Raw genomic sequence first — 72,089 nt, forward strand, 5'->3', positions numbered from 1 at the left:
CCTTTCTTAACTTATTTTACTTGACTTGTTTAGTTTTAACAGCTGCTTTACCTGGATATTACTTACCTCTTTTGTGGTCGTGCGAGGGGTCCCAGGTTTTGGCACCACTTGTCTTGTCCAGCGAGTACAATGAAGACTCGGCTCTCAAATGAAGTTTTAAGGTCTTTTTTTTATGGGAGAGCTTCTGAGCCGAGTGTCTGGTTCTTCCTCCTCCTCCACCACCGCCGTCTTTTTCTTCTTCTTCTCTTGTCGTGCAGCTCTCGCTCTCCTTCTTCTCTTGCCGCACAGCTCTCTCTCTTTCTTTTGTCTCATGCAGCTTCTGCTTCTCTCTTCTTCCTCTCTCGTCGCACCACTGCCGCCTTTCCTCTTCTCTCGTCCCGCAGTAGCTGCCTGCCCTCCTTGCCTCCACCGTACAAAGTAAGCAGCTTTATGAGATGTAACAGCCAATCACCTTAATGGGTCAGGTGTTTGGCTCGTGGACACTTAATGGTGAGCAATGAGGACATGTACTGATCACCAGCTAAGCACGGATGCGGAGAAGATCAGTCAGCCAATAGAAAGCACTTCCTTAAAGTTGTTTTCCTTTGTGGTTGGGCTTCTGGGTGCCATCTTAGGGTGAGGCCAGCCACCACTGCGGGCCCTACAGGGCAGTGGTCTCCAACAAATTGAAAGTCCTCCTTACATGTTTGGAATGGGTATTGTCCATTTAATACTCAAAACAACCCTGTGCATGCCAGGTGTTTTTCCCAGTATTTTCCCTCTACATCTCAGTTTTCCTCTCCTCTAATTCCTGCATGGATTAAAGGCACCCCACAGTAACCCATTCACTGCCTCCAGACATAGCAAAGCCCAGTCCCAATGCAGTGACTCAGAAGGGAAGTCAGACACCCAGGAGTTCCCCCTTGCAAAGTTCATGATGCTGAGCCCCTGGGACAGGGCTTGAAAGCAGGAGCCTACCCAGTCTGCACCCACCATAAACCACCCGGCAGGTGCCCACCTGAGTAAGTACCCTTCCATCACCCCCATGGTGCCCAGCCCCCACCTACCTTGTGGCAGCGACCAGAACTGATACAGTTGGAGCTCTAGCAGCGCCCACCATCCCCAATCACCTGGGCTGAACTTTGCCACCTGCTGCCTCATGCTGGGGCCCAGGTTCTCCGGCACCTAACAAGGCCCTAGGAGGTCAGTGCCCGGGTCGCTGCAGCATTTGCCTGTAGCCATCCGGTGTCCAGTGGTTCAGGGGATGCTGCACAGCCACTGAGCATGAATAGTCGAGTGTTGGGGGTGCCCAATTAGGCAGGAACGACCTGGGCCAGCCGGGAGAGGCGCAGGGCTGACAGGCAGCATCCCAAGCTGGAGAAAGGCCTGGGGAAGTTGTGGGGGTCAAACCCTTTGCATGCCACCCTCGTCACTTGTGACCAAGGCCCGTGCTGAAGACAAAACTCGCCCGCCCCCATGCAGGTTCTGGCCTGTAACATCGCCATCACCACGCACAGGCCCCAGGAATGGGCTGCCATACACCTCCAGCCACTGATTGGCTGGAAGAGGTGGCTCCCGCACCCAGGTCCACCCCCTGGCACTCACCTATTTTCAAACTCTCCACACCCTCTCACTTGCAAAGTCACAGGATGTGGCCTCTTCCTGCTTGGCCTGTGCCCCTAGGGACCCGAGGCAGACACTGTAGTCTGCAAAAAGATGATTTTGTTTGAACTCATCTGGACAAGCAGAAATGGACAAGATTCCATTTCTGGAATCCTGCAATGAACAAGAACCAGTTATGAAACAGGCTGAGGCAGAACGTAGTTCAAGAAAGTCTGGGATGCTGGAAGCAGGAGTAGACAGGATTGTTTCTCAGTAGATGAATCCAAAAATCAACCACAGCTTCAGGCCACAGATCAGAGGAGTGATTTATAAGTTCCTGGAGGCCCAGAAAAAAGAAGCTGTGCTGAGCTCCCTTCTGAGTCAGAGAGCCAAGCCCTGACAACCCCGACCCAGGACACTTCTAAGAATATTCCTGGCACTTTGGAAATTTCTGTTTAATTGATGTTGATGATTGGATCTCTGTTCCATGAGAGCATGACTTCATTTGTGGGGGTTGGGGGCTGGGGGATGGGGGGATGGCACTCAAGATTTCTACCTTGAATGTGGGGCAGTGCCCAAATAGAACAGGAAGAAATTTAGCAGTGAGAATGTTGTTCATGTGTGCCCCTTGCATTGGGCTGCCACTGGACCTGCTTGTCCTAGGGTGTGACACCCAGTACACACAACAATTTATGCACATTACAGACACTGAGGTGGTTCTCAAACAACTTTATACTTCAACATGGAAACTGCACATGGATTTGAGGGTTTGTATTCTGGGATAAACAGAAGCTATAGTGAAAGATCATAACCAGTATCAAAGGGCAATAAAACTTAGCAGTAGGTATTTGACAGTGCATATCCAATTTCTTTCTCAGAGTTACAGACTAGAATGTACAAGCTGTTTGCATCAGATATTCTTAGATTTGGTTGTGACCTTCTGGTCCATGTCTCTTCTAGTCAGTTTCCTCCCCTTGTCAGAGGTGACAGAAAGTGGAAGCCTGGAGTGAACAGGGACACAGAGACATCAGGCATAAGGAAAAATGTGGGTTCTCTGTCCAGGGTTTCCTCCTGTCCTCCAAAGCCTAGTGAACCTTGGATTTGTTTATCCTTTTCTCATGTTTGTGTGTGTGTGTGTTTTTAAGTGAGTTAATGGGATTAAGTTCTGTAATAAAATTGTTTAATATGAAATACAGGTATACTCATGGCCTTTTTAATACAATGCTTTAAGGAAACTTGTAGTTGCCTCTGAAGCCTTAATTGGGTTAGACCAGGAGACAGGGAGCAGAGTTCCAGAGATTTCTGTTTCAGTTAGAGCAGTTTTCTTACACTTTCTACATTGAAATTTTGCATAAAATATTATTGTCAGACAATCTTGACTAGGGCTTGGATTGTAGCTCAGTGGGAAAGCACTTGCCTAGCATATGTGAGTCACTGGTTTCAATCCTCAGCACCACGTTAAATAAATAAATAAATAAATAAATAAATAAATAAATAAACGTATTGTGTCCATCTAAAACAAATTTTTTTAAAAAAGGGTCTTGACAAACAAATTTCAAGAACTGGTAACTCATGAAATGGCAGTTTCAAACTAATTTATTAACAATTTAATACAAGTTTTTGTTGTTTAGGAAAATTGATGTTTTTCTTTATAAGTAAACTACATCTTATGAAGTGCTTATGAAGTTGAAACTTTTCTGGGACTTTCAATGAACTACTTAATTTAAATAAAATTTTAATTATTCCTTTTAAAAATATATATGGATGTGTACACATATGCATACATTCATAGTAATTTTAGAACATATACAATTTCATATGCTTTAAATATCTTCAGATGTTTTGTTTTCACCAATTAATTTTAACATTCTTGTCCATATATATTCATATTATCTTTGCATTAGGATGAAACATCATGTGACTCAAGAGACTAGTAAGAGTAAAGTAAATATCCATACTACTTATACAGATGAGATCTCTTCATCATAGCACCCTGTCAAAAAAACCCTATGCTTTCTTTAAAAGTACACTTGTATAGAATGCACACCAAGGGAGATTCCTAACATAAATTATAACCTTTGGATGATTTTGATGTGTCTATGTAGGGTCATTAATTATAAAGACTGCACCACTATTGTGGAGGATGTTAATAATGGGGAAGCTTATGCACATTGGGATGTAGGAGATAAACAAGAAATCTCTGTACCTTACTCTCAATTTTTCCATAAATCTAAAACAGCTCTAAAACGTGAAATCTTTAGAAATAGTGAGCTTGAGCACTGTCTGATATTGATACTCTAATTCTGAAACACTCCAGTCATGATAAAAATACATGTTTATAGTAATACTCTTACTGGCAAAAAAAATGTATCAAGTATTTTGAAGTTATCACTTCCCCTTACAAACAATTGTGAACCACATACATTTATTTTCGATTTTCAATGCACAAAATGAAATTTGAAATTATATTTAATATACAATATTTCTATTTCCTTAGTCACAAACATAACTAGGCGCATGCTTTATTTATTTCACTTTCAAATAACTGCATTCTTATATACTTTGAACTCTCTTGTCAATATACCTAGGTTTGTTTAACTTTACTTCTATTTATTTGCCTAATTTCTGATTTCAGATAATGTGAAATGCTCTACTCACTATTTAGTCTTCTGAATTTCAGCTGTGGTAAATCTTAAGGTTGTTTTTAACTCTTCAAATTGCTGTCCAATTATTATTCTCTGTGACCTACCTGGCTCTTAATCTGAATGTTTATGCCAAAATATACCTCATGCTTTTTGTTTGGGAGTGGTGAAGTTGGTAAATTCAATAGAATACACTTGTAAATTTTGACTCCTGCATTTCCTCTTTCCTCTCTTATTTCTTGGAACACAGGTATAATATCTAAAAATACAGAAATCATATTTGTAAGAATGAGGAGGAATCTCACAAGCAAAGGAAGGTATAATGGAGGCTAAAAGAAGTTAAGTTCACAGAGGGCATAATAAACCACCATACCTTGTCTGAATAGTTCTGAATAAATAATATACTTCTTTCATAATAGAAATACCTACTTCATGAGAAAAAAGTCATTGGCTCATACAGTCTCAATGAATTCTGATAGGAAAATTGTAGATACTTATTGATTTATTTTAGTAGTCAAAAATTGAGATACAGTGAGGGCAGATGCAGTGCAGCACACACATAATCATAGATACTTAGGAGTCTGATACAGGAGGATCACAAACTTGAGGCCAGCATCAAACGTTTTAACAAGGCTCTGTTTTAAATAAGAGAGTAATAAAAAAGACTGGTGTTGACGCTCATGGTAGAATGTCCCTGGTTTCTATCCCTAGCACCATAAAAACAACAAACAACAAAACAAAAAGATACCCACAAAAACCAAAAATGAAGAATCTTGTACATAAAATTAAGTTTGAAGCTTGTGACAGAGTGCCCTTGGAGAATGCAAATAATAAATGTTGGAAGGAATGTGAGAAAAAATGAGCACTTGGTCATTGGTGGGACTTCCAATTAGTACGTCCACTGTGGAAAGCTTTATGGGGATTCCTCAAAATCTAGGAATAGAACCACCATATTACCCAGCTATCCCACTTCTTGATATGTATCCAAAAGACCTAAAATCAGCACAGTACAGTGACACAGACACGTCAATATTTATTGCAGCATAATTCATAATAACCAAACTGAGGGACCAGACTCTATGCCATCAACAGATGAATGAATAATGACTAAGAGGTATATATACACAATGGAGTTTTACTCAGCCTTATAAAAGAATGAAATTATGGCACTTGCTGGAAAATGAATGGCATATCATGCCATGTGTAGTAGTTCAGATCCAGGAATTCAAGTGTGCACTATTTTCTCCCATATGTGGAAACTAGACCAAAATAATAGGTGGGTGAGAGAAAGAAAGAAAGAAAAAAAAGGGGGGGAGTGGGGAGAACCCCATGAAAGTAGAAATCAGTGAAGTAGAAGGAGGAGATCAAGAGGGAGGGAGGAAGAACAAGAAAAGGGAAGAATGAGGGAATGAATCTGATTATATTTTCCTATGTACTTATTAAAAAACCACAATTAATTTTATCTTGATATAAATACATAGTGTACTAATTTATAACAAAACTACTTATAAATGGAAGAAAGAAAACTGGAGTAGAGGAAAGGGAACAGGGTAGGGAGAAGAGGAATGAACAGGAAAGAATTGAAGACCACATAAAAAATAAAAATAAAAAAGGCATACTGTGTGTGCATCTACAATTACAAAAAATTTAAAAAAAAAAAAAAAAAAAAGAAAAAAAAAGAAACAGATTGAGCAATAGCCAAGTGTGGAGGTGAACTAGGCAGAGAAAGGTCTGAGCATCTGAAAATGGACCTGCTTTTTTGGCACTGTGGATTTTTTCTGAATCTAATTAAAGCTTGATCCTTTCCAGCAATAGTGACACAAATTGTTTTAAGATAAACTCCATCAAAATTATAATATCATTAATCATTTTCTAAATTATTTGTAGTAATATAAAATGGAGTTTGAAACATTTTCTGTTTTGAAAAAACTGTTTACACTACTAATAACTGTGTCTGTTATTAATGGCATGTTAATGCTATGTTAAAATGACAAAGTGACCTTCAAATCCCTAGTGTTCCGCTTTCACAACTCCCTCATGGAATTCCAACTATCCTTATTCTGATGTGTTTTCTACCTTTAAATATATTCAGCATTTTTAGTCTTTTCATTATAGAATAAGACTATCATATGACTGTGATATCAGATTAGATTTATTGAATAGACTCAATAAATGCAACTGAATTACAGAGATATTTAATTTTTACTGTATTGGGCAATCAATCCAAATACTTATTCTGAATATTTCAGAATCATATTATGAGCTTTCCTCTTTTGGGGAATTTCAATCTGCACATGATTTTTGAGTTTGGGAGATAATGAAACTTATTTGTTATAATGAGAATAATCAACAACACTCTAACAAAGTGATAATTTCAAATGTGGTTCTATGGTGAAGATGTTCTCAATAACATTGATAACCAAATATTAAATTTCCTGGGCAATTGACAGGTTAAACTTCATGTCTTCAAACCCATACGTTTATAAAGCATGATTCTAATTTATTATTATCTTACAAAATCATTATCAATGGTCTAATTAACAGGATGATTTTGGCATATTTTTGTTTCACTTTCATCTTCTGCCATTTCCGCTATAGCATTAGATAAGATCCTAACCTAGCTCAGTAAACTGATTTCTTTCACGTATTTAATTCTGAAATCTAACCAAAAATTTAGTTCTTATTTTCTGGTTATTTCCTAAATTCAAAAAACTAATGTCTTGGTGTAGGTTGTTATTCACCATAAATTTGCCTATTTGAAGTCCTGAAAAAAAAAAAAAAGCAGGGGAAGGCCATGAAGATAGGGCTCTGTGTGAAGTCATGTTGTAACAGTAACCAGCAGACAACTTACCACTTATATTAAAACATTGGCCTGACATGCCATCTTGCAAGTCCAATTCTAACAAACAGCTCTTACTCTAAGATTTAATTATTTTTGCTATAACAATTAATACCTACAAACTGTAGCCATTTAACAATCAGAGCTCACTATCACTCAACTCTAAAAATGTCAATGATTTTTTTTTAGAAAACACTTTAGTTTTTCATTTTTCCAATGGAACCTCAAACATTCCTTTGCTCCTTGGACATACCAAAGCCACCCTGGCCTGGAACTAGCTGCAGGTTGAAATCACATTCTTTGTTATTTCCCAAATTAAACCTTGCATGGAGATTCATTTCTATCCTCCACCCCTTGGACATCTTTAAAGATTGCTTTCAAAAAAATTAAGTATGCTTTTCCATCTGGCCATCCTGGCAAACAACTTCATCAATATCTAGTGGGCCATCATTGATAATGAAACTTAAAAGATAATGAAAACCATCATGGTTAATGGGAAATGCTAACAATTTTTATTAACTATATTTCAAACACATGCATTATGTAGCAAATAAGCAGTACTTCAGTAGAACATATCTGAATGGATGTTTGTTACAGTGATTGCCTATGCCTGTTGTTGCTCAAATCTACATTTCAATGTTTACTGGAAGGTCATGCTTTTGTCTTTGTAGTTTGATTACAGTTTTTTTAATCAACAGCAACAAACTCAGAAAAAGTACATACTTGTTGGAAAAAATGAGCTCTGAAATTCTATTGTTTATGAAATTTATATTGAAAATATAATCCAGGGCTGTGTTTGTAGCTCAGGGATAGAGAACTTGCCTAGCATGGGTGAGGCACTGGGTTTGATCCTGAGCACCACATAAAAATAAGTGAATAAAATAAAGGAATTTGGTCTATCTACAACTAAAATATTTTTAAAAAAGAAAATATAATCCAACAAAATATTGAAATACTTTTGCCATCCGTGCTGGTGAAACAACTGAACTCAAGAAATCTAAGAGTTCAAGTTGGTTAAGTAATCAGTGTAAAACTGATCCACATGAGACATGTGCATTCAAATACATGGTTTAGCAAGTATAATTATAGTAATATTTTTAAAGGTTATCTTTTGAACTCAATATAAGATAGATTTTCAATATGTATTTTACTTAATTTTCATCTTTTTGTTTCTTTATGTCCTATCAAATGTGAATTAATAAGCAGTATATGTTCAATAAATAAGTGAAAGGAAGTTTAATAGAGTCGAGGAAAGAGAAGAGAGGGAGAGAGAGAAAGGGAAAGCTTGGGGGCATTATGTACCAAAGAGAATAAATCAAATTCCATGCATATTTGATTTTGTCCAAATACACCCAACTACTCAGTGTAAGACTCTCAGCAAAAAAAGAAAGAAAAAGCAATATACACCTGTGTTATCAGAACTCCACAAAGAAATAATTTCAGTTGATATCAATGTCATCAGATACTTCAAATAAAAAGTCAATTAATTTCTGAAAAAGTTGAGTTTTTAATTCAATTTATGAAATTAAAAGTCACTAGAATTTCATTTTCAAAACATAATCAACAGGTCTGACCCCTGCACCTAGGTCAGTGCCATCACTGGTTGGTGGCAGTCCTAGAGTGAGCAGGAGTGTGAGCCAGGCTGCTTACATTGTGAAGGTAAGTGATGGGCAGATAACCCACCAAGCCAGCAGGCCAAGAACAGAGGTCATAACTGAGTGACTGCACCTGACTTCTACACCAAGTTCAGTGACATCACTGGTTGGTTGTAGACCCAGAGTGAGCTAATGGGCAAGTGAGGCCACTTGCATAGCAGAGGTAGCAGGCAGGAACCCAAGTCATTTGTCTTGAGGAGTGGGGCAGCGGGTAGAAAATCCACCCAAACACCAGGGCAAATACAGATGCCACCACTGAACAACCCCGCCTGACCACCATGCCGAGGTTTGTCGCCATCATGGAGTTAGACAGAGGCTTCTTTATAGGCTGGTGCAGAAATTTTGAATTATTCCTGAGGGCATGGCCATCATCATTGGAAGGGCAACCCCCTTCCTGAGACACATACAGGAGCCTAGAAAACATTTGACAAGACCCAGGAGCCAAGAAGAGGAGGTACTGAGAGCCTCAAGACCAACTCAGAGCCACCAGGGAATATACCCTACCTGAAGGCTGCCACCCATAGAAGGCCAGATTCCTAATGGAGCACTGCATTATCAAGTTCCTCCAAGACTTCAGGCTACTGAACACTAAGAGGTGAGTTATTGCAAATATACAGAGAAAATATTAGTCAATAGAGGAAATCTGCAATATCCCAGAGTTTCAATACTAGAGGGGTAGATACCTGAACAAGATGAGAAAACAAGGGAAGAAAATGTCCCAAACAAACTGAGATGGTATAGCAATAATATGCAATGACAACATGGAAGAAGAAATGTCAGAAAGGGAGTTCAGAATGTACAAAATCAAAGAGATCAGAGAAGTAAACAAGGAGATGAAAGAGCAAATGCAGGCATTAAAGGATGAGATGAAAGGGCAAATGCAGGCATTGATTGATCACACCAATCGATAGTTAAAAGAGCAAATACAGGAAGCAAAAGATCATTCCAAAAAAGAGTTAGAGATATTAAAAAATACAAACAGAACTTCATAAAAATGAAAGAAACAATAAACAAAATTAAAAACTCCATTGAAAGCATAACAAATAGGATAGAACACCTGGAAGACAGAACCTCAGATATTGAGGAAAAAATATTTATCTTGAAAACAAAGTTGACCAAACAGAGAAGAGGGTAGGAAATCATGAACAGAATCTACAAGAACTAAGGGATATCATGAAAAGGACAAATTTAAGAATTATCAGGATTGCGGAAGGCTTAGAGAAACAAACCAAAGGAATGAACAATCTATTCAATGAAATAATATCAGAAAATTTCCCAAATCGGGAGAATGAAATGGAAAACCAAGTACAAGAGGCTTATAGGACTCCAAATATACAAAATTACAACAGATACACACCAAGGCACATTATTATGAAAATACCTAACATACAAAAAAAAAAAAATAAAGGCTGAGAAAGAAAAGAATCAAATTACATTCAGAGGGAAACCATTACGGATATCAGCAGTTTTTTTAATCCAGACCCTAAAAACTAGAAGGGCATGGAGCAACGTTTTTCCAAGCTCTGAAAGAAAATGGATGCCAAACAAGAATCTTATACCAGCAAAACTTACCTTCAGATTTGTTGATGAAACAAAATCCTTCCATGATAAACAAAACCTAAAAAGACTTACAAGAGATCAACAAGTTTCTAGAGACATATGAATTACCTAAACTGAACGAGTAGGACATACACAATTTAAATAGATCAATTTCAAGTAACGAAACAGAAGTCATCAAAGGCCTACAAGCAAAGAAAAGTCCGGGACCAGATGGGATCTCAGCCGAGTTCTACAAAAGCTTTAAAGAAGAGATCATTCCATTACTTTTCAAAGTATTCCATGAAATAGAGGAGGAGGGAATCCTCCCAAACTCATTATATGAAGCCAATATCACCCTGATACCTAAACCAGACAGAGACACATTGAGGAAAGAAAATTTCAGACCAATATCCTTAATGAACATTGATGCAACAATTCTCAACAAAATCTTAGCAAATCGCATCCAAAAATATATTAAAAAGATAGTGCACCACAATCAAGTGGGTTTTATCCCAGGGATGCAAGGTTGGTTCAACATCTGGAAATCAATAAATGTAATTCACCATATCAATAGACTTACAATCAAGGATCACATGATTATTTCAATAGATGCAGAAAAAGCGTTAGATAAAATACAGCACTACTTTATGCTCAAAACAGTAGAAAAAACGGGGATATTGGGAATATTCCTTAACATTGTAAAAGCCATCTATGCTAAGCCCATGGCCAATATCATTCTAAATGGTGAAAAACTGAAAGCATTCCAGCTAAAAACTGGAACAAGGCAGGGATGCCATCTTTCACCACTTCTATTCAACATTGTCCTCAAAACTCTAGCCAGAGCAATTAAACAGACCAAGGAAATTAAAGGAATACAATTAGGAAAAGAAGAACTCAACTATCCCTATTTCCTGATGACATGAATATATATTTAGAGGAACCTGGAAATTCCACTATAAAACTTGTAGAACTTATAAGTGATTTCAGTAATATAGCAGAATATAAGATTAATGCTCATAAATCCAATTCATTTTTATACATAAATGATAAATCTTCAGAATGAGAAGTTGGGAAAACTATCCCATTGAAAATACCTTTGAAGATAATAAAATATTTGGGAATCAATCTAACCAAACCTGTGAAAGACCTCTACAATGAGTACTGCAGAAGACTAAAGAAAGAAATTAAAGAAAACCTTAGAAGATGGAAAGATCTCCCATGTTTGTGGATAGGCAGAAGTAATATTGTCAAAATGGCCATACTACCAAAAGTTCTATACAGATTCAATGCAATTCCAATTAAAATCCCAATGATATACCTTACAGAAATAGAGCAAGCAATCATGAAATTCATCTGGAAGAATAAGAAAACCAGAATAGCTAAAGCAATCCTTAGCAGGAAGAGTGAAGCAGGGGATATCGCAATAGCAGTTCTTCAACTATACTACAAAGTAATAGTAACAAAAATGGCATGGTATTAGTACCAAAATAGAAAGGTTGATCAACGGTACAGAGTAGAGGACATGGACACAAACCCAAATAAATACAATTTTCTAATACTAGACAAAGGTGCCAAAAATTTGCAATGGAGAAAAGATAGCTTCTTCAACAAATGGTGCTGGAAAAATTGGAAATCCCTGTGAAACAGAATGAAAATAAACCCCTATCTCTCATCATGCATGAAACTCAACTCAAAATGGATTAAGGCCCTGGAATCAAACCAGAAACCCTGCATCTTATAGAGGAAAATGTAGGTCCAAATGTTTAACATGTTGGCTTAAGATCATACTTCCTCAACAGGACTCCCATAGCACAAGAAATAAAAACAAGAATCAATAACTTGGATAGATTCAAACTAAAAAGCTTCCTGTCAGCAAAGGAAACTATCATCATAGTGAAGGGAGAGCCTACAGAGTGGGAGAAAGTGTTTGCCACTCATTTTTCAAATACAGCACTAATCTCCAGAATCTATAAAGATCTCAAATAATTCTACACCAAGAATACAAATAATCCAATCAACAAATGGGCTAAGGAAATGAACAGACACTTCTCAGAAGATCTACAGAAAATCAACAGACATATGAAAAAATGTTCAACATCTCTAGTAATAAGAGAAATGCAAATCAAAACCACCCTAAGGTTCCATCCCACCTCAATTAGATTGGTGATTATCACGAGTAAAAGGAACAACAGGTGTTCGCAAGGATGTGGGGAAAAAGGTACTCTCATAAGTTGCTGGTGGAGCTGCAAATTAGTGCAGCCACTCTGTAAAGCAGTGTGGAGATTCCTTAGAACACTTGGAATGGAACCACCTTTTGACCCAGCTATCCCACTCCTTGGCCTATACTTGAAGTACTTAAAATCAGCATACTACAGAGATACAGCCACAACAATATTATAGCTACTCAATTCACAGTAGCCAGATTGTGGAACCTAACAAGATGCTTCTCAATTGATGAATGGATAAACTGTGACATATATATATATCATGCAATATATATATATATATATATATTATCATTGGGTGACTCCACTGATGAGGCACATTGGTGTGGCAGCATGGCAGCCAGCCCTGGTGGCCTTGGCAATGGATCCAGTGCAGAAGTGTCCTCAGCATGTCACTGTGTCTGCTTTTCCACACAGCAGCAATGATCTCCTTGTGACTTCCCAAGAGAAATCATTTCCTGCCACCTTTAGTACCAGGAACAGCAGTGAGTTCCCCAGCAATGATTGTTCCTTCTGCAATGCTGAAGGAGTAACTCCTGTTGATTCACTTCTGACAGTCATTTACAGGAAGCCTAGTCCTGAGTCTGAAGTTCTCAGAAGTTCATGCCTCCAGTGTCCATCTTGGGTTGCCTCATTTGCTTGCCTAATTACTGCTAACCTTTCTTGTTCCCACTCAGTTATAATTTGGGCAGCATTAAACAATCTTTAGGGCTGCAACTGGAGACCCCTGTGGTGAGGAGGCAGAGAGGCAGAGGGACGCTTATGCACATGACAATAGGAAGGCCAGTATTTCTTTGCACTATGCATCACATGAGACAACAATCGTTCTATTTTATTTAACTTGTATCTAAGCATAGAGTTCTGCCACATATTTCACAGTTGGATGAACTCATTATGGGTTCTCATCATTTGATCCAGTTCTAGTTTCAGATGATTTTTATTTGCCTGTTTTTGAGAGTGAGTTGTGGTTTGCTTATACTCCTCATTCCCTGTTATCTATTACTAAAATCTATATTTAAATAAATTAGAGGAATTAGAGTGTATATTTATTTTTTATCACTGTGTAACATACTAACTGACTCGAGACAATATGACTTAATGCCTTGCTGCAGGCAGAAGTCTGCTACAGGCCTTATTGGGCTAAAGTCAAGGTGTTACCAGGACTGAACAAATTACTTCAGTCTTTAGAATAGAGTTCATTTTTTTCTTTTCCAGTTTCTGCAGGCTGCTCACACTCCTTGGCTCTTAGTTTTATTCCTCCATCCTCAAAATCAGCAATGGCAGGTTGGGTCTTAACACCTCAGTGAAGCTGACCCATCTGCAATTACTCCACCTTTTTCTCATATTCATAATAGTTTCTCCACATTTAAAAACTCAGGTAAATATATTGAACCCACTCAGATAATTCAGAATAATCCCATCCCAAAGTCTTTTTTGACACAAAAGGTAACATATTGAAAGGTTCTGAGAATTGGGTAAGAACTTCTTTGGGGACATTGGTCTTCCTAAATTATCCTGTGAACAAAGTAACCACTAATAAATTTGATGTTAATGATAAATGATATATGAATGATTCTATACTTAATCCTATAGTTATATTTAATTTTTTCTCTCCTAATAAAATTTTACCACCAGTTAACATTAACTGAGAAGTTATTATATACCAGACACTGCTCTAAGTGCTTTGTATTTATTGGCCATTTAATTCTCAACAATAACTCTCGATTCTATATGTTCTACCTTTCTCTAATAACTGGAAAGTAAAATGGAAAGGTGAGATGATTGTTCACTAGTTAGTGGTGAATTTGGAATTTAAATTCATGCACTTCAGTTTCATATTCTTAACCACTGTCATGATTTCTCTGAAAATATCTGATCAATGGATGATGTATTAAAATAGCAGCTTATCAGTATGAATCATTGCCTACTGTTGTTACAGCTTCTATTATGTAACTAGAGTAAAACATCAAGACAGCTTTTTGTTTTGTTTTATTTTTGCTTTTGCCCCCAAAAAATCTCCCAAATTGTTAATGGCAACCTAGTGTGTAGAAGATATATTTGCCAATAAATTTTGGATTCAAAATTTCAGGGTTGGACTGCTCAGTTTATACATAAAGGAATTAAAATAAACATACTACAGTGACACAGCCACATCAATTTTTATATCAGCTCAATTCACAATACCTGAATTATGGAACCAACCTAGATGGCCTTCAACAGATGAATGGATAAAGAAAATGTGGCAGATATATACATTGGATATTATGAGTAATATCCTTAAATAAATATCCTTAAAGAAGAATGAAATTAGGGCATTTTTCAGGTAAAGGTCTAGAACTAGAGAATATCACGCTAAGTGAAATAAGCCAAAAGCTAAACGTTCTCTCTGTGAAGCGGATGCTGATCCATAGTAGGGGGAAGAATGAAGGAACTTTGGATTATGCAGAGGGGAATGAGGGATGGGAAGGATGGTAGAATGAGACAGACTTTATTACCCTGTATACATGTATGATTACACTACTGGTGTTAATCAACACCACTGTACAACCAGAAGAATGAGAAGTTATGCTCCATTTGTGTACAACATGTCAAAATGTATTCTGCCATCACCTATAACTATTAAAAACAAATATTTAAAAAAAATTTCAGGGTTAGATCTGTAAACAACTATTTATTTTGACACATTGAGTTGGCTGGTGAGATAAGATAAAATTCAACATAGTCTACTGTGGACTGAATTGTGTGTTCTCAAAATTCATACATTGAGGCCTTAATGCCAATGTCACTGTATTTGAAGATAGTGTCTTTACAAAGTAATTGAGTTTAAATGAGTTCATAAGAGAAGAGTCCTAATTCAATAGAATTTATGGCCTCAGAAAGAACAGAGGGAAGAAAGGAAAAGGGATAGATAGAATGAAATAAGAATCTTGTTTTCATTTAAAACAGTTTTAAAAAGTTATTTAGGACAAAGAATGCCCCCTACCCTTCCCTTCTCCACCAGAAGTCCTGAAGTAGACCTTGAGTGGATTGATGGATTGCCCATGACAGCTCTGTTCTGGGAAGAGGGACAAATTTCTTTCTTCATAGATGAGATTCTCTCTCTCTCTCTCTCTCTCTCTCTCTCTCTCTCTCTCTCTCTCTCTCTCTCTCTCACACACACACACACACACACTTTTCCTATGGTTCTGGGGATTGAAGGCAGGGGTTCTCGACAACTACGCTACATCCCCAGTTCTTTCTATTTTTCAAGACAGGGTCTTGCTGAATTCCCATGCTAGGCTTGAACTTGCCATTCTCCTATCTCCACCTTCTGAATCATTGGGTTTGTAGGCATGTAACACTGTACCTGGCATACAATGTGATCTCCTTTTAAGATTTCCCCAGGATTGGCTGCCCCCTGCATTGAAGGATAAGTGAGTGAAGGCCCAGGAAATGCCTACCTATAGGTGAAATAAAGAACTCCCCCTTGTGGTCCAAAATCTGGAGACCCATGGAGGATGGAGCAAAGCTTGGAATATTGTCATGAACCTTTTGCACTGTTAGGAACTCCATAAAGCATAGCTAAGGCAAGCCCAGATTCATGTGCTCAAGACCTCAACCTCTGAGAAATTATATGTATCTTAGAAACCTAGGAACAGAGGAAAATACAGTAGGTTTTGTAAAGCCACCCATTTTGTTGCCTCTTGGGGAGTGGAAGGTCTTCTTCTCCAAATGGATCACATCTTATGACACACAAGCTTGGGCTCTTCCAAAGAAGCTACCCTAAATGCCACCAATCTAAAGAGAAGACAAAGACTGGGGCCACTCAGTGAGTGTGCATCTAGGACATCTCAAACCAAAACAGACCCAGCAACCAAAACAGAGCCACAAGGACATCTGACAGAAAACAGAAACAAAACAAATGAACAGCTGTAGAGGGCACCAATACCAAGTTTATCTTCTATATTTTTGGGCCCTTTCTCTAGTAATAATAATTAAGATGAATGAACGACATACTCTGTACCAGGAATTGCTCTCAACCTTTATATTTCATTTCCACCAAAAACTGTCAGTTCTTAATTCCTATAATGAAATAGCTGAGGCAGATTACTTCATAAGGAAGTTTATTTTGGCTCCTGTTGTGGAGGTCTGACATCACCACAGTTGGTGGTGAAATTCTTTATGGCAGTGTTCCAAGATGGTGCAGGGAAACTCATGGCAAAAGCCAGGGAGCATGTGTGTGTGTCTGTCTGATCTCTCCCTGTCCTTTTAAAGCAACCAGGATTAAATCATAGGGATCCACCCTACTGACCTTATCTTATTCTAATCACTCTCCAAAGGGACTAAGTTTCCACCCTCTTACTTTCCACAGTAGGGACTGAATTTGAACCCATGACGCCTTGGTGCGTCAAACTGCATCCAAATCATAGCAATCTATATATGAATATTTGTGTCCTTTCAAATTTCCTCTGTTGAAACCCATTGCAGTGTGATGGCATTAGGAGGCAATGGCATTGGGATGAGATTTGGTCATGCATAAGGACACAGCAAGAAAAAACTGTGTGAATCAGGATGCTGCCTGTGAACAAGGAAGCTATCTGTGAAACAGTAAGCAGTCTGTGAACCTTACACTTACCCACCCAAGAACTGTGAGAAAGAAATTTCCTTTGTTTATGAGCCACCCAGTCTATGATGTTTTGTTATAGCAGCCTGAAAAAACTAAGATAGAAATGGGAGGAAAAGAACAAAATAAGAAGAGGAAAACAGGGAGCAAGAGGATGTGTTTTCAGTCAATTTTCTGAAGCAAAACTGTTTTCCAAGAAAAGAAAAGATGCCTCTGTTGGAGATCTGAATTCCTATCCTGTTAATAAATAGGCCATGGAAGCAGCTAGCTGCACCTTATTGCTGCCATGGGAGCTATTTACATTAATCCTTTCCCCTGCAGTCTGGCTGGACAAGGATGAAAATCCCCAGCATGACGTATTAAAAGAGACAGAGGAAGCAAACAAACCAATTTACAGGGTGTAACTTGACCAGTTTTCTTTATTTGAGTCCTATTAGCTCCAATAATGTATCCTCAGTATTAATCATCCAGGGGGAGAGAGGTAACCTCCGTGTGTGTGGATGCAGGTGGGTCCATGTCAACCTTCAGCATCTCTGAGTGTTCCAGCTTCCCATAGAGAAACCCAGAGAAGACAAAAGAACATAGCATGAACTTCCCTGGTAACTATGGCCCACATCCCTGGAAATCCAATCTTTTCCTCCCAAATCCTCAATATAAACTTTGAAACAGGTTGAGTTTCCAGGGAGACTGAGAAAATTTTTAGAGAAGGTGCCCGTCAACACCTACCTTCCTCCTGTCCCCACCTATGGCCCATATATTCTCTGGATTCCCCAGCACCCACACCCACTGGCACTCACACAGTAGCAACTTTTTCTCTGGGGGTGATTCTCTCAGCCAGCATGCTATCCATGCAGCCTGCCTAGATTGCCTTACCAGCAGAGTTTGGGGCCAAGCTGGGGGCGGGAAGAACACATGTGCCCAACCCAGTGCACACAGCTGAAAAACTTGACCCTTACCCCAGGCTGCTGTGGAAATGAATGTGCACTGCTGAGCAGGTGGGACGATGCTAAAGGCCTTCTGCCTCTAGAGGGGAGGGGAGGAGTGAAGTGGAGGATATTCATGTCCCTTTATGGAAGATGGAGTTTTTTCATTTCATAGAAAGTAGACAGGTAGGGGTCAGAGGACTGCCTGACTTAATGTCCATTCACAGAATTTTAACTTCCAACAATTCAGCACCTCTCTCCAATCAAGAGAGGTTCACCCTTCCTAACTAGTTTGCAAAGTCACATCTCATCTCATGCCTGGCTCTCCAGAGGAATATGGGGAGAATTCCAGGTTGACTTTCATTTCTGACTTTGATATCAGGTGTGAAATTGGAGACAACACAATGCCAGAGCTACGATGGTGTAGCCTGGACCAGAAATCACCCAAGTTCTGCAGAGGCACATGGTCACTAGAAATCTTTAAACTACTGGCTTGGATGGGGTCCAGGAGCCCCATAGATATCAAAACTTGGAAGGTTAAGTCATACGTAGGATATGGCATAGTATTCACATATAATACAGGCATACCCTCTTACATATTATAAACAGTCTGTATATTACATAGAAAAACAAATAGAACATAAACACTATGTAACAAGTTAGGCAGTAATAACAAAGAAAAATGTACCTGTTTATTTAGCACAGATGGAAATCTTTATAAATATCCTGCTGTTAAGGTTGGCTAATTATGATTTTGTGGAACCTGCATACATGGAGGACCTGCTACACCCTAAACTCCTGAGAGAAATAAATAGTTAACATTTAAATTCAGCAAAATCAAAAGGGTAACCCAGCCTAAGGAAGGCACAGCTGACTTCTCCCACATGCCAGGGCTGGAGCTGAGTTCCACAGTTGTAGCACCTGAGAAATTTGCTCAGTTTGGCTACAGAAAGGTATGTGATGAAGTCAGGTGCACCCACCCCATCTTTCTCCAGAGGAATGATCTTCTGCCTACACCTGAACATTTCTGCTACTCCATGACTGGCTGTTAGGTGAGGGTAGGTCACCTTCAGCCAAAACCTCCTTAGCATCCTATTCCCTTAAGCAAAAATTTGTGGGTTGTTTTTTACAATTTCATGTGGACAACAGATTCTTGATTGGTTACTGTTACTTCATGTCTTCTGGGTACAACTCCTCCTTCTCTGGCTCTCCTTCCCCAAATGTTCTTGTGAAATTAACTCCCATTTGCAACTATTTTAGTACTGAAAGCCTAGCTAAGAGAAAACTACTTGTTTTGTAACTAACAAAGCGTCCCAGCCAATCATAGCAGCAAAGTCTCAACTGACAAATTGAGACAAACACTATTTGCAACCTGCAAAGCTGACTCTAACCAGTGAGCTGTTTTTGACCTTGTATCACTTCTCCATCTCCAAGTGCTGCCTGATCTTATGACCCTACTCTTTTTCTCATACTCCTGGATTGTGTGTCATTCTTTTTTTAAATTTATACTTGTTCAATAAACTACTTTGTTTACCTTGTCAAAGTTTCTTCATTTAACAGTGATTTTGGGATCTAAACCAAATGTTTATTAATTTAAATATAATTATGATTCAATGATATATCTGATGATTATTACCTATTTGCATGCTTAAGAAATTATTAATATTTAGATTAAAACTGTTGCTTATCCAAATGTTCATGGAGCACAATATGGTTTTGAAGATTTTGCCTATTCAAAATGAGCAATATTTAATTTAATCAAAGAATACAAAAATCTAACATCACCAAAACCTTATGAACATAATTCAAATCTTATGAAGATGAAAAATCTCACCATTACATTTTACAAATTATGAAGGAAAAAATAAAGTTGAAAGAGTCAGCTACAGAAAATAATATAAAACTAGTCTTAACTTTCAAGACAATAATACTGACTGGCTAATTTTATATCAAATGCCATGCTGGTAGGATTTGTTGTGACCGGACCTCTGGGTTGGTGTTGTGCCCAAGCCCCCAACCACCACCAAAGAGACCACAAGGGAGACCAAGCCGTATGCAACTGCAGAAAGAGTCACTTTATTCAAGCAGCTGCTCAGGCACTCGACACAGACCAGCTTAGCAGTCAATGTTTGTAAATTTGTACCCTGAGTACAAATTTACAAGCTGTTTTATACTGTTCAGACAAAGGGACTCATTTTCTCTTTTACAATTGGGGGGTTTGTGTCCTTATTTGCATATCAGGATACATTTTGACTGCCAAGTTTTAGTCATCATAGTAACCACTGGTCTATATGAGGCCAGTGGTGAGGACAGCATGACCACAGTCACAGGGGGGATCCCCCATTACCCCTGGCAACAGACTAAATTAGCTGCCAAGATCAGCCTGTTATCTAGCTAGGCTGACTTCAGCTCATCTGTACCTTTTTATTTTTAACCCCTTTTTAGCATCAGTAGCACAGGCAACTTTTTAAGTTATCTCATTGGGGCCTTACAGATTCATACTGCATTATTTATCATTTTACAAGTTTTGGTGATTGATAGTGGACCCAGGGCTGCGTGCGTGCAAGGTAAACTACCAATGAGTTATACCTCAACTCCTAATATTAACTTTTTAAAGACTTTGTAAATTTTAGCTAATATTGTTTTATACATCCCTGGTAGTTTCAAGTTTCTTATGTTTTAAGACTTCAAGTTATAGCACTTTGAAAAATTTGTGTTTACTTAGCATAAGCACCAACAGCGAAAATGAAAACTTATAAGATCATGAAGCAAAAACAGAAGAAATGAAGATTGTAAAGGTGGACCTGAAGAAGAATTCATTCTTAAATCAGCTTTAGTATTAATTGCATATAGTAAGATTATTTTCTTAAAGCTCTAATGATTAAAATGCTAGACAAAGTGTTTTCAGAGACATCTAGATTAACAATGTACACCAACAGTGTTTTTCCCCCACTTTCTGAAGCTTGTTAGTTTAATTCTGGGGGTGAGTGAGTTGTCACTGAACATAGACAGGGACTGCTTTATTCCACTCAGCTCAGAATATGCCACACAACTGAGGGCCTGGTCCTGCTGGGTGGGAGATGGTGGTTGATCACTTAAGGTGTTTATTAAGCACTGGTCCCTGGGGTCAGAACTCTGTGACCCTGACTGTGATGTCACCTTTGCTGTGCCCCCAAAGTTGGGTTGTGCAATCTCTCCATTCCTTATCTTCTTCACCTGTGCAGCCTGTAATCATGCTCTGATAGCATGGTCAAAATGTTCCAAGGCAGCTTATTGGGTCTGACACCTTAGTGGCTAAGGCAAGGCATAGTTTGAGACCTGCCTCCATGTCAGGATCCTTCCTCAGAGCCTGGTGGGCACTGGTATCCCTGCCTTTTATTAACACACTGTGTATTTGCTGATCATTTGGTTCAAACCCAGACCCCTTCCCTCCCCACAATCATCACTGCCTTCCCCAACGTTGATTTATGTGGGTGGCAACCTGTGTTGGCAAGGACAGCCAGGTCTCAACATGCTCTGCTTCCTGAGTTGCCAGGGGCAAGGATGAATCAAGATGCCTGTATAACCCTGGAATGACCTCCACTACCATGTGGCTGCACAGAGGCTGGGTGTGGTGGCACTAAATGCAGAGGTTTTGCAGCAGAAATACCAAAGGTAGGCATGTGTCTGAATGGTTCCACCAGGGTGCTGAAGAGGTGGATGTACCACCAAGCCTCTAGAGTCTAGAGTGGCTAGTTTTAGGTGCAGGAGGTCATAGTCATGATACCATCAGTGGTATGGCATCAGCATTTCTTACTGACTGTGAATCAAGCCCCAAACTGCATTCTCCCTGCCTCCTCATCTTAGGTGACTGAGGCCACGCCAGCAGTGGGCACCATAATCATCTCTTCCCATGTGCTTCCTTAGCCTGGCAGGATGACATAGCCCATGAATGGGGACAGTGGACATGAAGGTCACATGGGGGCTGTTGGGCTTGTGTCCCACATCTAGGCTCCAGAGGGCTTCTCAGGGTAACAGAAATAAATGTGTGGCAAGGACTAGAATGAGTTATGTGTGATGTCTGAAGGGTGCCTAGCACAGGGTAGGTACCAAATAGTTGCAATGGCATGATGAGAGGTAAGTAAATTTTATTCTAATGAGTGTTCACTACCTTCATAACCATGCATGTGTGAAGCACATAAAGATTTAATCAGCTGCTGAGAATTTACATGAGAGCTGTGCACAATAATCTGGTCATATGTAGAGCTCAAAGCCTCTGTTCTTCATCCCAGGTTCACTGCTCGTTGGGGGTGCAATGCATGTCTCACTTCATGATTGCTGAGTCCCAGGGCCTCACATTGTAGTAAGGAGAGATTAATGCCTTTAGGGATGAGATATATTTTCTTGTGTGCCACCCATGAGCTTGTAAAAGCAGGAGACGGGTCCTCAGAAATCCAGCAGATCATGGACTCAAGTCTCAGATGCCAATAGGTCCTCTAGATGCTCACAGCCTGTTAGGGAATGGCTCAGTAGAGACCAGGGCACCAGTTCTTGTGACCTTCCCAGCATGATTGTGAGGGGTGTTTTGTCTTCTAGTTGTGGTGCTGGGCGGTTCTGGGTGTGAATTGCCCTTCTTCCCTGGAGCTGGCCATGGGCCATGGACAGTGAACAATAAACAGGCTGTGCAAGATCACCTTCAACAGAAAATTGGGACAGGTCAGATATTTGTTGTGAAACAAGGAACTGATTAGAATAGTGGTTAGTGCAGCTCTAGGCAAGTTTTGGAAGATTCCTGAACACCCCTTGTTCAGATTTCATTGTGAGTTGTAATGAAACCCCTAAGGGTGCATAGAGAAGAGTCTGAGCCAGCACCTCAGCCATTTCTGGGTCAGAGGATTGAACTCTCAGGTTTTGAAGCCCAGAAAAGGGAGAGAAGCAACAAGATGTGTGGAGAAGTTTCCAGGAGTGAACTGGACAGAGAAGCAGCAGACGGGGAGGTGACTTTCAGTTTGACCAGACGATGGGCATGGGTGAGCTGGCATCAGTGGGGAGTGATTCTGCTGCAACAGGAACAAGTCACCCAGGGGAGCAATGGGAGGGGAAGGAAAGGTGAGAGAGGTGACTGTGTTCACCTGTGCACAGGCTTGTCTATGTGGAGTCAGTGGTGAGGTGAAAGTGAGTCTCAGGGAGACAGGGTTGTGGGACAAGTCTGTTCCAAATGGCCAGGCATAAGGAGGCCTCCTGTGTTTGAGATGTGTTGTGGGACAGATGTTCCATCTCAGAGACAGGAGGAGCAGATCATCAGAGGTGAGCTGTCCTAGAGGGTGGGGCTTGAGATGAGAGGAGAATCAAGGGATGAGAGGCCATGTGGGGCAACAAGGGGAGGCATGGGAGACAGAGGGCTTGTGCTCAGGAGGACAAGACCAGAACAAGAGCAGATAGGGCATTTCACAGAAAGTGCATGTGAGATGGAGGTTAGTCCCTCAAGGGGCCTGTGCTGAGCAGTGCAGGAGGGATTCCCTCAGAGTGGTGAGGTAGGCTGAGATACACACCAGAGCATTACTTATAGGGCCTCCACACCCAGACTGCTTGAGTGCTGCATGTTTGATACTTTTGGCAAGGATGTGGAAAGGAGAGGTGTCCCCTAGGAGGAGGCCAATAGATTAGGGTTCAGGGAGATGAGTATGGTCTGCCTCATAGAGCCAAGTCCTGAGCAGGGAGCTTGTGGAGGGTTTTGTTCTGTATCCACCCTCCACACTATCCTCACCCATGACTTCTCCAGCCCTTCCCTCTTACACCTCTGTGTCCATTCAGAGCTGAAAAAGTCATGGCAGCTTGTTTTTAAGGGAGAAGCAAATTCTGATATATTCTCAGACACATGGTACATGGAGAGACAGACAATGGCAGGGTGAGGTATTGATAGGTTTCACCACAGGGAGACCAAAGTGAGTGGAGAGAATGGAAACATTAATGGTTGTTAACCTTGTGTCTGTGCACCTGCCAAAGGAGGACTGCACATCTTCACAGCAGTGGTAGGGAGTGCACAGCAGATCTGGACTCAGTATCTGGCACCAGGTGGATTTAGGGTGGATGGCAAAGCTTAGCACAGAAGTCAGCACAGATCACTTCACTTTTTCTCTGGAAGTCTAAGAAAGCCTGAGCATGATCAATTATGGCACAAAACCTTTCAGAGAGCAAGGTGGAGGCCAAGGGTGCTGAGCCTGGTTCAGGGGCCCAGGATGGTGACCTGGATGCTTTGTCTGCCTCCCCACTTGAGGCTGTGTTATGTCACACAAGGGCTGCAGTACTGCTTCCACCAGTGGGCTTTCTTTCCTTGCAGGATTGACCACCTCACCCAGGAGCAGTCACCAACACATGTATCCAAATGAGGGTCCAGGATCAAGTTTTGCATCAGCAGAGGTGAGCAGCTTCTTGGTGACAAAGCCCCCACCACAGGCTCATGATCTTTTCCTCCTAGAGATAAGCCCTGAGAGCCACTGTCTTATATGGTGCTGCCTGTACAGCATGGGGTAGGGCAGTGCCTGGTTTACAGCCTTGCCACCTCAGACTATGTAGACAAATGCCTGTCTTCATGAATTTCTGAGAAGTGTAATAGTCCCTCCAGTCTGAAATGCCCCAAACAGCACTATTTTTTCTTTCTTTATTTTTTTCTCTTTTTTTCCTTTGGTACTGGGGATTCAGTTTCAATTCTCTGGGGCACAGTATGACCCATTTACTTTCCCTGCACATTTTATTTTTGATTTTCATATAGGGTCATTGGAACTGACCATGAACTTGCCATCATCCTGCCTCACACTCCCATGTTGCTGGGATACAGGTGTGCATCAGTACATCTGGCCTAAAATTTGCAGCTCTCCCCTTAAACAAATGAGTGTACTCAAGTAGATGTGGTCATATAGTCCTTTGAGGGGTGCTCAGGGATGATCCTTTGCCTATGCCCAGTCCAGGACCCAGAAATCACTTTCTATGTTTTGTTTTCAAGGCAAAAGGGGTTGTGATTTTGAGCAGCATCATATCCAAGCTGTGGGTATTGTTTGTTATTGTTGTTTCCTTTTTGTTGTTGTTTGGTTTTTTTTTTTTGTTATTTTTGTTTGTTTGTGGTAGCAGGGATTGAATGCATAGGCACTTGAAACTTGAGCCACATCCCCTCTCTCTATTTTATTTACAGACATGGTCTCACTGAGTTGCTTAACATCTCATTTTGCTGAGACTGGCTTTGAACTCTCAATCCTCCTGCCTCAGCCTCCTGATCCACTGGGATTATAGGCATGTGACACCCTGCCCAGACATGTTCCCAATTGAAGGGGCTGTGAAACTTCCTGAAGAGAGGGCAAGACATTGCCATTGATCGCATCAAAGCTGTGGACTGTCAGAAGTGGGAAAAAGATGACCAAGGCCTCCAAACTGGGGAACATGCAGGGTACTGTATAGTGGAATTTTGACAAATAGTGAGGGGATGGTCTGGAATCCATTGGAGTGGAGGGGCTCACCACCACCCATCCTGTTCCAGTTGACATCTGACCTATCTACATCAGAGGCCACAAGGACCAGGTCCCCAGGGTAGAGGGGTCTCCCTATTCTGCAAGATAAAGGCCAGGGCACCTAAGGTATGTGATCAGTGAGGGCAGAAATGCAGGAGGCAAGTTAGAAATAAGAAGCAGCCCCCATTTTTCATGTACTACTGGCTGAAAAAGCTCAGTGTTTAAACCCTAGATCACAGAGATACCCTTGACATCATCTTTATGGTGAGGAGCAGGGATAGGACAGATGCCTTAGAACAACCCTGACCCTGCATTTCTCTCAGACTCCATGAGGCATTCTTGACTCTCCTTTTCCACTGGCTACAGTGCCTCTTGTCATCCTTTCAGGAACCCAAGGACCTGGAGTCCTTCAAACCAGCTTCACTGTCTGTGACTGGCACAGTGATCTGCAGGTGTTTGGATGGAGCAGCCAAAGTTTCTCAGGGTAGCATCTGTGTCCTCCATGAAGCCACCACCCTGATGAAGTTCAAAAATGTACCCTCCGTGCAACTCATCTACCTCTGCCACCCCAGGATGCTTGGTAGTGATGGTTGTCACTTCCTGTTTCAGAATATGATGCATACCCAGCACGAAATTGGGTTTTATTTTGCATGTTTCAATCTGAATTCACTTGTTCTACATAAACACAAAGATCTCCCTGTTGGCTGCAGCAGTAGCTCATTCATCTTGGTGAGCCATGTTGTGTGGTGTGGGTGGGTGGCCTTCTGTGAAGAACACTTGGGTGTTTTGGTTGGGCAGTTATGGAGAAGACTGCTGTGAGTTTGTCTGCACTTGTTTGCTCTGCAGCCTTGTCTCTGCTCCTCCTGCTTACACAGGAGTGCAAGTGACCCGGTCATGTGAGGCATGTGTGGACCTGCTGTCCTCAGTGGCTCTGCCTGCCTAGCACCCTTGTTCCACCTGCTCACTGAGTGGGTCTTAATGGCATCCCATTTACCTTCAGGACTCTTAGAAACCAAGGCTATCATCTCCATATGGACTGGAGGGAAGGGCAGAGTATGTGTGCACAAGTGAGGCTGACTTCAAGAATTCTGGGGCTCAGAGAGGATGAAATTAAAGCACTGAAATGGTGGCAGGCTCTGAATTTACCCTGCTGTGCTTTACAGTTCTTCTCAATCCTCTCAGCCTTCCCCAAACATCCAAATGCACAGAGAAAAGTGATGATGTTCAGATTGGGCTGCAAAACCATCCGCCGAGTCCCTCTTTATCTTCTTTAATAGAACAGTGAAACTGTTTAGAGTGTTTACTTATATTTCTACCAGGAGGTGATGTGTTAAATTACTAAGTGAGGTAGAAAGTTTTAGGGTGCCTTTGAGTCCAGCCAGCACAGATGCAATCAATGTTCCTTTTCTTACACTGGTTACTGAAAGGCTATTAAGTCTCTGAAAAGCTGTATCAAACACAAAACAAAACCCTGAAAGATTGCAAGATTGAAAGGGAACTCAAAGAGCCTGTCAATGACTAGAGCCCAAAGCCTTTGTCTGCACAGCTGCTTCTTTTCATCGTGGCTCAGCTTATGAGTTGTTTAAGGGCTAGGAAAGGTGTCAGAAACACAGCCAACATCTAAAGTCAGACCAATTTTAGGATGGTTGTATGAGAATTCTATCTGATTTCTCACACTCACCCAAAACACTTTAAGGTAGCCTAAAAAAAAGCCACACATTTGAATACATAACACATGATTATTCACAGAGATCTAAACCAATGTCTAAAAGATGTCTTCTCCCTAGATGAAAAATGGAAAACTACAATTTCAGGAAAAACATTCTCATTTTTTCTTTTTTTTTCCAATTTATCATAGAAAAGACTACACCAACATCCTTATATATGAGTGCTGAAAAGTTGCTTATGGAAAACGTGTTTGCTTATGGAAAATTTGCCTTTACCCTGTCTGGAAAATTAAAAGCAAGAGGAAGTCTTTTTAATTGCATAAAATATGACAACCAGTATTGTTGGAAGTGGGAATGTATGATTTTTGTTAAGATTACAACTAACCAGGACTTATTTCTTGATATGATAATTTTGTCCCTAGGACTCATGAGGAACAAAATTAAAACTCATAATTATTTGTCAAAATTATTAAGATATTTTATTGGTTTCAGGGCATCCTCCATCATTGGAATTAAAGCAATTTGCTAAACCAACAGTGACTTAGAGAGAAAAAGTCATGCAAGAAGATTTTTATGAGTGAAAACTTCTGATGTCCCACACACCAATTTTGCTCTACTTCAAATGCATGAGCCTATGGAAGACTTCCTCTTACATCTAGATCCATAGTGGAGGAAGAGGCAATTATAGATGAGAAAATCCTGCTGAAAGTGAAAACAATCTTTACTCTTCATTTTGGAAAGTTTTCTGTGATTCTCTAATATCTCTATAAGACATGACAAGATCCCTTGGTGTCCCAAGACTTCAAAAATCTTCAATCTACATACCAAATAGGAGGAAGAATGAATTTTGTTCCATAGTAATATTTTTAATTCAATCAGCTTATATGGCAGAGGTGGGTGAAAGAAAAACCTTATTCCATTTGAATCAATAAAAACTGAAGAAGAGATTGAGGAAAATGTATCAGATATGAATGCCCATGTCTGACTTCTTAGACCTCTTTATAATTAACATAAAGATTCTAGGAATCAGAGCTCAAGACTTTATGAAATGAATTTGCATTTGCTCAGCAAAATCTAATTTGAAAAAAAATTCTGTTTCCATCCATGGAGGAGCTGCAGGTATCAGATTTATCTTCTTACGTTAAAAAATGAAATAAATAAATAAATAAATAAATAAACAAGAAAGCATTTCCCATATTGACCAAGTGGCAAAATAGTCTACCAAGCCATTTTTTAAAAAGGAAAATAAATGAGGTGAAGCCTGCAATTGTCCAAGCTTACTGCCTGACAGTAAGAAAGGGTGGCAAACTCCCTGAGTTGAAGAGATAGGCTTCATTACTCAAAGGAGATGAGGTGGTAGTAATCAGAAAAAAGAGTATTGCAAAGAGAGAGAACTTCAGAGATCTTCAGTGTGTTCCTCCTGATTATCTCTCTCACTAATGAACAGCAATTGCATTGGAAGACATAAAATCAAGAGCTTGAGAAGAGACACCAGAAGGATTAAATGAGATCATTTTGAGAGCTCACACAGGTATGAAGGCAGTTTGCATTTCTGTCAGAGTGAAAAGACTAACAGAGTGCCAAGCAGTGTCCTCAGAAAAGTGTCACCACAGTGTGGGGCTAAATTGGCCCTGGATAAAAGCCTAACAGCTCAAAAGAAAATTTGAAAATAATCAAATTATTTCCAAATAACCTAACTACTGCATTCCATAACGAAGCTCTCAAAATCCTTCAGGAAATACCAGAACTCCATCATCCAATAAAGTAAAATTTACAATGTTTTGCTCAAGCCCCAAATTTCCAAGCAAACCAAGAAACAACAAAAGAAACAAAATAAGAAAACATATGCATTAATGAGGGTGGAAATAAATCAATACCAACAGACCCAGAAAAGATATAGGTGATAGAATTAGCAGGTAATGACTACAAGTCAGCTATTTAAAATACACTTCCAATGCCATGAATGTTAAACAAAGTTTAAACATTCCAAGAGGAAGGATAATAGATAGATAGATAGATAGATAGATAGATAGATAGATACATAGATACATAGATACATAGATACATAGATACATAGATATACATAGATATAAACATACACACACACGAACACACACATATATATAATCTTCTAAAGATAAAAATGTAATATCCTAAATAAAAAGTACACTTTGTGGAATTAATAGCATTTAGACAATACAGAAGTATTAGCAACCTTAAGACATGACAATAGAAATCATTCAAAATTAAGGAAAGTATAAAAGAAAATATTCCAAAAAACAACAGGCAAAAATTCTCATAATTTAATGAAATTTACTCAAATCATGGATCCAAGAAGTTCAATAAAATTCAAACACACAGGCACACACGTGCACACACACACACACACAGAAGAAAATTACACCAAAACTTCATAATCAAATTGCTCAAAACAGTGAAAAAGAGAAAATCTTAAAAGTAAGAAAAAAGATCCAATGGGCACAGAATAACAGAATAGCTGAGATAAGAATGACAGACTTCTTATCTGAAACAATGCAGTCCTGAAGACAGCAGGGCAGCATCAAGGAAAAAACTGCAATGAACAGAGACATCTTTTACTAAAGACAAAATGAAGGTCTTTTTCAAACATACAAAAGCTGCAACAATTTGTTAACAACAGACCAACACATTTAAGAAAATCCTCTTCACAGAAAGAAAGTGATACTAAATGGAAATCTGGATCTGCACAAAGTAATGAAGAAAACCAGACATTGTAAATATGAGGGCAAAAATGGCATGTTTCCTTGTCATTTAAAATAGGTGGAAATGTGGAGGGTAATTTTATTGCATCAGTCACCTGCTGCTGAGTAATACGTCACACTAAAACTTAAAGGACTAAAGCAAGTCTTTATCTTTTCCACTGGGTATGGGTCAGCTAAATAGTTCTGTTAATCTGAGCTATTCTTTGCTGATCTTGGAGGGTTCACACTCATGAATCTGCAGTTAGCTGGGAAACCAATTGGATGTGCTAACCAAGGACAACCTCAACTCAGGTGACTTAGCTGTACTCCCTGAGGTCTCTCATCTTCCAGAAGACTAACCTGACTTATCCTCAATACATGGCAAAGTCTACACTTGAGTAACCCCAATCATGCAAAAAGGCAAGAGGCACACTTTTCAAGGTTGAGCTTCTATTACATTGGTTAATCTCCCATTATCTAAAGCAAGTCACATGGGCAACCTTGGATTCAGAATGGGAAAGACTGAAAGATTTTAAATTTCAGGGTAAAGGTATGATGATAGAGAAGACATTAATTGGGGATGTTAATTAAATCAATCCACTATGCACATCTACTTTATGCCCATGGATGAATCTACCAAACTAAATAATCCATGCACATATACACTTGAACTACATAAGCTACCTAAAGTTTATCTTTACTTAGATAGTTTTTTAAACTCTTCATTGTCACTCATGATAATCTCAACACTATGGGCAGCAGAGTGTTAAGAAGAGAGGAACAAAGTAGAATAGGCACATAAAGAAAGAAAAATTAATGTATTGTGGAAAGACATGCTCACAGCACATTAGACCTGGAATAATATAGAGAATTGAGAAATGCAACTAACTAGGCAGACAGAGAGATAAAGAGGAAAAGAGGGTCAAGTAAAGAAATGTCAGACATCATAATAAAGAGACTGATAGTGAAGAACAAAGTTTCTCTGGCTAAAAAGTTTATTTCATCCTTTCTTAAAATCTTAAAATCTTACCTGCTAGGTAAAATTACAAAGTAATTATCCTGAGCATAAGTCCTTAAGGAAGGAAGGGAGGAAGGAAGGGAGGAAGGGAGGAAGGGAGGAAGGGAGGAAGGAAGGAAGGAAGGAAGAATTCTATTAACTTTTCTTCCCCATCAAGATAGTTAATTAATTCTGCCTCATATCTTAAGATTAAGGCAATTAAGAAGAAAAATTAGAGTTAAATGTCCATACATGGGGTAAACTGATTTCTTTCAGAAGCTGTTAATAGACCCTGAAAAATGGCTATGAAAATAAAATTGTTATAAATTTTTCTGAGCCCTCAAGTTAAAAGGCAAAAATTATAAGTGTGCAGATATTTTATCCAACCTTATGCATTTGTTCTGAACTTGTTTTCTGCTTTGCTTCCATAAATAATAATTTCCCTAAAATAATAACTTTTATTTAGAAGGTTCAGGTTTAAAAAGTATTTTGTACAAATTAAGCAAATTTTCAATGAAAATAAGCAATATTATAAATACAAAATACCTAGGACCTTCTCAAAGGACCTAGTTAGGGGTAAATTAAAATTATAAATTTGTTGTTATTGACAATTTCATTAGCAAATTGCATTATTATAATCTGTGATATATGCAAGGACATCACATTGTATTCTATTTTATTATCAGTGATTTTGTGTTATCAGTGATTAGTTCACTCTATTTTCTCCACCCTTTTTTCTGTAGCATCTACATGACCAGTTTGAATACTAATCATTGAGAATAAAATAGTTAATATTTTTAAAGCAACAGACTGGGCAAGTTTTCTTAGAAACTCATTTAATCTTGATAGTATTTTATGAAGTAGCTACCATACCATGTTTTCCAAATTTCATAGAGACAAACACTAAAGAATAGAGAGGCACATCAACAACCTAAATGTTGGAACCAGCCCATGCACCCAGAGCCAGGTTCCCAAACCTGGGCTCCTAACCATTGTATTATCCTGCTGCTCATTTATTCATGGATGTGGAGGTTTGTGAATATACGCATGATTTTAAGTCAAGTCCTGGACACCAAGGTATTATAAGTGTCTGAGTTCAAGGACAATTTATCAAATGCTGACTGACTGGTGCTGCATGCTAAGGGCCCATGGGATCCAAACCAGTGCTTTAGAGGACAGAGGGATTTCTCTCTCCACCTTCATCCTAATGCTATTCTCAGATACAAGTTACAATGGTGATGGGCAGGAGCTTCCCTAGAATGGACAATAAAAGATGTTTCAGGGAAAGGCTGCTTGGAAGAATCATTTGTGAATAGTCACTTATTTGAACCTCACTGGAGATGTCCCACTGGGTACTTCCAGGACTCAGTAAACATTTATAACACCCTAAAATTTCCTTTAGATCAAACAAATGAAATTGACCTCTATTTTTGCTATATTGTCCCAGTGATTTTATTAAGGCTAAAACTGCTGATGGGTATGAAAAGGTGACCCTTGGTATGAATAAAACAAACAATGCAGATAATCAAGGCCCCTCTTCTTGTTTCACTTAGTGAAGTAATAAGAGTTGCAACTATGTGATGAATACTACATATAAAAATACCTACTTATAATTTGGGGGGAGGGGTACCAGGAATTGAACCCAGGGGCACTCAACCACAACCCCAGCCTTTTCTTTTATATATATTTTGTTTTGAGGCAGAGTCTCACTAAGTAGCTTAGGGCCCTGCTAAGTTTCTGAGGCTGGCTTTGAAGTCATGATCCTCCCTGCCTCTGCCTCCCTGAGCCACTGGGATTACCAGCAGGTGCCACAACTCTCAGACCTTCTTACAATTCTGATCATTCAGATGCAATAGGTCTGCAGTGAGCCCAGATATTTATATTTTTAATAGCGATTTTTATGTCCAACCAGGATGGAGAGCTGCCCTAGATGAGAGAAGAGAATGCCTTGTCATGGAAGTTAGAGGGCTGAGGGGGCACATAAAGGAACAACCAGTCAAGTTTGTGGGATTGTGGGATACAAATGACTTTTTGGTGGAAGTGGAATTTAAGCTAGAACTTCAGGATAAGGAGAGGTAAGTAGCTCAGGGTAAATACTGTAAAGAAATAGCATATTTAAAAATTCACAGGGCCTGAATAACAATACCTGACAAAAGTCAATTATGACTGGAGGTTTGATTGACTGGGTGGGGCCAGTAGGGCTGAGGGTGATGAGAGGAGGTACTAGTAAGTTGTGGATGAGAAAAGGAGGCTGATTTTAGTGGTTTCAACCAGAAGCATGAACAAGGTGTGTTCTGTCCCCATCTCCTAGGTTTGTCACCTGGGACTTGCCACATCCCTCAGAAAAACAAGGTCTTCCTGCTGCTTGTTACTCATGGAGGTGTTAATGCAAGATTTCCTGACTTTCTGCAGCATAGACCAGCAACCAGTCATGAAAGAAAAATGTGTCTCTCTTAAAAGTTATTCTCAAAAATTTTCACATTTGAATTCTGTTTTCCTATCTGCTTAATATAAACTCTTATGTTATTCTCATGTCTGTATTGGAAGCCATTTTGTGGTCAGAAATATTCATTTTAAAATTAAATTTTAATTACACAAATAATACATGAACATATTCTCTATATAACCTATCAAAGCAGTAGATATAAATTGTCTCTCACTTCTTTGCCCATCCTGATTCCTTCCTCAAATGTAACCACATTCACCAATTTACTGTGTATTTCCATACAGTTTAATATTTATTTATAGAAATTACACAGCATTATGTTTTTTTTTAAATATACATAAATAGGATAATACTGGGATGCTGCTTTTTTCACACAATTTTTCATGGAGATGGAAAAAATACATTTTTTGAAATAGACACCTGATAAATAAAAAGCTAATAAATGGATCATAATTTCAAAGTCTAATGATTTCAGGCTCCTCCATGCAGTAGACCTAAGTTTGAATCTTGGCTCTACTACTTACTAATAGTTTCACTTTGGGTAAATCATAACTTCCCTTAAGCCATTTCTTAACCTTTAAAATGGAGCTGGCACTACTTAACTCATAGAATTATTATAGTAAAGCACCAAGAACCCTGTCTGTTCTAGAAAAAACTAATGTGTCAATTTGATTTCCCCCTTAACTTTATTTACTCATAATTAGTTGTTCAGCATCCCTCTCCTTTCAATCAGATGGGAGATTGAGAAACACAATCTTCCAAATGCCTCTTGGAAATGTCCATGTGTATTTCCCCATTAGTGTGAGCAAAATCATGATGTTCACCTCTCTAGGTGGCTCCTCTCCTAAGGAGCTTGTGTCTGGTCTCTGTGTTTCTTGGCCTCATCTTTGCACCTTGGTGGCTCATGGTGCATACTAGTCACTTCTGCAGTTTAAATCCTGTTGTGGCTGTCCTAGGTTAAAGTGTTTCACCTGTGATTGACCTCTTAGTTGCCATCATATTATAAACTAGCTCCCAATTCCTCATTAGCCCTAATTACCAAAAATCCTTTCCATTGTTCAAAGTAAGACTCGCCATTCTAAGGCTAGCATTCAGGGCTTTGTACCATGTGGCACCAAGTAGCATTTCCAAATTTGCCTTTTCTTCTCTCTACTGACTCAGGCCAAGTTTCTGGGTCTTACTTTTGTTGCCCTAAATATCTCAAATACTTTTTCTCCCAACCAAATGTGTCTGTATACATTCAGTTTCACCAAGTCAGATATAAAATAGTAAATTTAAACACAGGATTTGAGACAAAATTGTGAAAATCACCTTTCTATTACTGTAACAAACTATCTGAGAGAGTCAATTTTGAAAAGGAAAAGATTTATTTTGATTAACATTTTTAGAGATTTCAGTTCATGGTTGACTGGTCCATTGTTTGGGGGCTTGTGGCAAGTCAGCACATCCTGGTGATAGCGTATGGAAGAGAATGCTGTCACCTCATGACCAGATGTGGAGAGAGGAGAAGGATGGGGCTGGGGTTCTATAATGATCTTTCATGACATGCTCTCAATGACCTGAAGATTCACTAGACCACACCTCTTCAGGGTTCCATCATTTCCTAATAGTGTCATGTGTGAGGAACAAACCTTTAACATATGAGCCTTTGAGAGACGCTTATCCAAATCACAGCATAAACATACCTTAGCCTGATCCTGGTTCTGTTCCCAGTGAATTGTGTAGCATTTATTTTTTAATATCTCTTTTTCTCACTTATCAAACAAGGATAATAATAGAAATGACTTCATAGGACTTTAATAACAAATTATGATCACATATGTTGGCAGTTAGGAGAGTGATCAAAGGATACAAAATTATATTTAGTAGGAGAAGTTCAGGGAACCTATGTGAAAAATTTTACCTACAGTTACTAGCAATTAAGAGCATTCTTGTAAATTTCTGAGAGAGATTTGAAGAGTTTTCACCACAAAAAGAAATGAAATGAACAGTGTGTGAGGAACTACATATGTTAATTAGCTTGATTTGGCCATCATGTAATGTGCACATATTTCACAAAATATGTTATACATGATAAACAAATATAATTGTGTTTGATTTGAATACATACATAAGAAGATAATCCTATACATATATTCACTCCTTCATGTTGCCTTAAATCCTTCCCATGAAGAAATAGAGTCACATCAGTCCCCATACAAACCACCAAACTCCAGGATAGACAATGCAAAGTCAAAAGAACTTCCCCATTCCCCCATCCCCCTCCAGCCCCCTGGGATGTGGGAGAGCTTATCTGTGACCAAGAAAAAGATAATGTGTCTGAACAACCAGGCAGAAGACTGGTGCTAGCCAATTTGCTACTGTCAATCTACTCAAACCTCCTTCAAATGACATGGCTTCCTTGGGGTCAACCCTGATTCCTGCAAGATATACATTATTCCTGAACAGCAGTAGTATTCCAGTCATGCCTCTTTTGAGGTAACTACAACTTTACACTTCATTTCCCTTGATCAAATGTTTTTCAACCCCAAAAGTCTGCAATTGGTTGTCCGAACCATAGCATAAGCATGTCTTAGTTAAAATCCTAGTTCTGTCCCCAAAGCTATAGCAGTTGTATAAGAAAGTCTCAGAGAAGTAGTTTAGATGTAAAAATAGATATTTCTGAAATATTTTGAATTTTTATGAGATATAGGCACACACCACATGAAATAAAAACTCCATGAGAAACCTCAAAACATAAGGCACATATAAATGGCAACTTTCTTGGGAATAGGGACTAACTTCCTTTCTGAGATTATCAGTGATGTTAAACAGGACAGTCATAAAATTTATATGAATGAAAACCAACAGTCTGTGATGTGGCAAATTATCCCAAAGGGAACTCTATTTCCCATTTTCAAGATGTTCATGGGTCATCATGCAGTGACCCTCAGTAAAAGGAAATTCTGTTCTCTTTATTGGAGAGAAGCTATTCTACACATTACACATGCAGTTAGTACCCAGAAGAGGGGGAAAAAAATCAGCAAAACAGGAAAGGTATGGCCAAAATTAGCTTCTGAAATACAGGTAATCTGTCTAGACCTATGTACAAAAACATAGCCCTCTAGCCTCATGAAGAAAGAATTTTAAGGATCAAAGAAAGAAAATTAAAGACTGATGTCCCTGCTGCAATACTGAAGCAAGCACTAGTAAGAGAACCCACTGTCTCAAACACAATAGGTATTCTGTTAATGCTTGTTGAATGACTTGTAGACCATATCCCAGAGTTATGAAACTTAGAAGAAGCTTGAAAAATCATCTAGTAATTGGAAGCACAGATATGTTAAATAGGTTATCTAAGATCACAAAATGAACTAATGGAGAAGACCAGCCTAGACTCAAAGACTCATCTCTCCATTCAGTGTTCTTTTTCTGATTGTCAGGATGGGTCTTGAACTCCAACACCTGTGCTTCTCATCTTCCAGTAAGCCACTAGCAATTAGGCTCACTAGTAGCTGCCCAAGAATTTATGAGCCCTTTAGTCCATCTGACCCAGGAAAAAAAACCTGAAGACAATAGGGGACTCCACAAAGGCTATCTGAGCCAGGAGTCTGCTCCTGTCTTCTTTCCTACAGTGCTCTGTGATAGTGAGAAAAATCACATTTTCTATGCTGCTACTTTCAACATTTTTTCTAAGCAAACTTTTGTGTAATGATCACAATCCAGATACCTGTTATGGGAGGGCAAATTGAAACATACTCTAAAAAGAGAGTATGTAAAAGAGAACTGTTATGCAAGCAGTTCTCTGAGCAATTAAGATCAGTTAAACATTTTACAAAAACTAATTCTGGCTTAATTTATTCTCCCTCTTTTTCTGTTATTATGGTATACTTGGTATATTATTATCACCCTTATTATCACTGTGTTTAAGTAAATAAATAATATATCCTTTACCCCAGTAAGCCTGAGAGCACTATGAAAGTTTCCAGGATTCATCATGTTTGATTATAGAGACTGCCATACAGATGGTGTATCATTGACATGTGATCATTGGGTGCCTGACTTTGTAAGGGACCTTGCCAGCGATCACTCTTTTAGGACAATCAAATAAAAGGCCAAATTACTTTTGCTAATTTTCCAGTTTCATTTCATTTACTACAGTCATACCCAAATATTTCCTATGTGTCCCCTCTGGCCCCACATTTAATCTGACTCTGGTGACTCCACCCAACTGACACACATGCCAGTAAGATATTTAATGAGCTGTGGTTCTTAAAAACTTATTTAACATGGAGATCATGTTTTTAGCTCCAAAATTCTTAACATCTAATTATGATATTATTATGATTATTAAAGAGAACTGAACAGATTATTTAAAAGAAAGTGTTTTCACTAAGCTCCCATGAAACCTGAAAAGTATAACCTAAGAGTTAAAATGTTTTACTATTATTATCAAATAATTTCTTCAGGGACCAGAAGAAAATAATTGGGATTCCCTAGTAATCCTCCCATTAATAAATGAACAAAATATGAAACTGATGAGCAGCCATTGCATTATTAAGCCCCAGGTACATCTGCTCCAAATTTATGAGTCAAAAATCAAAATTGCATGAATTTATAAATACACAATCTTCACAGACAGCGTAGACAAATTAAGGAAATTATCCAACATATCAAATGCAATTCAGTATAACATCAAACCATTCAACAAAAATCCTCTAACAAAAAAGAACCATACACATTATGATCATATGCAGATGGAATAATGGCCAGATGGAACAGTAAACTCTGATACTTGGCAACATAATCTTTGGCACAGTGAGTATATGTCATGCAGAAAGTCAAGAGCAGTCCTCATAGAATCATGCAAATAAGACTCAGAAAATACATCCTGAGAAAAGAAGAAAAAGGGTCCTGAATTGTAAGTAAAGATGACCAGATGATATGGGTATGACAGAAAAAGCAGGATGCTTAAGTGCAGTGGAGTCAGGTGCTATCCATAAATGTACTATCCATTAGCTGTGGTGTTAAATGTTATTTCCTGTTGAAATGAGAGTAACAGCACCCACGTCATAAAATGGCCATGATTCAACAGAGATTCTAATCCTGAACATATCAGATCACCTGCCCTCTGTCCTAAACTGTAAAGCAAACATTGGTTTGAGTGAGCACTTTAGAGAATAGAATTTCTCACATCACATAATTAGTACAGAGACACTAGATTACTGCCTTCTAACTTGTGCAATGGACTGGATTTCAAAGTGGCTAACTGTGGCATATACAATGCTCTGCTTGTATTATTCTTTGGCCTAGGCAATCACTGGTGGAAGTTTCTGAGTCTCAGGTACAATTAGGTTGAGATCTTGGAACTGGGTCCTCTCCAATTTGATTCAGGTAGGAAGGGATTGCCACTTCTAGTCTTGCCTTTAACATCCTTTTGGAAATAATTGTACCACTTTCAGTCACTGGTTTTCTACCCTGCTATGTTAAATTATTTTTCTATACCTAAACAATGTTTTTGCCAATCCTATAAATTCCTGGTTGATTTTAATGATTAAAACATAGCCCAATCCAGTTTTCTGCTTAAAACTGCACTATTGGAAGTTCTCCCTTTCCCAGCACAAGCTCAAACTATGGCACCAGTTTCCAAGCACAGGAAAAGCATGAGGAAAGCATGGATGTGGCTGCCTCTCCCTCCATGTAGAGACTCTGATGTTGAGATCAGGGAAGAGGATAGGATGCAGGCTCTTCCTTGATGATGGTCCGTGTGTAACCCGGGAGGATGAGTCTCAGACTTCACTCTGGTTCATTTGGGTTCTACCCAATGTTTGCAGCCTCCTTTGCTGTGTTGGTCTTCACATCAGTGCATAATTTTCTTGGGGGTAGTGCTAATCTAGTTCTCTCCAGAGATCATTCTAGGCAGAAATTCTTTCTTTTACAAGCCTTGATTGCTATACAAGTCCCTTCCATTATGTTTGGTTCCCTTTGTTAAGTCTATCAGTCTCTGGGTAGCCTGAACCTTCCAAGGAAAAGTGAATAATATGTGGAGGAGACTCCTTCAGTTTCTTCTTGGGCACAACTTTATCCTAGTCTTTTCAAGTCTGTGTTTCTGTGTGATACAAATGGCATCACTGAGGAAAGCCAGGTTCTGGTTCTTATGTTTTTGTGAAAACTCATTCCCACTCTCCCAAGTTGGCCAGAAGATATTTCAGTTCACCAAGTATTTCATCCAGGAATCAAATGACCCTTCCTTTAAGAACTCCTGATTATTTTTCTTTATTAGTACATAAAAATTGTACAAATTTATAATATGTGATATTTTGATCCACGTATACATCATGTAACTTTCAAATCAGGATACACAAATCTATCTCCTTGAATATTTATCATCTCTGGTCACCAGAGATAGCTTTCCCATACCTCTGGGTTCTGTCATCTGAGGCACATGCAGTCCCCCAGAAACTCAGGCCTATTGGTCCATGAGATAGCACTTTATCTAAATCCAGAGATGAAGAGACTGAAGTTAGATTCCCTGTGGAGGTGACTTGGAGATCTGGGATATCTGGTTAGATTCCCCCATGCATGGGGCCCTTGGCAATGATACTAGAATAGACAGCCACAACACAGCTTGGTAAGCATCACCTCACATTTTCAAGAATAGGATATCAGAAAGAAGTGTGCAAGGCTTTTATATCATATATTCATTTACTGCCTTTCCTCTTTAAATTTGCTAAGGAAGCAGTATATTTTGTAACTGAGAGATATTCAGAGACTGTACTTCTCTGCAATTTGAAGATGGAAAACATTAAAGACAATTTAGTGCTTGCGTAACCATATCCCATTTCATGTTACCTCTAACACCAGGATAGATTTTACCTTCTCTTGGCAGGAAATTAAGATTTGTTAGCTGCCCATTCTCATTCTTGGAAGAAGTTGTATTCATTCCCTGCTCTGAAATGAGAATGGAGTTGTCCTTGATGAATTCAAGCAACAATGAACCTCTGCCTATTCCTGAACAAGCAAAGGCACATTCTGTCATTCTTTGAGAGCTGCAGAGATTCCCACCCTGCTGAGTCCATTGAGGATGTCCTCATGTCTATGATTTACTATGATATTTGAGGAGTGGTTGATGCCTGGGGCTTTTGGCACCATAGTTCAGAGAGACAGCAGCAAAGCACATAAACCAAAGCTAGTCTGGACAGAAGAGAGAGGATCATACTGAAAACATGTAAAGCCTGGGTAGTTTTCTCATTCATCTTTGGATGATGAAAGATGGTCCGCTGTGAGGTGAAGGATGACCCAACAGCAATGAAGCTGTCTGTAACATCAAGAGCTTCTCCTTGGATATGGTGCATAACTCAGAATTACTGCAACCGCCACAGTGTCAGAAAACAAATTTTCCCAGACTCACCTGCTGGGCTCAGAGCCATGAACCATGGGGCTAAAACATCATCTTTCTCCCAGACAGAACCCACACGTACCTCTTTATCATCCAGATCCCCCACCCCAAACCTTTCCATTGAGCAAGTCCAGTTATTTCTCCAAGTCCAGAGTCATGGCACAATATCAGAACATCATTACTCTTCCTCACAGGTCACACCACAGAGAAGTATTTCCTTCTCTTTCAGATGAATTACTGTCTGACAGCACAGATCCTTCCCTTCTGTGTGTGCTGCATACAGAGTGAGGGGCAAGGGAAGCCTGGGCATCTCCTTTCAGAGTTAACCAGTTATCTCCATCATTTCTGCCACTTGGTCAAAAGGTTCTTCATGCCCATCTATATCAGACTACTCTCCAACTAAGCCAGAGGATGAAACTTAGAAGCATGTCTTGTCTTTGAATTGTAGACATTTTAGAACTCCTGAATCCCATCACCTTAAAAATCAGGAGTTCCCTATGGTGATAATCCTACTCTTGATTTAAACTCTTCAAGAGAAATGAAGCAGAAACTCCCCTAAAGCTGTCACTGTCATTTCATTGATGAAAACACATAATTGCTAGAAAATGTCTTCTGAAGAGTAATGCAACATCTGCTTGTTTATAACTTTCACTTATGGGATCACAAAACATGAAATATCCCTTAGTATGACAGGCATTAAAGAAACCAAACATTGACTCTGCCCTCAAGAGGACGTCTCTCCTGTGATCCAGTCCTTATCTCCTCTCAATTTCTCATTTAAATATAGTTTTCACAAACACTTTCTTTTAATTTATCTAGAACAACCCTTTTAAAACATGGGGGCTTATGTGTGGCACATACCCATAATTCCAGCAGCTCTGGAGGCTGAGGCAGGATCACAAGTTCAAACCCAGCCTCAGCAATTTAGAAAGGCCCTGAGCACTTAGCAAGATCCTGTCTCAAAACTAAAAAAAATAAAAAAGTAAGGCTTAGAATGTGATTCTGTGGTAAAACACTCGTGGGTTCAATCCCTGGCATTGTGCACACACACATGTGTGTATGTGTGTGTGTGTGTGTGTGTGTGTGTGTGCAATTGTGGCAGTATAAACAATACTTAGCAATGATCATATCAGTGATACATGTGGTTGAACCCTTGCCTTCCTGTGCCTCTTCTTATTTACACAAATAATGGGCAAAACTGATTAAAGGCTGCATTACACTTTGGTTCATACTATAATAGCTTATCAACTAAAGCTCAACCAACAGCTCTAACAAATATTTTATTTTAAAACAATATTTTCCCCTACTTCATAATGCAATTTATTTTTCAAAAAATCCTAAGTAGTATTTTGTGTTTACTCCAAATTAAATTATATTCTTTGTTTCATCATTTCAATTTGTTCATCTATTTTAGATTCTGATTCTCATTCACTGTACTGAATTTCCCTTCTAGCCTCCTATCATGCCCAAATGTGATCAATGCCCTCCTTCAAGTCCAATGGGAACAGGAAAGTGGAGGCTAGAAATATCTCTTAGATGAAGGGGACTGAGGGAGCACAAGGAAAGGGAAAGTATTAGGGAACAAAATTTTACAAATTATATTATTTTGTGCACACATGTGAAAATATAACAAATCCTACTCTCATGCTTTATTATAATGCACCAGTAAGAAAATACATAGATAAAATATCACTTAGTTCAAAGTTAATATGAATACATTGGCCAATATTCTCTGAATGCATTTCCAGGTAAACTCACATATTTCACCAGCTTCACTTCCATGCATTAAACACTTCCTGTCTCTACTATATGTCAGTAAATACAAACATCTAAAACCTTTTCTCTGTGCTCAAGAGGCCCACAGTCTGATAGAGAAATATCCATGTAAGCAATAAACATCAATTTCTGTGATGGGTGCTGAGACATAGCTGGACCTGAAGTCTCACAAACTCAAGAAGGAGCACTGGATTTACACAGAGCAGTTGATGAAAACTCAAAAACAGTATAAGGCATTTTCCTTTCCTCTCTTCTCCATTGTTTTTCTTTGGGGGGTACAGTCTCATGATTGTGAATAAGTAGAAATTTTGGCTGCAGTCCTGACAATAAGGGTGACCTATAAAGGAAAAATGTCCTCATTGGTGAGGCACATGTGGCACATATCATCCATGTGGGGCTACCAGGACATTTCTGCTGTAGAAGAATAATCAGGAAGGTCAGGGAGAAGGTCAAGGAGCACCACAGGTGTTTTGTGTGGCTTGCTACTCCAACCCCCTCACCACAGCTCTCTGCTCTTCATTGGATATTCTGAATGAAGGAAGGTTTTATTTTTATACATTGAAGTTTTCTTCCAAAACTTTTGTCTCACCAAGAGTCCTATCTGCTTACCTAAAGACTTCAGAGTTTTGAAATCCAAAGCCAACTCAGACTACTTTTTCTGCTGCTCTTTTGCTGTCATCACTTATCTAAAGTAATATTTGCAGATTGCCTAGCTGACTCAAGGAGGATCATGTTTGAAAATGAAAAGAGGAAATGTTGGTTAATATTTGCCAAATATTGCCCTGCCTTGGATGAGCTGGCAACCATTGGTGGGTTAGGAGAAGAAGAGAGAGCTCTGTGTGTGCCCAATGAATGAGAAAGCACAGTTTGTCAGCAATCTGTTCAAGACTACACCAAAATCTAGACATTCCTCACCTAAGTCAATTTCTCTAATTGAATCATTCAAAGACAAAATCCAAACAAAATTAGATCAGTCAAGCTAACTTTGTTATTCAAGACACATTATTTTTAATAATTCCATCTCTCCAGAGGGTTCACAATCCATCTTTAAATATTTTCTTCCTAAATTTTACTAGTGATTGATACCATCTTTATTGATGTGTACTTTTCAGAATTTATCTCATTTCCCTTTTGAAAACCAGTGATTTTTTCCCATTTAAATCTTTCAGCATCTTCTTGTTCCCAGAAATTCTATAAATAATGCAAAAATTTTAAATATTTATCTAGCATGTATTATGTTACAGATACTGTTCTACTTGTTTACCACTATTAAATTTCAGATTGGGAAGTTCCAGCAGCTCAGGATGCTGAGGCAGAAGGATAGCAAGTTTGAATCAGTCTTAGCAATTTAGCAAGGCCCTAAGTAAGTTAATGAGACCCTGTTTCCAAATAAAAAAACAAAAAGACTGGGAATGTGGCTCAGTGGTTAAGTACTCCTGGCTTCAATTTCTGGTACTTGGTACTGAAGGGAAAGAAAAAGAAAAAAAGAAAAATCAGATTAATAGCCATGCTTTTTGTCTCTTCCAACACAGATATAATGTCTTTAATGTAGGCTACGGAAGCAAAATAGACCTTATCCTTCTTCCTTTTGCTGATCAATTATACACCATCTACACATGATCAAGTCCATCCCTTCCTTGTTCTCCAGGAGTTAGATATGGATGAATGAAGCCCTCTGTTTTCTGTAGCACTTTTCACTGTTTCTTCACAGTTTTGCCAATGTGATCTTTGCAACTTTGTTTCCCTTGTTGGTGTCTGTCCTTAATATGAATCATTAATTCAGTCTTCCACACATGTTCTCTTTAAGATTCAGTTTGAATCAAATGTCTGTTATGGTCCAACTAATTGGGGTCTTTAATACATAAAATACTCCACAATCATAACAAGGAACAATGTAGATCTCTACATTCTCACATGGGAAATCATACTCTTGGATGAGAATGAGACAAAAAACAATATAAAGTTGAATCTTATTTGAGTTTTTTTAAATCGTACTTAATAGAGGTAGTATTGTATAAACATTGTGTCATTGAGTTTCAAATTTCCTCTTAAAAACATTGACCCCTTGCTGGCTTTAGACTTTAAGAATGGGACACCAGAATGGGCTACAGATTCCTCCTGTAGATGCAGGAGACATAAGTACTTAATAGCTTTAGTGAAATAATAGAATGGAAAGCCAAGCTTGGTGAACCCACTGCTAGACAGGCTTCACAAAAAGTAGCTCAGGAAGAATGATGGAGGAGATACTTCCAATTTTTCTAAACTGAAAAACAATGGAAAGAAAAGAACCAGAGGTCTAAGTGATGACAAGAGTTCTTGATCATTTGGGTTTTGATTTTCAGTCTAAGCCTGAGCCTAAAGAGGAGAAGTTGTCTTCTGTAAGGGAAAGGAAACACCAAGCTTATGGGTGTTTATGGGTCTTCCCATGTCAGATTCTGTGATGGGGAATGCTGTAAATACAGTGGGATCTGTGTAGTTAAGAAGGAGGAGTAGAAGAGAGATGGAGCTCTAGTTTAAACTCTTTAGCCTCTTCCCTTTTGTGAGGCAGGAATACCTTGGGTGGAGGAGAAACAAATGCCAGATGGATTTATGCTGCTTGCTAGATTCTGTTCTACATTAACTTTGTGAGCATCTAGACTTCCTTAAGTCTTGACTGAGTTCACAGCCAAGCTACACTCCAACCTGTTGACATCTACTTGACTTCCAACTAGCTTCCACAGGCTAGATTCTTAGAAGGAATTCAGGAGATATAAAGGGGTTAGTTTTACAAACCAAAGCCAATGGTAAAATGACATAGCCATTACATGGAATAAAAACAATGGATTTAGAAATAGCATGTTCACCACCTCAGAGATGGTCCAATAGTAAGTGTGGCTGCCATGTCCAGGAATTAACCAGCCTTCGTGATCACCAGACTGCATTCAACCTCCTTTTGTTGTATAATATGTGATCTAATCCCTGGTGTCAGAAAATGAGACAGCAACAACATACCGAACATCAAAATAGATGATAATAACAACAGCTAATATGTATTGATCACCTACCATATTCCAGACACAGAATAAGCACATTATAAAAATGTCAATTAATTTTTATAGCAATCCTATAAGACAGGTATTATGATTATCACCACTTAACAGAGACTAATTCACCCTAAACAAACTTCTATTACACATTTTTCAGATAAATTTTGTCTTTACTCAAGATGTACTCAATAAACAGCATTGGAGAAAGTTCATAGCAAGCATGTGCACACATGGGGAAAATACCTGACCACCTCACTTTGTTGTAGAGTGCGGCATGGCATAAGAAGGAGAAGTGCACATTCTTAAGTCATTCTTAAGTCAGTAAGAAATCATTACCCTATGTACATGTATAATTACATGAATGGTATAAACCTACATCATATACAATCATAGAAATAAAATAATGTACCCATTTGTGTACAATGGATCAAAATGCAGTGTGTAAAAATAAAAAAATAAAAAACATACATAATGGGATAACATTTCAAAATAAATCTTTTGTTAAAAGAAATTAGGATCAGTCAAGCAGAGTGGTGCATGCCTCTAATCCCATTAGCTGGGGAAGCTGAGACAGGAGGATAGCAAGTTCAATGTGAGCGTCAGCAAAAGTGAAACTCTAAGTAACTCAGTGAGATCCTGTCTCTAAATAAAATACAAAGTAGGGCCAGAGATGTGGCTCAGTGGTTGAGAGCCCTGGAGTTTAATCCCTGGTACATTCCCACCCCAAAAAATTATGATCAAAACTAAATATGGTCAAGGATATCCAAAATTTCAACTCATCAAATCTTGAATTAGCAGCAACACTAACAAGTTGAGAAAAGGAAAGATAAATAATTTATATACTAATAATACATAACACAGTATATAACTTGATTAAATGAGATAACAAATATTATATATCACATATCACATACTAAATATTACATATTGTCACTATATATTTTGTCTTTTGTATATTATATAAACCCAAGGGCTGTGATCTACATGTCTCATAGACTCACAGACAGCAGCCTCCAGCTGCCAACAGAATATGGACTCCATAGAGATGTGAGTTAAGACTTCATCTCCTTCACCATTTTTCTGCAACAAAGGTGTCACAGAAGAACGATAAACCAATGTGACTGAGCTCATGTTTGCATGACTTGACTGTGCTTCTTTTACACAATGAGAGGAGAAATATACACCACTGAATTTGGATATCAGCATCTAAAATGACTGAGGTGTTTAGAAAAGATTAAACAGACATGCATAAAGAGACACATATATTTTACTGAAGATACTGTGGCCATGTCAGCAGTATCTGCATTCAGGCAAGCAGGCATTAAGGTATAATTTCAGTATGAGACAGAAGAATAGTAATTCCATTTGAAAGGAGAATGGCAATTCCATTTGAAAAATATCTCTATATCTTCAACCTGTTTCTTCAAGTTATTTTAATCACTATTTCAACAACTTTTATTTTGACATGAAATCATTAATTAGAAAAAGCCATAAATAAAGAACATGGAAAGCATACTACTCTGTTCTGTGAAGTGATACTTCAATTTATAGGATAAATTTTTTATGTAGAAATATGACATCTGATAAATCAGTGCTCATGAGCAAATGAAAACAACCTTGAAGAGCATGTGAAGAATGAGTTTCTGCAGTATTGGGCATAGACCAGAGAATGAGAGCTGGGTTCCCTCTAGAATTTCAAACACACCAATAATTTACAACCATGTCTATCTTGAGTTACAATACTGGAAGAGGAGCTTGAACATGATGGTAATAATTCCTCAATTGCCCACCAACCAAGAAGATATGAACGGGCCAAATAAGACAGAGATAGCCTAACATAGACTCAACCTCCCCCTCACAAACTTCCCCAGCCTACTGGCCTAGTGTCAGCTCCTCCCATGACCCTGTCACAGCCACATGGGCTAGTGGTGCCCAACACCATTTTCTCTCACATCTCTGTTTTTACATGGGCTCCTCACTCCCTGAAGACTTTACCCTGGAAACATCTCTCCACTTTCAAGACTAGTCTCAAGTGTTACTTCCTCTGTCTCCAAACTCTCTCTCTCTCTCTGTGCCTCCACTGGTCTTTGAATATACATCTCTAATGACATGTACTACATACTGTTCTGTGGACTAAATTTTTCATGGCAGGCTTCTGGATTCAATAAATATATAGTAAAATGATATGATAAGCATTATTCTGTCTGGATATATGGTTTAAAGAACACAGACAAATCTTAACATGAGACTTCTGAGAATATAAAATGTGTATGTGTAAATGTGTATATAAATATACACATACATATACATTTACATATATGTGTAAATATGTGTATGTACATTCACATACATACATTTATACATACATAAACACATACACATATAAATTATAAAGAGGAGAAGGGAATCAATACTTGCTTACCTAGACATACTCAACAGCAAAGATAATCTTATTGATTTTCTAAACTCAGAATGACCTGGTGTTATGTATGAGAAAGGTACTCAATGCGAGTATACTGAATGAATTTGTAGATCAGGGTTGTGATGCATGGGAATTGTGTTCCCTTAATTTTCCATATGAAACACATGGGGCAGTTTGATTGTTGGCATGACACAGGTAATTATTTAACAGCTGTAGATTCTTTTATAAGACAGAATAGCATTCATAAACACCATTCAAAAATCTCCCTGTTCTTCCTTAGAAGTAAATTGGAACTCAAAAAGCAATAAAACTGAGATTCACTTTTGAAAGATAAGACTCCCTAGCTTCTAAAAACATAGTACTTGTTCTCAGAACTTTTTTGAGTACAATTTGATCTACTCAAACCAAACCAGGAGCTATGGCTTTGAAATAAGTGAATATGTGGAATTCCAAGCAATGTCATTATACTGTTCCTTAAAGTATATGACCAAGACAGAGCTTGAGTTATTATTTAGGCAGCAGGAAAAAGTGAAATTGATAGATTTCTTTATCCACAGTGATAACAGTAATGAGGATGAGTGAGTCCTGGGTTCTATCCAAAGTCCTCTCTACAGAATTAGAAGTTGAAGCAGAAAAATGAAATATGATACTATGTGAAAGATGGTAGGAGAAATATTATTTATGACAAAGCATTATCAAAGAGACTAATTTCCTAGACTCTTGTTTTCTCCTGCAGGCTGATGTTGCTCCCTGATCTCAAGAAATCTTTGAGCCATATTGATGAGAATTCATTCCCAGATTTTAAGTTGCTCCATGGCCTCTTCTCCCTCACCCTCAAATAGGAAAAAGAGGAGAAGTAAATCAACTTTGTTAAACTCTCTAATCCAAAGAAACAACTCAGTTTAATTGGTGTTCTTTCCTGTCCAGATTGTAAAATCATGTCATTTCTAAGCCCTAAACAATGACTTGAGTAACACCATGTGCTAAAATTTCATTTGCCAAGAAAAGTGCTATACTGCTGACTTCCATTCGTCTCCAGTATGCATTACTTCCTACAGATATGCATTACTTTCTCCCCAGAGATTTGAGAAAAAGACCAAAATTAGCTATCAGAGATCACCAGTTCTAGTCCAAACTGCACCACTAACAAGACAGTAAACCACCTAATATTTTAATAGCACTTTCAATTTGTATGAAGTCACTGTTTAATTTGATCCCTCTAATAGCCTTAAGGGCCAGAAAGGATGTAGCCAGCATCTGGGAGATGAAGAAATGGAAGTTTCAAGAGGTTACACATTCAGGAGGGATTTAGAACCCTGAGGATGTACCATGACTGGGGTAAGTGACAGCCATTTTCAGATTCACAGGACAGAGAGATGTAATCACCCTAAGATCAGCCTGCTGTGTCTCTACCTTTGCCTCCTGCCATGGAGATATCTTTACTCTAGCTTTCAGTTCCTGTGAAGCTCCAATATTTATAATATCAGTAAGTCTAATTTTCCCTTCCTATTTTTGTTATGTAGACCAAATCTATTAGAGGTACATGTTGGAGAAAAACTTATCATTTTAAAGCTAAGAATCCAGATAGAAACTTTGAAACGTTAACTGACTCATGTGTATCAACATCCAAGAATCACCCAATAAGAACATCCACAGAACCCCTCCCAGACCAGGAATGAGCATTGAATCTGCAAGCTCTCTCTGCTTAGCTCTAATTGTAGCCATGTATTAGGGGAGATGTGGTTGTTTGCAGAATCAGAGAGGCTAGACCAAGGACTGTAGCAACAGGCCAGGGAAGTTTAACCAGCACCTATATTTAAATAAAAAAGTCCAAGAAGTCTCAGAAATTTTGCCTAAGATTCTGGAGGTTATCTTTTTTCTCTGAGAAAGTCTACAAAGCCTAGGACAACCAGGTTCCAAGGGAACAGTGCTAGTATCAAAGCTACTCACTTAGGTCATAGAGGTCCTTACTGTCACCACTGCTATTTAAATTCCCTTTTTTGACTCAGTTTTCTTTCTGCTCCATCCTTCTGCTTCTTGGTTTCTTTGAGTCTCTATTTCTCCAACTGATAAAGAAGTTGGAGGAGATACTATCTAAGACTTACAGCTCAAATTCTACAATTTCTTTTCCTTTTAATGCATCTCAGCCTAGTGCAGATCCCTTCCTCATCACCACAGACACTCATTTCCTTTTTCCTACTCCATTCTCACTCTCTTCCAAAAAGAAAAATGAAATGGGAACCAAATTTTCCTGCTCAAGACTTAATTGCAGCTCCAAACAGTAATTCTCAGTGAGAAATCCTATGCACCAGTCTCGTTGTGGACAAAAGATCATTATGTCTGTTTACTTAGTACCAGACAAGCCTCTTTTTAAAGTTTAATTACTAAAGAATCAGACAGCTTCTATATCCTGAATGCCTGAGTTAACATGGCATTTCTTTTGCCGCTATTCAAACTCAATTTATTTCCCACCCTTCTCTTTCCCTTTACAGTGCCACCCCGGTGAATTGCCACATGCTATTTAAAAAGTCCATACAATTCCCAAACAAGGAAATAAAGCTGGTTGGAGACTCCTGGTCACCACTAGGTCAAGCCTGTGTTGCTCCAGAGAATCACTAATGACATCTGAGGACAGAGAAAAGAATAAGTAATAACTTGGCAATCAATTTCAGGGGAAAGGAAAGAAAAGACAAAAAGAAAGTGAAACCCCAGTAATCAGGAAGTAAACGTGTGTCTTGAGTAGGCAGCAACTTTTAGGGACATTTTTGCAATGGGGAGAGATTTCCTGGGTCAGCAGGAGCAGCACATCCACTGTTCTCCAGGATTGGTGGGGATTGATGGGTAGGGGTGAAGGTCAGGTCATTATCCCTGATTCACTGAACAAACTGGTTTTCAGCCAGGTTCCATCCAGTGATAAGACCCTAACCTCTTCCCACACTAGTCTTCTTCCCGTTTGCTCAATTCTTGATAATTGAAGCAAAATTTCATCTATACATGTTTCTACCATACTTGTATATGGTCTCAGGTGGCTTCAGTCCCCTTTTCCCCACAGCTCCTCTGTCCATGTCCCTTTGCCCCTTAGCTTTTATCACAGTAGTTTCCAACCCACTTACATCAGTCATAGTCTGCATTTGTTGATTTGAGTTCATAGTCAACTTGAATTCAGTGTCAAATACTCTACACTCTAGAATTCCAAACCACAGACATACAAAACTTAATTAATTAAAGCTAATAGCCATGAATTTCATCTTGGTCATTGATAATATGCCTTGGGATGGAAATCCATAGAACAAAACTGCTCCACAGTTCCTTTTTAAAGAGTTCATGAAGTTTATTTGAAGGAGGAACAGGGATCCAGGGGTGGCATTCTCCATGTAAAAATATTCACAGAAGCTGGCAAGACAAGTGCTTGCCAAGGACAAGTCCCAACCACCACACAAATGTACCATTCAGTTCTCCTCTCAGGAGGCACCTGCTGTGAAGAGCACCTTCAAGTGACAGGTAACAACCACTGAGCCTTTGGGATCTGCTGCAGTACTTGGTCCAGGGGCATAATTTCTTTGAGACAATGGGGATTCTAGGATCTGCCCATTTCTTTTCAGCATAGAATTTGTCTAACAAACAATCACTATCTATAACTCCCCCTTGGACTCAATGAGACTTCCTCAGTTTCTCTGAAGTTTGAGGATCCTCTAACCCAATCCTCCCTCCATCCCCCTCTCCATTAGCAGGTATCAAATCTGAATCACAATCTGCCTACTTCCCCTGCCTATTCCTGCCCACTCTTCTCTTTTATCATTCATGGGCTTGAATTCTGAAAAAGAAAATCTTTTGCATTTTTAATTCTGTTTTTAATGTCTGCTCCCTCTAAGCCCCAAACTGCCATGCAAGGAAATGTATACTTCTCAGGTGAGGAGAGAGCTAGAAAGGCTGTAAGAAAACAGATTCATTTGCCTTTGTATCCCCAGTGCCTGGGGAGATGGAAATAACACAAGCACAGGTGTGGATTAATGTGTGAATGCCACACCCGTAGCCACCAAAACAAGTTCCCATTTGGTCTCCTGAGAGTAAGCCACACAGGACACAGGATCATATACATAGTAACCCTGAATACCTGCCATCAATTTCTCTCAGACCTTCAAGAAGGTGAAAAGTAAAATTTTGGATGTTTTTCCACCATGGAAGGGCTAATGTAGCAATTCCAGGTCCTCTCTGCCTGGACACATGGTGCCCTCCTCATTCACCTCCATGGACCTTCACATTGATGGGCAAGGTGGGCATAGAGTTTTTCTGTAAATATTTGCAAGCGCTCTAATATTTACATAGATTTTACAAAATCAATCAACAAAATGAACAAAAATCCATGTGTAATTTCCACCAGCTATCAAATTCCCAAACCTAACTGAAAGCTACACAGTAGACTCTGTGTTATCATTCAGATTTCAGCTCAAATAAGTCTTTTTGGAGAGATCTTCTAGGATATCCCATGACATCCCACATCCCATAACTCTCTTTTTTTTCTTCATCAAACTCACCACTGTCTGAAATTTTCTAAATTATTTGTTTACTAGTTTAGCTTGTATTTCCTGCTCCAGAAAGCATATTTCAGGAGGAACTATCTTGTCCACTCCTGTGTCCTCAGAAAATAGAATTCCAGGAATAGACTTTAATGAGTGACAGAAATGGCCTCCATTTTCTTGGAGCATGGTTGATCTGGGGGAGCAAGAATCTAGAAAGTGATTGCAGAATCTTTTACAACCTCATTTGAAGAATCTGAATTTCAACTCAGAGGACTAAAATTTTTCTTTCTTATCCTTCATTCACTATTCTATTTGACTAAGGAAAAGATCTGTTATAATAGAACCATGCCAGTTTCAACCCAGAGGAAATTGTTTTTGATAGCAATCGAAGTCTATAGTTAGTGTGTGGGGGAAGTGGGATAATGGGAATTTAACCTAGGGCCTTGTGCATGTTAACAAGTGGTCTACAACATCTCCAGTACTATAATGTTTTGTTAGTCATTTATTTTTATCAGTAATCAATTTTTAAACAATAGGTTTATTTCTTTATAAATTTGTGTATGCTGCAGTATTAATGGATAATGTGCATTTTAAAACAAATATTGACATGTAAAGAGATGAGATAAAAACACATAGAAAAATATTCTATTTTTTCCTATTTTCCTCTTTTGGATCACCTTATGCATTGCCTAGGATATATATAGCCTATTTTGGGCATTGATGAACAAAGCAAATTTTGCCTGGAAATAAGAGAATGTCAGGGGTTAGAAGAGGGATGGGATCTAAGTACAAGGGGAAGCACAAGAGAATTCTTTGGGGTGTTGGAATTGTTCTAAATCACATTTGTAGTAGTGGTAATGAGAATTTATCCAAGTATTTAATCCCACAGAACACACCAAAAACAATTATTACTATTTGCAAATTTCTAAAACTCACCAAAACAAACAGAAAAAGAATCTAGAGAGTATACAGACACTGGCCATTTTGTATTTCTAACAAGATGAAAAATTCTGTTTAAAAAAAAAAAAAAAAAAAAAAAAAAAAAAAAAAAAAAAAAAAACAGCCTACAGCCTAGTACTTCTTTTTCCTCCAGAGATCAGAATCACATGAAAGCACAGAAAATAATAGACATTTTAACACCTCACTGATCCCTGAACCCCATATCCAACTGTGGCAGTTGACTGCAACAACCTCTCTCACTCCCCATGCTCTTCTGCAATGTGACCTTGACCTTGCCCCTTGCCTTTACATTGAAAGGCTCTTGCCTTAAAGACTTGCTCATAACTGAAACACACATGAACTTATGGAATAGGTCAGAAAAGGCCATACAGTTTCTGGCCAGGTCTCTAGAGTACCTTCTCTTAGAACCTAGCCTCCATGCAGAGAGAAACTCAAGTCACACAGAGAGGTCACACTCTGTATAGTTGACAGCCCTAGATGAGACCATCTTTGGGTCATCCTATCCCAAGTTGGAACTTCTGGAAGTTGTAGCTACCAGCTGTTTGAGTCACCCCCAGATCTCTGAGCCTTTTCAGCTGAGGCCCCAGAGAGTGTGGCAGCAAGCAAGTAGACCCACAGATTCCATGATCATCATGAAAGAGTTGTTGCTTGCTACTAAATGTTGGGATCAGTTTGATAGACAGTTACTACTTGAATCCTACAAATTATCCAATCTACCCTTCTTCATTGCTAGTAGAACTCATTATATTTGAAGAGCTCTGATAAAAATACCAAATTGCCCATCTTCCCTTGCAGTTTACTGTGGTTTAGTAATAGAATCATAACCATTGAGAAGGAAACAGAAGTTGCTAGTTGATACTTCCAAAAATTAAGAATATCATAAAATAAAGTTCTTTTAGGAACAGAGCAGATAGCTGACTTCTTTACCTTTGTGGCTCCCACCCACCTCTCTTTCTCCTTTCTTCCTACCTGGCATGCCATTTTACTTCCAAAAGGGCAAGAACCATCGATGTTACCACTGTGAATTGAAAGCCACAGTTTTGAAATTGCAGTGTAAAGTGACAGAAATATATTGATTTCATGATGATTTTGTGGGGCCATTATGCCTAGACTGAATTGCTCGTCTTTCTGTTACAGAAGAAGAATACACTCTGTGTGCAGGTAATTTTTAAAAATTTTATATACAATCAAACACAGCTGGTACCAAAAATATGGTGCAGCATGTAAGAGAACCTAAATTTGTCTTTGTTGAATTTGGCCAATCAGGACTGTCTTCATGGTGGCTACAAAGTGTTCCATACTTGGTTTAAGGTTTTGCTCTTCCTGCCTTTAAATTTTAAATAACTTGATATTTAGGTTTAGGCTTTGTAAGTGAGTCCAAGGGGCAATGAAGAATGTACACAAGCAGAGGAGACAGATATTGTTCGCACGTCTGCTGCTTACCTGGTAGTGCTTGTGATGTTCCATAAGCAAAGGATGTCAAGGACTCATAATGTATAGATGCCCAGGGAGGTATAAAAACTGCTCAAGGTAGAGGCACTGTATCTCAGACTGCGGACACAGGGAGAGGCACTGACAGCCCCACAAGACCACTCTTCCTATTTGAACTAGAATTTGCTTTGAATGCAGAAGGAAATGCCATTCTGTGAAAAATGAATGACCACAGAATTCTACCAGATCCTTGCTTATTCCCATTGCTTCCCCATGAAAGCTAACCACCTATGCTAAAAATGGTGACCTAGAACACTATGAACTGAATTGTGCTCCCCTCCCCCAAAATTCATACATCAACACCATAACCCTCTGTGTGACTATGTCTAGAGAAAGGGTCTTTAAGAGGTAATGAAGGTGAACTGAGGTCATGGAAAGAGAAGAGTAATCTATAGGATTGTGACTTTATAAAAGCACAAAAGAGAACATCCTTTCTCTCAACCATGTAAGCACACAGTGAGAAGCACCATTTTGCAGCCAGGAAGAGGGCCTTTGCCAAAACTCAACCATGTTGGCACTCTGATCTCACACTTCCAGTCTCCAGAACTGTAAGGACACAGATTATCCACCCAGATCCAGTCTAAGGCATTTCATTAAGTCAGCCTGGAAAAACTGACACATAAGATGAGAAAATATAGAAAATATATCATGACTTCCTACCAGCCCTTCTTTGTTCATCAGTAAGGCAAAGGGTCAGAGTATTGGTAGATAGAGCTAAATTGTGATGCTCATTTCCATTGCTCTGGTAGGAAGAAAACAACAAAACATGTCAAGTAGTGAAATCCAAACTGTAATTACACTGATTCCCCAAAACAAAGTGCTCCTGTATTTGCACTTAAAACCAACATTGCATAAGATAAAGACTATGGAAGAAAGGCAAAAGTCTTATATTTTACTACTTTTAACAGTGTTTTTTCCTGTTTTCTGAGCAAGGGAGTCCTGTAAATTATGCAGCCAGCCCTATGACTAAAGAAACTTACTGAAACTTTGGGAAGTGGGGAACCCAGGTTTTAATGGTTAGACAGCTGATGATTCCTGCTATGCTCTGGAAAGTCATCTCATCGAACTTCAGACTATTACACATTGGGCTGCAAACCAGTTATCAAATCAATTTTTTAATTTCATGGGAAAAGGTAAAAAAAAGTCACAATGTTTGGGTATTGTCTCAGCTTTCCTAGAAATTAAATTGGACAGCAATCAGGTGCTGCTGCTGTATTTCAAAAGTTGGGCTCCCGGAGCTGGGTGATGACAAAGAGAAGAGAGGGATAAACTGGAAAATGACAGAGGGCACTCAATGACCCTGGTGATGTCTGCAGTATCAGCAGTCACAGGTGCACAGCTGGTATCTAGGCTGTTATATCTCCTAAGCTATGGGGACTTCCTCAACAGTCAGACTGCATGACAATACTGTGGCTCTGTGATGCCAGTTGGAAGAAGGAGAGGAAATCTATGTACTTTCTCTCCCCTACTTCCTGTTCATCAGGAAATGTTAACTTCTCTGTTTTTCTTAAATACGTCCTGTCACCCAGGAAGTCACATCCCATGCTGTACAGTGTGACATTTCAAGCCAAAAGAGTGTCAGGAGGAGTCAGAGACTTTTGGCATGTGACTGGTTGCCCGTGGAGGTAGCTAAGGCTGATCTAGAAGTTGGGGATCTGGAAGATGTGGGATGGCACTTAAGATGCATCCATTACAGCAGGTGTGTGGGGGTCCTCCTTGCTCCTTCCAGCAGCGTCTGGAAGAGACAGGTGAAATTAGTCTGGAGCTAATAAAAGCGCAAGGACAGAAGGAGGGAAATATTCATTTGTTAAGAGAAAGTTCTGCCAGTAGCTGACAATTTAAGTTAGGTGGGAGTCCCACAAATTGAAAAGGCCAGGTTCCTCAATAACCCCAAAATAAAACTGATAAAAGAGGCAGCCACCAAATTACAGGCCTTTCCCAAACACCTTCCATTGCTAGTTCTCCAGGGAGAGGAGAATAACCAGCCAGCAGGGAAGGGATTAAGAGGTTGGTTGCCACTGATGCCTTCTGATGTGATTGCCTCAGAAGAGAACCCATTAACCTGAGAGGCAGTATGGTGGTCACAGCACTAGGAGCAAAAGGGGATAGGGGAAAGCCCTGGAATTAAAAATACCTAAAGAAAATGCATACTGCTGTATTCTCACATGTAATGAATAGGATGGATGTCTGCCAAGAACTTTGTGGGAAATTTTGCCAAAAGTACTCCAGTCTGACCACTAGAGGTAGTTTTTAACCTCTGAGGCAATCCCAGGTCCCTGAGTTCCAGTAACAAGAACCAGTCTGTGGAAGCAACACAGTCCCACAGAGTGGCATCCTCCCCAATGTACTGCTCAAACTTGGCCTTGGGTTTACTGAACACTCTCTTCTTGCCAAGCATACTGAGTGAACTATTATGAATCATTTACTAACTCAAAAAATAATGCAAGCTAAACAGGAGTGTCTATGTTTTATACATAAAGAAATTATAAAGAAATTGAGGTTCAAAGAGGTTATTATGACTTGCTGTTCATCACAAAATTATTAAATCTCAGGTACCTATGACTGTAAGCCAGGTTTGTCCTGTGGTAAAACCCAATTCTTTTTCACCTGTTCACTCTCAGAGCAGGTATTATAAATTGTCAGACAGAGCAACACTGCTCAGGGGTCATAGACAGGCCCAGGTCTGGTCTAATAAGTCACTTTGAAGTTCTTAACAATCTGTGAACAAAAGGTCCTGCATTTTCATCTTGCACTGGATCCCACAAATTCTACAACGAGTCCTGTTTCTTCTAATATGTGAAACCTCCTGGCAAGTCACATTTATCCCCTTGCAAAACTAAGTTTTCTGCTTTAAAAATGTGGGAACTACATGGAGTAGGCACATGGTATGAGTTTTTCTACCCCAAAACCTATCCCCCCAAAATAGTACTCAAGACATCCATTCCTTTAGGTTAATCAAAAAAAAAAAAAAAAAAAAAAAAAAAAAAAAAAAAAACTTCCTATAAAAAAAATTTATAAATCCTAAGATCTCTCATCATGCACCTTGAAACCTCTTTATTTCTCTGGCCTTAGCTGTATAGTCTCCAATGCCAATTCCCATTCTTTTAATTACCCTTAATACTGCTCCAAGGATAACCTTTAATAAAACCCCCAAATCTATACCAGCAAAGAGGTAAATTATTGGGTGATTGCTCACAATGCAGTATTGCTCAACACAGGCTACTCTAAATGTACTCTAATAGCTCATAGCCCACTAAAAGTTTATGGAATTGCGGGGGCACCTGGCTCTCCTTGCAGTGCTTGACAGAGTTCCACTCAAGGATGATTGCAGAGACTCATCCTAAAAAGATTGTAGCCAGATGTATGCCTCCCTAGCTTGGATGTTATTCTGTGGAGTTTTCCTAATAATATATTACTCACTTCAGTCTGAGGATCTTGCTAGAAGTGATGGGAATAATTCTATAAATTTCCAGAAAAACATCATGGAGACAAAAACACATGTTGAAACCCTGTGATGTTAACCTCACTACAGAAGAACGTTCTTATTATGTTAAAAAACAAACACTGCATTTACTGGAACAGCCAGAACCTGTTGGGCACAGAAATTTATATATAACAATGTTTCCCCAAGTTCTAAACACAAAGCACCTCCCACAGTAGCTACTAGATATGGACTAGCTTATTTTATCAATGGCAAGCCCTCGTACCTCCCAAAAGGCAAGCCCTTAGAGAAGGTAAATATAGATCTCACCCTGTCTCCTACAGGGTGGTTTAATCCAGATGATGGTTTTGTTTATGTGTGGTGGTAAGCTAAAAGAATAAGGTTTCACAACATTCCTTCCTTCCTACAAAGAATATGTCACCCCTATAATAAACGTTGGTACATAATAACCATTGGGACCGCTGCCCTCCTGTAGCCTTTAACTCAGCAATTTAGATATTAATCAGAAGGACTTAGTAGAGATGGTCACATGACATTATTTGTCTATCGCTTTCCTGCAAAAATAATAAAAATAGTCTTAGGTCATATAGAGTTTAGATATTAAGGAAATAAACATTGTATTAGCTCATTGACATAGTTAGATATTTTTAAAATAATTGTGATTAAGTAAGGATAATCTGTAAGGTTACTGTTTTCTCATAATCTTTCAGTAAAAACAATTTCTGCCTATGCTTTGGAAACTTCTTTGATTTTATTAATCATAAGCCTGTCATCATAGCCAGAAGAAAAATGTATATAAACCCAGCCTTCCCCAGAATAAAGTGGGATTGATTGCACCAGAACTGGAGTCTGTGTCTTTCATTCTCCATCCATCGCTGATGCTGTCTCCCTGCGCCCCATTTACCAGTGTGGAACCCATGGACTCCTGCTAGGGCTGGACCCGGGCATGGAATGACATAAATTACCCACTTGAGAGATCACAGTGCAGGAAGCAAACTGGAGGCCTGGGAACCTCAAAGCTGAAGTCAGAGAAGGATGGGGCATAAGCTACTTGTACTCTGGGTGGCTCTTGGGATCTGTCCCTGGGTAAAAATTTATGAGTCCAGGGTCAATGACTTTGAACACATGTGAATTTGTACAGCTTTCCCAAATGGAGGTTATGACATAATGCCTATGTCAGGGACACTGCACCAGGGATGATATATCATCTAAAAGGTAAACTGGAGTTCTCCTACTGCCAAAAAATGAAAATAGAAAGAGAACAGAGTTGCTATCTACATAGTAAAAATTCTATTCTACCTGCTTAAAATTGGCTGTAGGTTTTCTATTGCTCTTAGAAGCAAATCCATCCTCCTCACCACTCCCTTTCTCTCCTGGCTCAGCCTCTCTAGCCTCATTCCTTCTACTCATGTGCCCTCCACCTACTCACTCCACTCTAGTCACATTGATCTTGCCTTTTCTTGAGTAGATCAATATTGTACTCATTATGTGACATTTGCACTTGGTATTCAAGCTAAAGGTCCATTCATACCCTGATTGCATCACTATTACAAATTGATCTCATAGAAAATTCATCTTTATGATGAAGTGTTCCTTTTACAGATATTGCTTACTTTTTCATACATTTATTATTTGCCTTCCCCCTCTAAAATCTAAGCTACAGGAGAACATGAACTTTACCTGTCTTGTTCACTGCTGAATCTCCATTTCCTAAGATAGTTTTCTGGCCCCTAGGAGCAATTAATAAATATTAGTTCAAGGGAAAAACACATGCATAAGTATACCTAGAGTTGCAATCTATAGTGCAGGTGCTAGAAATTGGTGGGCATTGCAGGGTCATGGCATTGTTCAAGTGGAGCTGGGATGAGATGGAATGGAACAGAAAGAAGGATGCAGAGAAAGAGAAGTACACTCCTTGCAAGGATAGGTGAGGGAATCCCCTATTACCCAGGGCACCATGAGGAGATGTTCATTCCAAGGAGCCTCAGTAGTATTTTGGAGGTAGAAGAATTCTAGGCAGTCATAAGAAGAATTAGATGAGATGTACAAAGATGCTTGGATGGATCTTATGACACAGAAAGATTGGAAAAATCAGAAACAGGATGGCATAAAATGCAACTTATGTAAACTAGTAACAAACACCTAAAAAAAAAAAAACTTCACAAGACAACCTCCATAGGTAAACTCATGGAAAACATTAGAGTTACTACCTGGGGGAAGAAAGAAATGGGAGTGGGGAAAAGGAATACAGAAAATGAGTTCAGTAAAATCAAGGGAAGGTGTGTGCAGACCAATGATGAAGATTTTTCATGAAGTTGTGACATGCTTTGCTCAACCTTCCACAAGTGACATACAAAAGAGAAAAGGAAAGTCACCTGCTGAACCAGGTCACTGTATGCAGAGCATTGAACTTCATGAAGAGTACTTACTGTCCAAGTAGTTAAGTGTTTCTAAATCTTTCCAAAGTTCTTCATATTTTTTCAGTCTAAACTTAAAAATATGCTAAGCAGTAAAGCTCCAGACATAGAGAATGGGATAAAGGGGAGCCAACAGCATTCGGTAGCTAAAAGAATCAGGTCCTGTTCCCAAAGATAATCCCATGAAGCCACAAGAAAAAGAAAGGAGAAAATAGAGTAGTTAGAACTTGGGTGGCACCATCATCAAAACAGCCATTTCATGCACAATGAACCTTGCAGTTAAAGAAAGTAACATTTCTGCAAAAGCAGTTATTTTCCAGACTCAAGCCCGGTATTAGATTTACAATTTTTATTCATTCAATTATTGAACCAATATTTATTTTACACATATTAAGTATTGGGCTTTTTCTCACGTCACTGGAAATACAGAAATGAACAAAATGGGCTGCCTCATTTTCATGGATTATATGAAGTCAGAATAGCTCTGCAATGAATTTAAACTGGATGGCATGAGGCAGTACCCAGATGGCTTTTGATATTTGGGCAGGTAAAGAAGCACAAGATGAATTATTAGTTTCCAGCCCTTGCTGAGAGCATACTCCAGCTCTGTCCCTTCTGGATTGTGTGATATTATGGAAGTTACTAAACCATCAAAGGTCTTAGTTTCCTCATATGTAAAATGGGACTGATAATTTAATCCAACTCAGGAAACATGTGAAGATTAAATGAGTTAGTACACATTTGATGTTAAAGGATTGTTCTGGGCACATAGGAAGCATTTAATAAGTGTTAACAACAATGATAACAATGACAATAATGGTGGTGATGATGGTGGATATAATGATGGAAGTGGTGATGATTTCTTAAGCAGAGACATTTTTGACAAAACTTTGAGGAATAGCACTCCATGTAGAGAGGAGAGCAGGTAGAAAGCCCTTGAAAATCTGTAAGAAGTCTGGCACATTGCAGGAAAAAAAAAGGCTAGGGTTATTCAGATCATAATGTTCAAAGGGAAGAGTCAGAGAGGTAAGCAGGAGCCATATCTCAGAGAAATACATAGTCCAGGATGAGGAGTTGGAATTTTATTCAAAGTTCAGTGAAAAACCATCAGAGGATTAAAGAAAGTTAAGCCAGGCATGGTGACACATGCCTATACTCCCAGCAGCTTGAGAGGATAAGGCAGGAGGATTACAAATTCAAAACTAGACTCAGCAATTTAGTGAGGTCCTAAGCAACTTAGCAAGACCCTGTCTCTTAAATATATAAAATAGGTCTGGGAATGTTAATCAGTGGGTAAGCTCCCCTGGGATTAATCCCCAGTACCAAAAAAATTAAAAAATAAAGAAAAGTAAAAAAAAGGGGGGAAAGAAAGATGACGAAAAAGAAAAGAAAAGAAAAAAAAAAGAGAGAAAATGATGTAATCTTTATAAAATTCTTACTAGTAAGACTGTGTTGTCTCCATTTTACCAGTGAGGAAAGAAAGGCTCAGCATACTTTAGTAAATAACTAATGCCTTATGGGTATGACATGGTGGAGCCAAAATTTGAAACCAAGTCTATAAAGCTTCAGTCTTCCATCTTGCCAAGAGTTTTATTTTACACCAATAGGATTCCTCACTAGTTGCCTTCCTATTGCAACTAGTTCCAATTAGTGGAAACCATGCTTTACAAACATTTGGCTAAAATCAGCATGGTCAGCACTTAGCTTTCTGTGCTTTGCTCTCCTTGAATGTCTACAAAGGAATCCAAACTCAGCAGGCCAGGCATTCATGCATACAAACTGGATATGACATCAAACTGGCCTTCTCTGAGGATGCCAGACTTCCAGCAATATTACATGTGCCTTGATACAACCTGTGCTTACAAATTGCCACCCAGCTCCTGGGGCCTGGCAGTCTTTCCTTTCTAATTGGCATATCTGATTACATAGGGGAGAATTCCTCCACTTCTGTTTTCTTCAGCCAACTTCAAACAGTGGTAAAGAATAAAGAGGAATAAGACAAAGAGAGGAAGGTGGAAAATGTTACCATGGTGACAAGATGAGCCTATTCTTTATTCCCAGCCTAAATGGGGCATTCCAAAGAGTACACTCTTCTGTTTGATGTTGTTTTGTTTCATTTGTTTTTTGGTTGTGTTGTTCACTTTACCCCTGTGAATTTTTCTTCTCAGAGATGGTAGCCCTAAGACAAAACTGGCAGAGCTCTTGGAGATTTGCAATCTTATTATGCAGCAGTATTTTTTTTACCCTTTCTATTCTTAAGTAGACCTGCAAATTCATTTTAACTTTCCATCAATAAATGATTACTACAGTTAAATTCATAAAACTTTTATCAATGATACATCGAACATGTTTATGTGCTAAGCACTCTGCTATGAGCTTTGCCTCCCTTATTTCACTTGAATCATCACCATATAAGGTGCAAGGGAGTGGAAAGTGCTGAGGGGTGTGGGTGGGGTCCTGAACTTGCTGCTCAAAGCTGAATTCTTCCCAGTAGGACCTAAAGGCACTTGGACTGAGCCACTCATGGCATTGAGAAATTCTACCTTCCTCCTTTTGTTGGGTACTGTGGGGATATTCACAAATGAATCAGAGTCTTTTCCTTCAAGGGATCTCAGTCATAGAGATACAACTTACCTAAGGGAAAACATAGTGATATACAGATGGTCAACACATGTCCTTCCCCTGTCGCTGTCTCAGTGGACACTGCTTAAGAATCACATGCCTGTACTTGGGATGCAGATTCCTGGTTGAGTACTACCACTGGCTCAGCAGCAACAAGTATTTATCTAGCATATTTTATAGACAGAACTAGGGATAACACTGGTTTTTGGATTTCTTCCATATCACATATTTATGGAGAATTTTCTATGACTTTCCTCAAACACTCATTTTCTCTGTAGTTCTAGTAGTGCTCTGTCTCACATGACAAGTATCTCTCACCGAGAAACTGTTTTTTTGTTTTTGTTTAATTTTTTGCTTCTACTCTGGAGTAGTAAATGATTGGGTCCACCTTGCACAGAGAAGCCAGGCTCTGACTGGGCATTTTACTGTAATGTATCCAAAAAGTTCAGGTTGGACTAGGAACCTGGGGTAGTTTAGATCATCATTCTCAATTTTTTACCTCTTCCCAAGTTGTAATTATATGTCCACACCCTTTTTTCAGGTCACTTTGAATGCCTCCAAGTGTGGATAGAGAACACTACCCTGTTTTATTGCTAGTCTGGTTGGTCAAGTGACTTGCTTCAGTCAATTGAACTTTAGCAGACATGATGTCACCAGCAACCTCACATGGTTTTCCTGTCTTGCCTTACCTTAGAGTACCGCTATGATTTGCCATGATAAATGTCCACCATAGAAGGCAGGCAATCCAAGGAGAATGGAGAAACATGTTGACTAATCTCAGCCCATCTCCCAAGGTGGAGCAAAGACCAGTCATTTCCAAAGCCAGAGTTGACCTGCAGACCTGCAAACAAGAAAATATATGCTTATTATTGCAAGCCACTGTGCTTTTGATACTCTTTTTTCAACAGCCAAAACTGAACAATATAGCATTCTCATAGTCTTACAATTTTTTACATGCCTTTCATTTCCACTTTTATTCCAGGGTTATTGCTTCCCTTTTCCTCACCAAATAATGAAACTGCTTTTCTTTGTCAAAGTTTTTAATATAGATTTAAAAGCTGTGTATGCCATACCATCATCAGGACACAGCAAACCAACCTAAGCAGTGACTGGCCTGTCCATTAAGCACACTTACCAAGTGGTAATATACTGATATATACTGATGTATACTGATAATATACTGATACTTATGTATATGAAGTGTCCCCCAAGGACTCATGGGATGAAGACTTGGTTCCCAATGCAGCAGTGCTCAGAGGTGAACAATATGGGGAAGTGATTGGATCATGAGGTTTCTGACATCATCAGTGAAATAATTTATTAAGGAATTCATAGCTGAATGGACTACTGGGAGGTGGGGAAAACTGTAGGAAATGAGAGCTGATTGAAGGGAGTTGATCCATGGGGTGTGCCAATAGGAAATATATCTTGTCCCAGGTTCTTCTCATGTTACATGAGCTCATTCTCTCATTCTCTTTTTCTTTCTCTCTTCTTTATCTCCCTCTCTCCTCTCTCTCTCTCTCTCTCTCTCTCTCTCTCTCTCTCTCTCTCTCTCTCTCTTTCTCTCTCTTTCTCTCCCTCTCTCTGTCTCCTGCCATGAGGTGAGCTGCTTTACTCTGCCATACCTTTCTGCTATGATATTCTGTATCACCTCAGCCTCAAAGCAATAGTCTGCCAGTTACAGACTAAAACCTCTGAAACTGCACCACAATAAGTCTTTCCTCCTTTAAGTTGCTTTTCTCAGGTATCTTGTCACAGTGAGAAAAACCTGACTAAACCACATGTACATCTTCCAATATAAATAATTCAAATCAGAAAATTAAAAATTATTATATTCCTTAAACTTCCTGGTCAGGGAATCAACAGTCATCTTATTGATCAGAGATTTAATGAAGCAAAGCATACTCACTATAGTTGTTGAGAGCAGAAAGTACTTTACTACAGGAAAATAAGGACAGGAAGATTTCTGTCAGGATATCTCTAGGTGCTGTCATCACAGGGAAACTTCTGCCCATAATCTCAGTTACCCACAGCACCAAAGGAGGTGATCCTCAAGAGCATGCTCAAAAGTCAAAGGCAAAACATCACCATAGCCACCTCCAGCATTCACACAACTGCCTGCCAACATTAACAGAGGAACACTGGAATCTCCTGCCTTTCACATTCCAAACTTCAAATAGGGGCCTCTCGTGGACGGAATATATGAGTATTATTCAGACCAGGGAGGTCAGTGTCCAGATTTATTCTCTCATACAGGAAACCTTGGAAGAGCTGGGATAAGATCCCAAATAGCATCTTATGTAAATTATCAATACCTTCCTTTGGTCTGGGCACTGTATTCAGGTCTAGACTCAGAGATAAACAGACAGATGCAGGTTCCAACTTCACAGAACACACAGTCCAGGGGCAATTTTCCTCAAAAACAGTAGAGCCCTTGTGAGCAAAAATGACTAAGCCTAATGTGGTTTTTAGAGAGCATCAAGGGATCAGAGATGAGCAATTCTTACCCAAATAATGGAATGAGCCAAGGGGAACTCAGATGTAGGGAAGATCTCCCAAGAGATATTTACACACACACACACACACACAGGTGCGTGCGCACACACACACACACACACACACACACACACACACACACACATCTGACTAATGGAAACACCATGTAGCCCTAAGGAAAAGTATGCAGAGAGTGAAGTTCCAGAGTATTAGGATTGGTTACCACAGAAGTCCATGTCACTAGAACTAGCTGTCCCAAACCCAAAATTAATTTTGGGAGCAACCCTATAAGGCATCAATTTATATTTTTCCAAAATATTGAGATTAATATGGTGTGCTACAGGACACTGGAAAGGAACCAACATCTGAGCCTTCCATTTAAAGACCTGCTTTCCAAAAAGGATTAATGCAACCTGGGTGTCCTGTGCCAACCCACTGTGCTGATGTTTTCAATTAAGCCTTAGTGTGTGTACGTGGCATGCACTGTATCCCCTCATCCTTTTTCATTTCTTTCCTTTACTTATGAATTACTTTCAAGTCCTGACACCTTCAAGAAAGTCCTAGGGTGCTATATATTAATAAAAGCATTTCCAAACAGACAGTAGGTGGGTAGGCAGTGAGTTAATTGGAAATGGCACAGTACTATGCTTTAAGAAAACCTCTGCCACTTCTACCTTTGTTATTTTCCTGCTGGAGAGAATTCTTAATGTTCTAATTTTTTTATAAAAGCTAATATTACTGAGCCACAATATTCCAGAGAGTTTGCACATGGGTGCAATTAATAAAGGACCATGCCTGCTTTAAATAATTTAACCTGGACTTTCACATGGACAAAGGACAGCCACCTTAAACAATTACTTTAACACAAATTCAACCCACATTGATTTAAGCAAAAGAGGAAATTTAAGGTCTCCTGTGACAAAGAAGACAAGGGATTTCTTGTTTCAGGCATGCAAGAATCAGAACTCACACAGTGCCAGCAGAAATCTGTCTCTCAGCTCTGCTTCCTCCTCTCTTGGTTTGTTATAAAGCATGGGCAAGCCAGTAGCTCCAGCCTTTCATTGTTCCAGATTGGCAATGCCAGGCAAAAAGGATAACTCCTCCCTGAGAGTTCTAGCTAAATTCCTAGAGCTGGTGCTCATTAGGCTATCCTGGGTCATGACTCATCCCTGACCTATCTGTGTCCAAGGAAACAGAGTACTCTGATTGGTCAGACCTAGGTCACCTGTGTCCACTTTAGTTATCTCCATTAGAAGTACATAAATGGAAGGATGCACATATATACTGCATAAGAGATCTGCTACAATTCTTTTTTTGGGTGTGTGGTACTGGGGGTTGAACCCAGGGCCTTGTGCATGCTAGGTAAGCACTCTACCAACTGAGCTATATCCCCAGCACCTCTAAAATTCTTAAATAGAATAGTAGCTAACTTGTGTTTGTTAACTATGTCTCAGGTGCTGTGCTAAGTGCATTTTCTCACTGAGTTTGACAATCATCCTATGAAATTGGTAAGATGATTATCCCCATTTTAAACATGAAGAAACCAAGACCTTGGCCATTCCCCCAGGAGATCACCTTTCTCAGGTTGTCATTGTCCTCTTCTATGTCCACACCAAACCTCTGTGCAGCAAAGACACAGAGGACAGTCATTCCTCAGGAAGGACTCAGTTTTTTAAACTGTTTCTCTTGAGAATGTGAGTTCACCCCTTATACTGAATAGGCCTATTCTCTTTTGAAGGCTTTGGGGACGGGGCTCTTCATAAGAGAAAACATAGAAGGAGGTCAGTAGGACAAACTGAAAACAGTGACCCCATCACTATCATTGATTTTGAGACCAGAGCCAATATTCACTTTCTCTCTCCTCCATTATTCCTTAAATCCCTCTCACCTTTGACTATGACCTCAACAGATCTGGGTGGCTTTCTAAAAGCAGAAGTTTCACTCAGAGGGTAAATGATTGCATAATTTGGTCAACTATGATAAATTCCCCTCCAGAGTGCTTACACCATACTGAATTCCCAGGAGCAATGAATGAAAAAGGCTATTTTCCATAGCTTTTCCAAAAGAGTCTGTGGTCCATGATGGCATCTCTGTATAATTTTGATTTTAATTTATCTTATTATGGGTGAGATTGAGGGTTCTTTAATATACTTAAAAAGTCCATTTGCCAGTCAGGTGTGTAATTTCAGGAGAATCACGAATTCAAAGCCAGACTCAGCAACAGTGAAGCAGTAAGCAGTTCTGTGAGATGCTGTCTCTAAATAAAATACAAAATAGGGCTTGGGGTGTGGCTCAGTGGTTGAGTCCCCTCAGTTCAATCCCTCGTACCAAAAACAAAAACAAAAAAAAAACAAAAAAAATATCCATTTGCCATTTTTTCCTGTGGTCCTTCTGTTCATATCCCTATTAAATTTTTAAAGGGGTGTTGATACCTGTCTTCCCTATTTTAGAACATCTTTTAATTTTACAGGTAGTCACCTACTATAATAAAATTGCAAATGCTTTTTCAAAGATGGAAGGATAGAGAAATTGAATGAATGAGACACATGGCTATGTAAAAAGTGTAAAAAGTAGTAACTTGGGTATCTGTTTGGGGGTTCACTACAAAGAAGAGTTTATTGATCATGTATAACACTGGAAGCAATTGAGAATTGAGTTTGAGATTCAAGAAAGAGGTTGGGGCTAGAGGCATAAATTGAGAAACTTGAAGCTAGAGTTGTAATTTGTGGTGTTTAAAAACATGAGCCTGCAATTAGCAACAGAGTAGAAGTAGGTGTTATAAAACTTTAGTGGCAAATGTTATACATGCAAACATACTTTACATGCTGAGCTACACCTGTGCTGCTTCTCTGACTTAAATCTTTCTTTTTAATTGACAGCCACACCCTTTAGAGCAAAGAACATCTCTGCCACACTTTAGCCACATAACATGTCCAACCATTGAGGGAGACTCACTGAGTTTTATTACAATTCTTTCTAAAGAGAAATAAGAAAAAATAGGGTCATATATAAAGCAACATGCCAAATCATTACAATGTCTTCTGGGAAATTGGAAAATTTAATTTGAAATTCTGGGAATTTTTAAAAAATTGAATTCAAAAAAAAGAAGAATTAGATCCTTTCCAGAAACCAGAGAAAATGTGAAGCACTGTGTGGTGCAGGAACCCCTGCATGTTTGTTTTGCAGCCATACCCTCTTTATTTCCAAGTGTCTGAAGCATCTGCTTTTACTGCTGAGATACAAGGTAGCCAGAATGTCAGTGTGGTTGGGGGTGGAAGAGATCTGATAGCAGAGAGAACCAGGTTGCTGGAGTCCCGGAACCAGATTCTCCTGACATCTGGAGTTGGTAATTAAACCTCTCCCAAGTGGACAGTTGTTTACATCAGTCTAGTGATCAGGTATATCTCTGGGCAAAATGTGCATTTCCAATAAGCATTACAAATATTTTTTGGCTCTTTGAATATATTATTTCAGGGTGGAGCCACTTATTTTCCTCCTACCATTAATATAAGAATAGTGGAAAATTCACAGACATGTGTCATACAGGGAAACTGCACTGGGGAAGTCAAGACTTCTCAATTCTAGTCTCTGTCATAACTTGGCATGAATGTGGGAAGGTTAGATGTAATGTTTTTATAATTGAATAAAACTCAATGTTAGGAAGGAGAAAGAGACATTTACAAGCTATCTAGTTCTACTTCCTTGATTTGCAAGCACAGAAATGAAGGCACAGCTATGACTGAGTTTTTTTGGGAAATCAACCTCCTGCCAAGAACATACATTATAGTCTGTTTTCTGCCACCAGATTAAGAGAAAAGGAAACTGTCTCCACACAAGAGTCCTGTAATGCCAATGACTGGACAAGTCTGCTGTATTCTCGAGTGACAAATTAGCAAGCTCATCTGGCTGCAGGTCTGAAAACTCATTCTATCCCATGGCTCATCTGAGTTAACTGTGATCATTGATCTGATTCACTTGGATCCATTTTGGGAGACAAAAGAAGGGGATACTATTGATTCATTTCTCCCAAACTCCAACAACCTTCAGCCATGGAAAAGCAAATAGTCGTGTCAAAATACAGATATCCCGAAGAGTTTATATGAACACATCAATACCCACATACTCATTAGCCATGATATGTTTTGGAGTAAATAACCACCCCTGGAAGAAAATGGGGCCCATAGAGGAAGGGAACAGAGCCAGGTTAATTTTCATGAATAACTTAGAAAGAACTGAAATAAGAAATTAAAATGCTGAACAGGAATGCCAACCACACTGGGGCACCTTGGAGGAACTAGAGAATACATTCTCCAAAATCTACCAACCCCAATATTTTATCCAGAAATATTTTCTTCTCTGAGAATACACACAACCTTACTTATGATCTGGGTGCTCCCTATTCTGCCATTAACTAGCTGTATAAACCTGGACACATTACTTCACTTTGCTGAGCTTAGGTTTTCTCAACTGTAATACAGATTTACCTATTATTTATTTGTCCCTTTACTAGTACCAGGCACTGTACTGATAAAATAGAGCAATTCACATTGTGTAGGGTCTCCTCCTTCATGAATAAGGGTGCCACTTGCATTTAGTGACTTAAACTTCATAATAATTCTGAGATTGCTGTGATTATTTCACAGATTATAAACTGAGGTACAGTGAAGTTAAATAATTTGTTTGAAGTCACACAGCTAATAAGAAAGGGAGACAGGATTTAGACTCAACCATTTTGATACAAGAAATCTCTTCTACACTTCTCCCTGGTGTTTCAGTACACTTAAAGGACAAAGGTCAATGAGGATATGTTTAGAGACAAGGGGAAAAGATATTACTTCTTAACTACTGGGCTAGGTTGCCACTCTAGAGCCCACTGGACTCCAGAGCTCAGGCATTTAACCCCAAGAGGGCCATGAGTAAACAACACATATTCACTCTCAGAATAAAGTTTTCAAATCACAGAGTACCTTAGTGTCTGCAGTAATTAACATACATACATCCAGAAAAAGATGTGTGACACACACACACAGGACAAAAAACCCCTTGAACCAAAGGGAAATGTAAGAGCTTATTTGACACTTATAAAGGCTGTGTACTTGCTTCCTGTGCCTGCTGTAAAAAAATAACCCAAGTTAGATGGCTTAAAACAGCAAAAATGTATTGTGTCAGCGTCTGAAGTCAAGGTGTCTTCACCTCCTTCTGCTGGTGCAGGGTTATATTCCTTCTGCTGTTGCTAGGAAGCAATCTATTCTTTATCAGCATTTCTTGACCCACAGGTTGCCTCCTCCTCTTTCTCTCTTTTCCCTTAGAAGAACACTTAGGATAGCATTTAAGTTCTACCTGGATAATACAAGTGGAGAGCATCTCAAAAGGCAATGCTATCTTTTACAGGTGGTCCCTACTTCATGAAGCCAACCAGCTCACACAGACACCAAAATATATTTATAAGATAAAAGCATTCAGTGCTACAATCCTAAAAAAGAAAAAAATATACACTTTGTGCCACCATTCAACCCTCCAAATCCCAAATTTTACAGTTTCCCAGACCTTCCTAAATCCATGACTCAGCTGCCTGGTTATGAGGATAAAGGATTACACACTCAGAATAAACAGCCCACCCCTCTGCAGGGCTAAGCCCAGACTGAGCATTTTAGGCAGGGCCATCCTTCAAAATAAGTTGAGGCTTTGAGGCATGAGCCATCTTCCAAGAATACTTAAAGGGACTAAGCATGATGCCAATTTGCAGTTTCTCAAAAGTGCTGCTGATCTCTGTTTGACTTTGTTCAGGAGAAATGGCAGCATTCTGTCAATGCTCAAAAGCTGCTCTATCTCAACCTTTGTTATAATCAAGTTGGCTGTGAACTTTCCAAAGAGAGTGCATGCAGGGTAAGGCTCTGACAAAACTCAGAAAACAAATCTCCAAGCTGGTGGCAGCCAATCTGGGAAGAAATCATAAGTGATAAACCAGCCCAAAGGCATCCACTGAACAGCAGTTAAGCCTCTAGAAAGCTTGCTTACAAATAGAAATTGAAAGAGAGTAGTGGAAATAGCATCTTCTCTGGAGGAGTAAAGGAACTAAGTAGAGTAGGATATGGAATATGGCTTTCTACTAATCCAGGCTCCATAATTAAATTCCAGAACCATGACAGCAAAGGAAGACAGTATTCAAAAATAGCAGGTGTCTCCTGGAGAGTTTTTTCCAGAGAGGCTTTTGTAAGGCA

Source organism: Sciurus vulgaris (genome assembly GCF_902686455.1).
Source record: "Sciurus vulgaris genome assembly, chromosome: 16".
NCBI classification, from domain to species: domain Eukaryota; kingdom Metazoa; phylum Chordata; class Mammalia; order Rodentia; family Sciuridae; genus Sciurus; species Sciurus vulgaris.